The sequence below is a fragment of the Rhipicephalus microplus genome, chromosome 3, assembly GCF_043290135.1.
Source record: "Rhipicephalus microplus isolate Deutch F79 chromosome 3, USDA_Rmic, whole genome shotgun sequence".
Taxonomy (NCBI): domain Eukaryota; kingdom Metazoa; phylum Arthropoda; class Arachnida; order Ixodida; family Ixodidae; genus Rhipicephalus; species Rhipicephalus microplus.
This window is the reverse complement of record NC_134702.1, coordinates 273,422,579-273,494,667: the sequence shown is the minus strand read 5'-3', so window position 1 is coordinate 273,494,667 and position 72,089 is coordinate 273,422,579. Positions and strand designations below refer to the sequence as shown.

The window sequence follows — 72,089 nt, the reverse complement described above, 5'->3', positions numbered from 1 at the left end:
TGGTGCACCGACATAACAGCAGCGAAGAGGACGTTGTCGCTGTGGCTAGCAGTACGTACATTGCCGCCATGTCTATGGTATAGCATGGACCATGTACCGGAGGCCCTAATGAGCTCCTATTGAAGCATGAGTTCACCATGCCTTAATTCAAGGCAGCGCTACAGAAGGTAAACACAAAATCAGCACCTGTACCGGACGGGATCACCAGCAGAACACTATGAAACCTTAACGACCCAGCAATAAATAACATCACGCAATATATAAACGATGGCTGCACCGAGGGCACTATTTCACAACAGTAGAAATAAGCTAAAGTAATCCTCTTAGAGGATAGGCTCTAGAAAGCCGTCACCGCTATCGAGGAGTTTTTCGACGGTACTGACCTCGACTGCTTGCCAGATAAATCCGAACTCCTCCTCTATCGCCCCACGCTCAAAGGCAGAACACCCAAGATACAGCTCGGACCGTTCTTACGAAGAGATCAAAAATCAACCCAAAAATGGCGGAAAATTTCTACTGTGCAAGAAATATCGAGTCTAAGGGTAAACGGCGAAGCCATCAAGAGCCTAGTAACGAAAGCCACTACCGCAATACGGCAAATCAAGATGGTAACAAACAAACACCAGGGTAAAAAATAGTGTAATTCCATCAGATTTATTGATTCGCCATAAGTCATAATATATATGTAGTGGTGTATCTAAAGTGTTACGCTGTTGAAAACACCAAGATCAACATAATTATATGAAGGGCGTACATGTAAGCTTTAGGACTGCCAGATATCACCAGCACCGAAAAGCTACTTCAACTAGGTTTACACAACACTTTAGAGGAGTTGATAATAGCTCAATAGATTGCCGAAATGGAGAGACTAAAGCCAGCACGCGCACAGAATGGATTATTCTCGACAAGTTAGGCATAAATTACCATAGTCAACAAGGATCTAAAGAGTGCGTCCCAATGATGATCAAGATAAATATCCAGGTCCCCGATCCACCCAGGAGGAACCAACTTTATTGAGAGAGAAGGCACGATCTTAAGGTGGCTTCACACGGGCAGCGAAACTTTCGGCCCAGGCAGCAATGGAGAGCAGCTTCTCTATAGTTCCAGTGGGCTCCTCCCACGCAGACCTTGAGTGAGCTGGCAGGAGAATTTTAGGGGGAGGAAAGCCATCACAGCCCACAATACGCGATTTCATGCGGCGAATTATCGCGCGCTAAAGTTTCGGCAGATGAGATTCACCGAACCACATGTAATAAGCGCCAGCCGGTGCGGACAAAGAGAAAAGTGAGATTAGATTCAGTGGAGTATTGGCGATGGGAAAACTCACCGATCACTTTGTAAAAGTTTGTGAGGTCATCTGGTCAAAAACATGCACACTAGACTTAATAAAGGAATAGGAGAAAGCAGGGCTGTAACTCCACTCCAGGCCTACGGCAGAGACAAGAATATATTGTTTATTGACGCAACAGAGTACTGAAATCACCAACTACGTTGCGGTAGTAATTAACACCGACCACAAATACGTAGGCGTGTGTTCAATGCGCTCTAAGGACTCAGAAATTGCGGCAAAAGAAGTGTCTAAAGCACAGGCCATAGTTTTTACAAAATGCAGATATTTTATCAGCGACTCGCAGTCGGCCATCAAAAACTACGCGCAAGGAAGAATGTCTCCCGAGGCAGCTAACATACTCCTCAGGAAGGCTAAGCACATGCGATCACAGGAATTCGAAGAAAGGTATATTGGATGGTTCCCACCCCACAGCCCATGTAAATCTCCTGTCCACACCTCAACAAGGAGGATCACCGCGTTGCGCAAGGTCTCACTTACCGCGCTCGTGATAAAGCTTTCCACGAGGTAGCGAGAAGAAAGGAATGGCGGGAGAGGAACTGAATGTTTAGGTTCTGTGACATTATGCAATTCTACCCAAATCAAGGCACAGATTTCCACGATATAGCTTAAATTAGACAGATCTCAGGAGGTTGACTAGATGTAACTTCAAACCAGAACATTTCCTAACCATGTGCACCTGGATTGCATCTGGCCCGACCTATACCAACATAACTCATGTATGTTATGTAGCATGAGACACGCTACCCTTGAGCATAGTTTATGGGAATGCGCACAGATACAGGATACACATGCAGTCTCATGAGAACAGCTTTGGGCGCTGTGGAGAGCCGTGCTGATCAGCTCAGACTGGGAAGATCAAATGTGGGCCATCCAGCGAGCACAGGACGCGGCTGAGAGACGGGGTCTTTCCACTACCCGTGGCGCGACTTAGGCCCTCGTCTCATACTGCTGGTTTGGTTAAAGTTGATCAACACCGCCATAGCCTCGTTCGCACTTTAAGTGCCGTGGTCGTTGTTCTGAAAATACTCAATTTGAAAAAGAGGAATCGCTTTTTAATCAGAAAGTATAAAAATTGTTTTGGCTGTTTTTATCCCTCGCTAGTGTGGTCAAGCTATCATCATATAAATTGACACTACTTTCGCATGAAGCCAATCAACCGCGAACGGTCTTGACGTCACGTCATGTGACATGACGTCACATTAAATAACATAACTAGCCAACGTGTGTCACCGTAGTTTTAAATCAAGCAAGATTTTTTCGGTAAGTAAATTTATAACAGCGTAGATTTTGACGCTGCCACTTACGCAACAATATCTCCGCATTCCGCAGATCCGGAAGAACCAATGAAAAATACATGCTCAAATTTCGGTGCAGGGCCACTTTAGCAGTTCTTTCAAGTACACCCCCCCCCCCCCCCCGTGTGCCAGCTTGATAGGTTCACATACTGCGTGTGCAGGTAAATATCCGTGCCTTCTTTCTTTTCCGCCATTGTGCGCACCTTCAGATTTTAGTAGGCTTTGTTGGTGTTGTGATTGCCTTCCATGTTCACACGCTCTATCTTTTAGGAAAACTGATCTGTCGTCAATACTCAATGTTTCAGAGGTTTCCCGCAGTTCTTCCACCTTGCCAAGACAAAGTGATTCGCTGTCTTTTCATCAGACCCATGGTAACCTGAGATAACAAACGGCTCGATGTCGCTAGCTACTGAAAACGTACAAAAAAATTGGGTGCGAGACCCGAATTATAATTCCACAAACTCACAGTTTCCCTATTCATCAAACTTCTACTTTTGCGAAAACCTTTCAGCGATTCTGAATAACACACTGACGCTCTCTCTAGCAACAGCAGAAACGGAAATAGGTTCGGCGCATGCCAAAACAGGCATTTCATATGCCCGTAACCAAAACGCTTTATTTTCAGCACTGCTATAACCTTCCTACGAAGTGGCGTCAGAAAACTGTGGAGGGGTGACGCGTGCAGTCCACTTTTCGTTAAAAGAACTCTCAATTCAAATATTAAGTCGATGTCTATTGCTAAAATTGTGCTCCAGAAACTTTGTTTTACTGCTTTAGTGCAAAGGAAGTGCGTATTTTGAAATAAAATCACGTTTTAGTGGTCTGCATTACGTTACCATATTTCAAATTACCCGCCTCAAAATGAAAAGTTTCACGTCACTGTTGCCGTACCCAACGATACCCGGCTTTACTGCCTGGTCGCCGAAACTAGTAGCAGCAAAGTAGCGGGAGCTACAGCAGGAACAACAGCTGTTGAATGATTTCCTGCCAATCCCTCGGAGATGGCAGACGCTCTTGGTTCAACTGGGTCCCGTGATATGGCATTACCTGTCTAGTTTAACCTAAGGTCCCTAGATGAAACTAGGTAGCGTCACTCATTGTTCTCGAGCCGTCCTCCTCACTCTCTCGATTACACCTCTTTTTCTCTGCCATCCGCGCCTGTAAATGGTGCATTACTTGCACGTGATCTTGCAAATGGCTGGTGGTGTTATTTATTATTATGCAAAAGGTTCAAAACGAGTACGCATGCGCATATGGCTCCAGCCGGATTCTCGCCGAGACCAAAGACAAAATCGTAGCCAGAACATAAACTGAAGAGGAGGAGCGTTTCGGTGTGCGCTAAGTCGACCAAGATTGTTTCGCCATGCTCGTTCAATGCAACATCTGCGTTTTTCAGCAATGCTGCGTTGCCGTAAACAACAGAAAATGGTTTCACTCTCTTCAACTTACCTCGTGCTTTCCGAGATGAAGTGCACCGTGAGGTATAGCTACGAAACATTCCACGCGAATGCTTTCGTGCAACTCCGTCAACGTACGTCGGAGCGGATCTGCGAAGCGAGTTTACTTGTCGATTTTTATTGAAACGCCAGGCGTGCGTCCTATGCGCGTCTAGTGCACGCCAGTTGGTACAAATACTTGTGCGTATGCACGTATACAGAGCAGCTGGAGGGTGTAATCAACGCACCTTCAGAAACATTTCACTCTTCACCAGTTCCCGCTTGAGCCGAAACATGCTGCTTCGAGACACCTCACCAGTAGAACTCTCACTTTTCAGAAAGTTCGCAGCACCGCATCAGAATCACTTCGCATCACGATTGTCCAAATGGGCACATTTAAAAAAAAACGTCATCGCAGTGCTGCTGGACGAGTGTTTGTACCAGTCTGGTCGTAGTTTTTTTTCTTGCGTGTGCACAAGCCGGTTGTACTCAATCGTCACAACGTCACGCCCTGTAGCCACTTACAGGATCCAGGAAGAAGCACGTTCACTGTGTCACAGCGCGAACAAAACACAATCGGATGAGTGGACTAGTTAGAACTGGACGAAATACCGCGGGCGTGGAACTAAAATGTACTACGCGAGACGCCATGGCTAGTGGTGTGAAGTACAGAACTGCACAACGTTGCCGGTTGAGTAACGCACATCCCGCTTGCTCTTGTGTTGCGCCGTTTATGTTCATAAAGGTAACTGTTTATTCTACGTCTTATTTCGTTCCATTTTGTTTCATTTACATCTATTCACCGTAGCAACAGAACCCAAACATTCGCTTTTGGATGAAAGTTTTAAACCTTCTAGGGGGCGCTTCAGGCAAATAAGCGAGGAGGAAAAGGGAGGGTGTCGCTACCTTGGAAACTTGTTTCATCTAGGGGGCTTAGTTTAACCAAGTGAAAATTGAACTTTTGGAGTACTCGCGCCGTTCTCCCTAGTAAGGTCCAACGGTTTTTTTTTTTCACTAATCAAACATAAGCGAAGAAAAAACATTTTATTACGTCGCTTGACACACGGGAACTTCTTTAGTTGGTGAAGCTAGTTACATTATTAGTGAATAATTGTAGGTGGTAACTCTGACGACATTGGGATAATTTTGCGAATGTCTTACTCGTGGCTTATGTGTTGTCCTGCATTTACCTCAATTTCTCAATAAGTAGGGCACTGCTGTTGATGATGCTGTCGTTCTAGACGTTGTCATACACGGAGCTTTCAATTCGACATAAATTTTATGTGACTCTAGTGTCCCTTTAACGCGCACGCTGCGAGTCTCCATTGCTCAACTACGCCAGGGAGCAACCTCCCACCGGTGCTGCATTGCAGGTGACGATCCAGTGACTTTGCCCCGCCGCGCTGGTCTAGCGGCTAAGGTACTCGGCTGCTGACCTGCAGGTCGCCGGATTTAATCCCGGCAGCGGCGGCTGCATTTTCTATGGAGGCGAAAATGCTGTAGGCCCGTGTGCTCAGATTTGAGTTCACGTTAAAGAACCCGAGGTAGTCCAAACTTCCGGAGCCCTCCACTACGACGTCTCTCATAATCATATGGTTGTTTTGGGACGTTAAACCTCACAAATTAATCAATCAATCGATCCAGTGCCTTTGTATGCGGGGTGGCCGGTGAATGGTTATGCGGCGCCAGAAGCTGCTTTTAGGAGCTTCTTCACCAAGCTTTTTATGTTCGGGGCATGTCTCTTGGCATGTATTCTACAGGCGCAACTGCGCAACGTACCCACTACAGGTCAACCTTAACTTTCATGAAGTAGGAAAGCACCCACTATGCCGCAATGCTGATAACCGAGGTGCCCACTACGTATCTGTATGGTATCCTGTGCACTTTGTTCTTCGAAAAAGGCTCGTCGACAAGCGGACTCCGAAGTGAGAGCCCGCAAGATGGCATGCAAGCCGTGGCAAGAGAACCTTCACTTGGAACTTGCATCGACATTGCCTTCTCCAACTTTAAACTGCAACCTCTATAACTCAAGATCCCCTCGCCACATACTTCAACGACCACAAAATCTTAATCTTCAAAAAACACGTGCCACAGCTTTGCATTAGGTAATGTAATCCGTGTATATATTTGCATCAATATCTAAATGTAATTAAATTTGATGTATATACAAGTGTATATACGTAAATATTAAAACATTGTAACATTGTACAACATACGTAAATAATAGAACATTGTGTATATAAGTGTACACACAATAACATCTATAACAATGTGTCACACCTTTTTATGAAGGCTGATGATTTGTGTGGAGCATTCATGGGTCCTCCTGATCAGCTCCAAGCAAATTGCCACATCATCGATCACTTTATGGTGTCGGTGGGACTTTTTCCAATAAAAATTATCTTATGAAACACGGCCTGCTCTGGCATTGTTTCTCGATTGCAGTGAGGGTGCGTTCTCGTTCGCGAGTTGGTGGCTCAGCGCAACGCTACTCGAAATAGCGTTTCCAAAGTCGACGCGAACCATTTGCTCGCCCTCACCGCACGGCGAAAGATATTGTGATGGCGCCCTCCCTTTCCATTCCAGCAAAGGGACCGTCGCAACGGCAGACGACAATGCATGCCGCGACAGCAGACGTCAACGCACGCCTTAAAAGCGGAGGATGATGGACGCCGTAACGCCGAGACCTTGAAGTGCTTCGCCCGTAAAATGGAGCATAACGTCGACGGCTCAACGAACGCCCATTGCACACAGAGGAAAGGAATTGTATGCGCTGTGAAATTTTTCCAAGTAATTCGGTAGCAGAGATTTTCACGCCAACATAAGATGTTCAGACGACACCGAACCAATACGAACATATTTAGTTACCACAAAAGGAAAAATTTGGCGGATCCCCCATACCTGGAAAATCAATGTCCTGCGAAGCCTACAGAGGGAGGGTGACTGTGTTCTATTTTTCATTGAGCGATACGCTACTAAACTACGCTAAATGTATGTACAAATGTTCTACGCACAGACATATGACAAAAAGTGGAATGTTTACTGATGCCAACATGCACCTCAACAAAGGCAGAACTGGTAAGCTGATACGCAGTGTTTGTGACAGCAATGTTGGCGGCCCACGACACTGCTAGATAAATGAGCTTCAGTGGATGGATAAGAAGGGACTGGGCGAGTTGGTGCACTTCCATTTGAAATGAATATTAGCGTGACGAAAATAGGGACGGGAAAGAAAAGACAAACTACGGCGCTGACTCGCAACGAAAGTTTATTCCTAAAAGAAGCGGAATATATAACATCAAAAAAAGCAAAGCAAAGACAAGAAAAGAACCATCGCCCAAGCTCAAAGTGACAAAGCTCTATAAATGGCTATGTCGCTAGTGAAACGTGGAAGGTATCTGAGAGATAAGAAACTAGGTGTAATCTTTCTTTTGATAAGACTGAAATTTTGTGTTGCCACAGAGACCAACAGTCCCGAGAAATCATGGAAGGGTTTTATATGTCACTGGAAGGTGATAATTGCATCAGCCAGCCTTCCATAACACTATCATGTGCAGAAGTTTCATATCTCAGATAGCTTACACGTTTCAATAGCCACGAAGTGATTTATAGAGTCTTGCCACTTTTAGCGTGCGTGATGGTTCTTTTCTTGTCTTTGCTTTATTCAGATGTCAATACTCCGCTTCTTTTAGGAATAAACTTTAGTTGCGAGTCAGTGCTGTAGTTTGTTTTTTTCTTTGCAGTCCCTGTTTTCGTCACGCTAATATTATTTTAAGATGATTTAGTGGATAGCGCTTCACTACAACTTTACCCGACGTGCTGGATAGCCAGCACTGCGACCACCTTTGAAGTTCCATTAACATTAAGGTCTACTTGAAAAGACTGGGTATGGCTTTGTGGTAGAACACTAGGTTATCACGCAGAATGCTCGGGTTCGATTGCTGCAGAGACCATGATAACTATTCCATGTGTTCTTTGGGTCAACGTCATAAATGCCAGCTTTTAAGGGCGAACCTCTTTAGGGCCGCCATAGTTAGCGTCCTTACGCCCCAGAAAACCCAAATCGAAACTGACCACTTGCGCAACAAAAAAACAAACGATATGTGTAAAAAACTGGTTATGTGTAATGTTCTATGCGACAGGACAACACATATGATCAACTGCACCATCCGTCGATGCATCTTTTGGTCCTTCCGTCTGTTCGCGCATTCAATAATCTGTCTGTCCGTCCTCCCATCTGCCCCTCCGTGGTTCTCATCGTTCGTCCATCGGTGTATACGTGCGCCTATTCTTCTGTGCGTGCTTTGGATGCTTTACATTTTTTAAGGTTAGAAACTATATTTGCGAACACATGCTACGTACTTTGTAATTTAACGTTTCGCATTCTCACATAACTTATTGCCTCGCATCATGGAGCTAGACAAATGCCTTATATTGCTCCGTCGTCACCACTTTACAAAAAAGAGCTGTCCGAAATATTGCTTCAGCACTCAAGAATGCACAATCAGCTCAACTTTCTAGATATCTGAAAAAAATGCCTTAAAAAATTTGCAGATTCCGCGTACAGTGGGAATGATGATATGTGAAGCACGAATGAGAAAGGTTCATATGTTCTTTTAAAATGAGCACAACGTTACGAGGTAGAGGTAAATGATGCCACGATTGACTTACCTTTTATGATTATCATTTTTGGGTGTGTCGTTTACCTTCGTCATCTATTCACATCCCGTGATATTAAATTTAGTATATGTGGAGCTAGCGAAACGATGATGAGCACGCTATGGGTTTGGTGTGTTGTCATGTTCTTACATGACACGTCTGTCAAGATTCTCATGTTTGCACCAGTCATACTTTCGTCATCCATCGACGTCACTTAACGCCAAGTTTGGTATATGTGGAGCTAGCAAAACGGCCGCCAGTGCATCACGAAGAGCCTATTATACTCCAATTTAGCGCTGACGCACGCGCATGCACGATGAGCACAGTGACGCTACGTTAGCAAAATGCGAGCACTCTACAGTCTGACGCCAAGCATGACCTGTGTGACCAGGGTCCGTTAGCGTGGCCCGGCGGCAACCGGTGAGAAATCCGACATTCTGCAACTTACGCCGAAGCGCTAGTTAGACAACACTGCGTCTCCCTCCTTTCGTGACCGAGGGACGCCAGACGTGCTGAAACGCGCATGCGTCAAAGCGACGCAGAGTGGTGCGCGCCTGCGAGTATATGACATTAAAGATTTTTAGCAGAGCGGGCCAGCGGCCAGCGAACCGGAGCGGACGAGCGCAGCGCCAGCGGAACGACGCGCGAAAAAAAGAGTTTTAGCTGAGCGATCGGCTGCTGCCCCCAGCGAAGCGTTGTACTGCGCCATCTGTACATTCAAATTTGAACTACCCTGATAGGAAAAAAAAGTAAAGGTTTATTTTTAGATGCTAAAACCACCATACAAACACGAACTTTATGTTTCAGTACATATTATTTTACTTTAACGGTGATTTGTATCTTTTAGTGAAGTCGTTAAACTGAGGAAAGTACGTCACCAAGCCAACTGAAGTCGAAGCTCCAAGCCAGCTGTTTGTTGCCGCGCTTTTTAACAGACAGTGTGTGGCTGGCCGCTGCAAATTGCCGCTGATAACTGCTTTGAACAATGCCCCAGAGCATACTGCAGGACCCCCTGCTCCTGACTCGGTTGAAATGGTCCGAAATAGTCGACGTCTTGTGCTTAGAAGTTCTGGGCGAGACACGGCGGGACCCACTCTCCATGCGAGGTCTTTTGGACATTGATGCGATCGACAGTGGCGTGTTCAGAACGTACTTTCGGTTGGAAAAGGACGATGTACCCAGGCTACAGAGAGCCTTGTGCATACCTGACAAGGTAACAACTCCGCAGAGGGTGTCAGTTCCCGGCGACGAGGCCCTTTGCATCACGCTAAGAAGACTAGCCTACCCAAACCGGCTGCGCGATCTGGAACACCTTTTCGCCCGACACAGCTCGACCATATCGTCATTGACGAACGAAGTGCTCAGGCACATTGAGGACAACTTCTTCCACCTTTTGGACGACGTTAATAACCACACGTGGCTGAACCTGGACACCCTGGAAGAGTTCTCAAAGGCAAGCGAGAATAATTAGAGTTGTACATTCGCAATTACAACTTTCTGACATATTCGTTCGGTATTTTTTCAGGCCGTTCACGCGAAAGGTGCCCCGCTGACAAATTGCTGGGCCTTCATCGATGGCACGGCGCAGCCAATATGCCGACCAACAAGGAACCAGAAAGTGTACTTCAGCGGCCACAAGAGAGTCCACGCCCTGAAGTACCAAGCTATAATGTGCCCAAATGGCATAATCTGCCAGTTGGACAGATCATACCCCGGCAGCAAACACGATTCAGGCGAGTAAATGACAAGCACAGCTGGTGGATCAAACCGCTGCTGAACGTCACTCGCCTCCTCCTTCCCTGCTAGGAACGGGCGCAGCTCCAGCTAATCGTAATTTATTCTTTCAGGTAACTTTGGAAACAGCGCCGCGTATACGAAGCTACAAAACCTCGTTCAAGGTCACGACTGCTGCATCTACGGGGACCCTGCCTACCCGTTGCGGCCCCTTCTGCTCAAGCCCTATGGCGGAGCTCTCCTGACTCCTGAACAATTAGCTTTCAACAAAGCCATCAGTAGTGTGAGGCAGGCTGTGGAGTGGGGTTTCGGAAAAATTGTCGGACTGTTTGCCTTCGTGGACTTCAAAAAAAAAAAAACCAGAAACTCTACCTTCAGAACCTTCCACGCATATACAAAGCAAGCGCACTTCTCGCAAACTGTCACACTTGCTTGTATGGTGCCCAGGTATCGCAGTACTTCGGCCTTGAACCACCACAGCTTGAAGTTTACCTTGCCCACAAATAGTGTTGTACAACCAACCACAGTTATCGAAACAAAGTTCGTTGGCGAGCCATGCTTTAAAATGATCTTGTGGCTGTCGTTTGCTGTACTAAACGTACGCTACTTGTTATGACACTCTAGTGAATGAAATCTGCTGAGCGAAAAGTGCAAAAAACTGACATTCCTGTGTTTCTTCGTATGGAGAAATTGATTTCGTATTGTTACAAGCGTTTCCGCTATACTGTGTTAAATGCCACAACATTACTGGCAGTGTCATGTAATTTCCCATGCATGTAAGTCCCCTCTGTACAGTGCGAAATGTGTGTACAGTGTCGACGTATCCCTACACTTGGGCCTTGAACCACCAGTTCTCGAGGTTCGCTTTGCCCCACGGTAATGTTCCATGACAAGCAGCTTCGAAAACAAAAACTTTATTGAAGAATTGCATACCGTATGGTGTTGTCAGGTTTACACTTGACGCTGGATCCTTTCACACTTAAAAAAAAACATGACAGATGCAATGAAGCCGACAATTTATCAAAGATTTAAGATTCTATAACCTGAGGACTTCTAGGTACAACACGACAGTATCTCATTTTCAATGAAATTACCCGTATTGTTCCGGCAAGACATACACTTACATTTGAAAAGCAGTTTTCAAAATTGTTAACCAGCCGAACGTGTTTTCGCTGGAACTACCCGTTTTAGACCCCTCGTCGCAGGAAAAATGCTGGTGCGCAGTGATGTCTTGCCGTTACCTCCTAATAAATAAATAATCTACAACCTTAGGCGTCCTCGAGTCTGAACCATTGTATTTTAAATAAAGTTGTATTTGAGTTTACGTGTAGGAAATGTGATCCCACTGGAGATGTTTCTCTACTTACGTGTTGTGGTGGTGTTGTCTTATGTGTTGTGGTGCCGCGCCAATTTGGTGGTTTGGAGTTCTGCAGCTTCCAGTATCCCAGCAAAATGTCTACACGATCTTTTATACCTCTTAGGGTGAGCTCCCGGCCCACCACCCGATTCACCGCAGCGAGAACATGCACCCACTTGATGTCATCGCCAAACGGCTTCGCCGCGGCCACCTCCCGAAGAAGACAGAGGTCCTCGTGAGCACTGAAGCACCTCCGGGGCTTTTTAGCTGGTTGCTTTTTTTTTTCAGAAGCATTCGACGCGACCACGGCCGGCGACGCGACACCGCGACCGTTGTAGGCAGCCATTTTGAATAACTACGCTCGCTCGCCCGGCCGCCGCTGCGCGCTGCGCTGGGATGACGAAACGAGCGGGCGAGCGCGCAGCGCCGTAAAGCCGCTCGCCGCCTCAGCGTACTGGCGCATGCGCAGTGGCGTTTCCGCTGGTCCGCTCCGTTCCGCTGGCCGCTGGCCCGCTCTGCTAAAACTCTCTATTACCGGCGCCTGGCATCGCAACGCTGGCGTGATGCGTCGAAATGTACGCCGGCAAGCACGTGCACCACGTCACGTCGAAATGTATTGGCGCCTTGACTGTGGCATGTAAACATGTTCTCACATGACACACATCTCGTTATGATCATGTTCGCACCAGTCACATACTTTAATATTCATTGACGTCACGTAATACCACATTCGGCATGTGTGAAGCTACGAGACCGCCGCGAGCGCATCATGAGTGTGGCATGTCGTCATGTTGTTACGTGACACGCATGTCGCAAATATTATGTTTGTATGTGTCACTTAAGTCGTCTGTTCGCGTCGCGTAATACCGAGTTTCGTACATTTGAAGCTAGCGAAACGGCCGCGAGCGCATCATAAGTGTACTATGTGGTCATGTTGTTTTAGGACACGCATATCATGATTATCATGCTTGCACCAGTCAGATACCTTCGTCATCCATTCAAGTACCGTAATACCAAATTTGGCATATGTGGCGCTAGTGATACAGGCGCGAGCGCATCATGAGTTTGGAATGTAGTCATGTTGTGACATAACACGCATGTCCGTCCTCCCATTGTTAGGGTCTGTTTCTTGTGTTTGCCATGCAATCATGTCATACCGTACCAGTTTTGCAACATGCACTGTGAACGAAACCACCGCAAGAGCTGCACGATCATGAAAGGTAAATCATGACATTCATGACATCCATATCATGATTTTCATGTTATGACTAGTCAATTTCGTTCTTCATACATTCATTTTATGCCATGCCAAGTTTAGTATCGATACGAATACGAAAATGGCCAGGAGAGCTAAAAGTCGTAGACGGCTAAGACTCGTAGTCGGAGAGCTAAAAGTCGAAGGCGGAAAATGGCCAGGGAGCTAAAAGATAGATAGATAGATAGATAGATAGATAGATAGATAGATAGATAGATAGATAGATAGATAGATAGATAGATAGATAGATAGATACGCTCAAAGTCGCCGAAGTTCACTAAGAAATGCTTCGCATAAAAAAAATAGCTGGGCAATTCAAATGCGTAATATTAGTACACAAAATAATGAACAATGACGCACCTTTTCTCGCATCAATTTTATTATAACCCAGGGTTTATACTTCACATGCAGAACAATAAAATCTTAATCTGCCAATAGTACGCTATGTTTACGGCCTTCGAACAATATCCTGCATTGCTTGTAGAAATCGGCATGGTATTTTTACCCAAATAATATCTGCCAAATATAGTGGAGCCGCTCAGTAAACTCTTTCTATCGGGGAGTCACCAATTACCATTTTATGTCATTGAAATGTATTTACATCGCACAATGTTTCTGTTCTTTTCCTACATGGGCGTATTTGATTGTGTGATTCGTGATATAATTAATTATCTGTGTAAAGACTGTACTTTTTATTTATATTACAATATGTTTTGTCTGTAACGGATTCATCAGTAGCAACATGAGCTATGGAACCGGGTGTTTCCGCAGAAATACATTGTAAATATTTTTACTGGGAAAAAAGCATTCTCTTTTTGTTTCTTCACATGTCCCCTTGTCCGTACATTCATCCGCCCGTCCTTTATACTAGTCGGTAACCTTAACGTAGACTTTATGAACCTTAGGACCTTTATGTTGAACCACTCGCCGTCACTGACTTTGTGGATATGCGCCGATATCTTTCTTATCACTCTGAAAAACCGTGTCTCCCGATAACCACAAAATCACCAGTGTCCGCTCGCACCGTTACTTAGTTGATATAAACTCTCTGTCACCTTTAGTGCATTATGCTCTTCGACCCAACGTGACAGCTGCATCATAAGAGTACATCTGTAATTTTTATGAAATATGATAGCCATCACTGTACTCTTGATTCACGTTTCATAGACATTAGGGTCCATTTGAAAAGCAGTTGTGAGACCTGGCATAGTTCTGCGGTACAATACTTGGTTGCCACGTGGAATGCTGGGGACATTTATTGCTAGGGCACAGACACTTTTTCTGTGCATGCGTCGGGCTAAACAGCGGCACGGCCAGTGGAGTATCATGAAAATCATGCACGGTCTGTCATGCATGGCACGATTTGCATGCCACGGTCATTCTGCTCGCTTAGAAGCTGGTTAAGCCTTTTCTTAAGGCTCACGCGTTCAGGTTACCATTGTGTGTCCTCGCCTTTCGTGGGTAGCTCTGAAGTGTCCATTACCTATGGCACATACCCGCATGCCAGCGGCACATATCAGCTCGCAGGTATGTGCCAGAAAGTGTTTGATGACGTACGTGACGGGATCGTTACAAAATTCATGTCATGACCAGCGAGTCATATTTGCCAAACCAACGGACCTTCCCTTACTAATTTTCGTTTATCCTAAATTAAGAAGGTGGTGACGAGAGCATTCAGACGTAGGCGTCTAGATAGATGAATAGATACGTAGATAAAGTTGCGAAGACTTAAAAGTGCTTGCAGTATGCAAAAAATTGCTTCGCATTTATTATTGCAGGGTGCCACGTTTAAAACTTTGACTGGATGCATTAGTAACATGGCTGCTTTGATTAGTGTGGTATGACAGTACTCCAAGATGCTCCCGGCGACGTGAATATTCGTAAATATTTGTTTGTCCCTTTTATTCTGGTGCAACTCACCATGGGGGATCAGCCATAAAACGAACGGTGTCTCGTTATTTAAAATGAAATGTCAATAATTTCTAAATGTTAAGTTTTAATGAACATGCTTGATTTTGATAATTTCTTAACGACGAACTTAGCACTCCTTTCTTCTCGCCTCCCGAAGGAAATCGCAGACGGCTTCGCCAACGCTCCTGTTGCATGGTAGGCCAGCACGGTAGCCAAAAAGGAAAGAAGAACCGGAAGGGATAAATTTAATCTCAAACTTCAGAGCGGTTTGTCTAGAAATCTTTTCCTCTGATTGGTGAATAATCTGCACGTTAGAAAGAAGTGATCAAGAGATTCACACTCATTGCAATGAAGGCATAAACGTGACTGTACCAGGCAAGACCTCTGTGGGTAAAAAAATAGGGGGGGGGGGGAGAACTCGGCATCGTATTTTGGTTACTGCGGTCTGGCTCCTTCTGGAGGAACACCATCCATTCTTCCAACGATAATGAAGGTGAGGGAATTAAGAAACTGACAACGCAGTCTTTGCGAAGTTGTACGATACGGCAAATTCTTCAAAACGCGCGGTAGTTACAAACGCCAACGTCGGCAAAATAGACATTATCGGACCAATACATGATAAAAGGCGAGTGCATCCGCCCTTTCATTTAGAGGTACACCTTTGTGCCCTGGTACCCATACCAAGCGAATAATACGTATGTGTCTTGAAATGAGGGAATGAACTATTTCTAAAGAAGTTGAAAAATTTATTGCAATTAAAGAGGAACACACGGATAGGCTGTCTGTCAGAATGACGGCTTCTGATAATGATAGGGGTAATTTCCGCAGATCTATTATAATGGCAATTCCACATGATAAATAGGAGTAAAATCAGGTAAGCGAATTGAAAAAGACCAATCTAAATATAATGATGCCATTCCCACCCCTGCCTTTTCTTCACAAACTGAAGCGTCAGTTGCTATTATTGCAGCATATATAGTCAAAGTTAATGCATATATTAAAGAAAGTGAACAGAAATGAATCAGTACTTCAAAACACAAAGATTTATTGTTTGAAACCATCTAATAATATCTTCAGCTCATTACAGCCTGGAGAAACAGATAATAGCCATCACTGTACCTGTTCACTGTACATGCACTGTTCTGAACAGTCTCATAGGTCACATGAGCCACTTTTTTGCATTTCTTCTAAACAAACTGCAGTACAGTACTAGTGCACCTTCATTCATTCTGTGCACACATGTGGTGACCTTCTCTTCTTACTATCGTGTCATCGTGCAGCGAATTTCAAGTGAGGTGCTTCTCACAAGGTTTCTGTCCGGCTGTAAACAAAACGTGTGGTATAGTAAAGTGTAAAACGAAGGAAAAGTGCCATTGTATGCCTATAGCTATGAGTATCAGAATTAACAATAAATTATGAATGTGCGTGTTAGATGTACTACTGAGCGTGGCAGAGATGCAGAACAAGCGAGAAGTGAAATAGCAGCTGTCAATACCAGCAGCACTTAATCATGCTACTTTTTTTTAGATCACCACAGCAATGCACGCTCGAGTTTACCTTGTACGTAAATAGAAGTGAGACCGCTGACAGCTGAATGTGTCAGCGTCGGTGGTACCCGACACGAAGTGACACCACATGGCTACCAACCAGCGCACGCTTGTTATTGGCTTGGCAACACATGAAAACGCTTAACACCGAAGCCAACAAATAGTGACGTGGTGTACGCGTGGCCCAGCCTGATCCCTCGCGCCTCCTTGCGTATGCCCCTCCGACGGCGAGAGGCGCATTTGACGCGTAGACGCGAGCGTACACGTGCCAGTGCTTGGCACTTAACTCCGAGGCGCCACGAACCACCGTACCGCCAGAGAGGCAGCAAGTTCTAAGCGAGCACCGGCGTTCAGCTCGAGCAAGCGAGCGCGACACCAAACACGGCGTCTCACGCGGAGCGTCTGCCGCCAGTGAAGCTGGAAGAGGAGAGCGACCGTACGCTGGGCCGCCACGAACAGCGCTCAGTTGGTTTGAAGCGAGTGCCTAAAAGAACCGACGGTAAACCTGCCTTTTTACACAAACTCGAGCGAGGGCAGCCCGCAAACGCGAGTCTGCCGCCGAGCTGCTGGCGACTGATTTACGGGGAAGCCAACTGTAATGGCGACCAATTTTCACAGACGCAGTTCCGACGCTCGCGAAAGCCCCGCCAGCCCGTGCCGGTGCACATACAGAGCACGACATACTACAACCAAGCTCATCACGAGCAACTGCAACGTGTTTTGGACGACTTGAAGAACAGCGACGAGGTGTCCGTCCAAATGTTGTCAGCCCGGAGTTCATCACGGCGGCGAATATTGGTGAGCACTCGATGAGCGAGCATCCGGGTGGCCGAGGGCAATGGCGGCCATTTCCCGAGCGGTCAAAAAGCACAGGCAGACTACTGACGCCGAAGCCGACATTCGCTGTGCATTTCGTGCACGTGATATACAAAATGACCAAGCCCGTTGCCGCAAGCGTGATACGTATCGCACACCCGACAAGTACGGCAAAATAGAGAATGATCACTAACTTGTGAAAAAATTCAGCGCTGATTTCTGCCCTAAGTCAGACTGAAATAGTGTATCTGACAGACCTGCTGTCTTCTCGGCCGCCATGTTAGCCTTGATTCGCAACCGGCGTTGTTGTGAGTTAGTTGTCACTGCCTTGACTAAGCCAGGAATATAAAGCGCGGCGTGGTGACTTGTCGAAACCGGCTCCAGATTTCATGGTAGCGGTGAAACGTAGAAGCAGCAGTGCACGCTCATTCAAGCGTACACACAAAAACCGCCTCGTAAATCCTAGATCGTCGAGCTCTCCGAGTGCGACGCAAAGCGTACCCTCACCAGCGAAATCAGGGGGAAGACTGAGCTAGGAGAGAGGGGGACGGCTAATTTCCTCGACAGCGGTTTGCGCACGGCCCGCATCTCCCGCGCAGTTCATCCCTTTGCATGGAAGAGGGAGACTAAGTGGTTCGCACGCGGCATGCATCCCTCTGTGGTCACTCCTCAACGGTCTAACGGTCTATCCGTTCATCGCACGCTCCTGTTGGGCTCCGTTACACCTTTTTCAGGTAATTTTGCCTTATAGTGTGGGGTGGCAGCCATAAGTGTTTTTTCAAAACTGTCGGGCGTTAGCTTGCAATAGCTTCGGTATATCTGTACTATAACAAGAGTTCTTCGCTTGACACAGGGCTATGAGATATAAGTGGTCAGCCTCACAACACCAGTCCCATGCATCTGATTGTCTTTTACGCGTGCCAGATTGAAGCAGGCGTTTCTTTTTATTTTCAAGGCGTTTTAAATTTTTCGTAAACCATTGTTTATGGCAAGTGGTTGTGAAGCTTACCTGCAGTGTAAATTTATCGGTTAGCTTTGTCAGCTTACCGCTAAAGCGTATTCATTTACTATCCAGTGAATGTTGAGGCAACGTCTTCTGAAAAGTGGAGAAGAATTCCCGGAGAATTTCGTTGAATGCCTCATAATCACCTCTGTCATAAAAATAAATAGTTTTCTTGTAGTTTCTCGTTTAAGTGCGTGAAAAGAAATTCGCCCGAATCTACAAGGTACACTGTAAATTTCGTCGAAAAACGACAGTCTTGCGTCTGGAGAGAGTGAACAAAACGTTTATTTGATGTTTTGCGCAAGAAAATTGGTGAATAGTATGCTGCAGGCGCTGCTTAGAGTGCCTCGAGTGTGTGGCGGAGGCAAACGAGCGCATCTAGGCACGTTCGACACAAGTGCCATCTGGCAGTTATCTTCGAAAACGAACGTGTGCAGCCCGCGAAGAAATATGCGCGCCAGTCTAGGAGGTGATAAGGTGTAGAACGCAAAGCGACAGACAGGTGCCACCCCCGTGACTTCATAGCAAAGCATTGGAAACAACTTTTTGAGCATTGCGTTGCACTGTCAGCGCAGCGCGATTAAACGCTACATTCCTTAGAGTTACTTGTGTGTGCCTCTTCCAGTATAAAGGCAGACATAGAAAACATCGAAGCATAGTTGTGGCGCCTCAGATATGCGCAATAACTTGTTTTTAATTGACAATCGCACCACTATGAACGCTAAACATTGAGCAATATTGGTGGGCGCTGCGGATGGGGTTGACCATTTGGTGCCGTTTGAGGTATCGTTAGGGCAGACAAACAGACAAATGTACAGACAGACAGACCAAAATTTTTTCGTTCAAGGTCCCCAAGAAAGACTATCATCTTTAAAAAAACAGCATGAACTGTCTTATGGTCAGTGACTTCATGTAAGTAGTGAATGTGTGATAGGCTTTCGGGATTCTTGGTTAGTATCAGGTCCAGGACATTGGCTGTATGTTGCCAAACACGTGTTGGTTCCGTGACAAATTGGGTCATGTTAAAATTTAGGCACATATCAAGGACAGTATTAGCTTCACCTAACCCTGCCGATGAATGCAATTTGTTAGTACGCCAGTCTGTTTGTGGAAAATTGAATTCGCCGATTAAAATGATGTGCACGTTTGGATGGGCAGACGTGAGCTGGCACATGACCTGATTAAGTTGGTTGCAAAACTCGGAAGTAGCGCAGGGTGGTCGGTAACAAACGCCTAGTAATATCGACTGAGGACTTCCCTGAATAAGTACCATTGCATTTCTAGTTGAGTCTTAGTCTTTATCACTGAGCGAGATAATTGCTTGTGAATAGAAATCAGTATACCACCACCGTGAGTGGATACGTGGTCATTTCGGTACAAGCGGAAGTGTGGTAATTCTGACAGAACTTCATCATCACTGATGTAATCAGTCAGCCATGTCTCGGTTACTATCGGTATACGTTACTTTCAGATGACAATACAGTACTTGATAAAGGTTCACGCTTGGGAAGAAAACTACGAATATTAGTGTAAACAGTAGAAAGTAAAAGATTGTTACTAGGATTACCAAAAGGTGTCGCAATTTTCCGCCGTCGCCTCGAATGCTACGATAGCTATTTGATAGTGTTTGATTCATTATCGAAGAAGTAGCGTTTTAAAGTGGACAGAAAATGGCTTGTGTCTTACTTCTCGCAAGCGCAATTACTAGTTTTCTAGCACTTTGGACTAAGTGTTAGAAGTCTTTATCTATGCCGTGACCTTTCCCCTTGAGCTTGCGACCATTTGATAGTATTGCAGTTTTTGTTTTATGCAGAGCAATCTTCGTGATTATAGGCCGGCAGCGGCGAACTAACTGCCAGCCGAGACAATGTGCGCGTTCAATATCTCTTGGTTGCAGGTGCACCTGTATGTTATCGCGGCAACAATTTATTACGAGGTGCTCCGACTAGGTGAATGTTTCAGATGCGAAAGGGTCTGGGATGCCAAAGAAAGTTATTTCGCCTCGGAGTGATTTTCTGTATCATCAATATGACCTTCTAACGCAGCGATTCTGCAAGCCGTCTGCTCCGTGCTTGTGCGCATGATGTCCACTTTCTTTTGATGTGGTACCAGAGATTGATATTGAGTTTCGATATCTGTTAGTTTTTGATGAGCTCGCTAATTGTTTTATAAGTGTTACCAAGCTGGGCCTTCAGGCTCTGGATATCTGCAATTAGTTGTGCTTCACAGCTGACAGTTTGCGTAACTCAGTGAGAAAATTCTAAGAAATATTTGAAGGATCATGCAGTGTTAGTTTCAATATCTCCAGCCATAATCAGTAATGCACGGATTACAGGGACACACTCTGCAGTATAAACTATACACCACTGGGGGCTTGGCAGCTGTACCAGAATGTAATCACCAGATCTTTTCGAAAACATAACGTAGGGCTCCCTAAGCTAAATAGCGAGAGCAAACTGAGTGTGATCCGTGCAGTGGCACAGTCACCAAACCCACAGCGCTGCGCTGCCGGTGCTTGTTTTTTCATAAATGACGGGCTTGTTGCTGTCGACGAAGGTGCGACCGTCCAGGCTTGGTTGAGCTCAGCTGTCTTGGGTCCCTTTTCTGGTTGATTCAGGCGCTTGTCAAATGACAGGAGCTGAGCGCTGCCTTCATTCCCTCCGGGTTAGCTGAAGACGCATTCCGTTGATGTTACCGATTCCAGCCATGCAAGAGCAGGTAGCGGCAGCAGAACAATGACGTAGCGGATCATCTGCATAACACAGAGAATTTACTTCTTCATTAGTAATTTTTCGGATTTTCATTGCAGAATCGGTCCTTGAAAATACAATAGATTCTTCTTCACCATCTTCGTGTGCTTATCAAGCAGCTGCATTGGCAATTTCGTTGCCCAAAGTGCCACAGTGACTTGGAAGCCACTGAAACGTGATTTCATTTTCTTCGTCGAAGAGGTGGTGAAGCCGCTCTTTAATTTCCATTAGTACGTAGGACATGTTTCATTCTTCCTTTGCAAACCAGTGCAATCTGCGCATCGTTAAACCTTCTGAATATGCGCGTACCTCATCAAAGCTGCGGCCAGGTTCTGAATAACCGCCGTATGAAAAGCAAAACTGATCCCGTCAGGACCTGATGACTAGCCCCTGCTAAGGTCTTCTATATTCCTCTCAACTGCTCATATTAACGCAAGAGCGTTAGACAGCTTGTGTCGCCGAAATGCCACCGTTGGCGTCGGCCCCGTCAATTGTGAGCAAAAAATCGCCCGTGAGTGAAAAAGCTAGTTACATATATCGCCACGGGAGGCCGCGAGTTGACCACGCGTGCGGGCGCGATGCACAGAAAAAACCGCGCAATAGAAGAAAAAAAAAGTGTTCAAGGTCACGAGGCAAGATTTACGTCGTTTCTTTGCCCCTGCCACCTCTCCCTGCTTAGCTTCCAGCGCTTCCGTTGGGACGAAAGAAGAGAGAATGCTATTTCAGCATGCGATGAACCTTTGTAACTCCACTCGCACTCTACGGTTTTTTAAAACTTTTGCAGCGTTGAATTCGTGAGGCCATAAGATCTTTTAAAAGATTCATTCCTTCGTTACATAAAAAAGTGTTTGAGGGTCACTTTAACGCGTTTCGTCTGACAGGTGTCACGATGAAAACGAGCCCATTCCGCGATTTTTAGGCGCATTTGGGAGGCCCCAGACAACGTCGAAAAAGGCCGGGATAGTGTAGCCATCACCGTTAAAAACTCACAAAAATTTTCTAACTGCTCTAAACAGAGACCACTACGTCCATCTAGTGGAAAACATATCATGCCATTCCAGAGTCGGTGATCAAGTAAGCAGCGAACGCTAGATATTGTGCTGCCATCTGTGAAGCATTGTGACACTCTTTAGAGCCTCCGAGATGGCGAGCGCGCGGCGTGTATCTCGAAGGCCACGCGACTCTTGCTTTGGATGAAAAACCTGCATTTACCATTCGGCGCACGCTGGTACAATCTACTGCGTGAGTGTGTGTGTGAGTATGTAACAAAACATAATAATAAGTGTGCATTTGGCGATTGAAGAGCGCACTAAGGGCCAGATTTCACTATTGCTGTCAACGCTTAAAGGCGAAGCCTTAGGGTCCACCAATTTTCGTATATATATTTTATTTATAGATATTAAGAAAGAACATTGTGAAAATCGGCTTGCTTTAATAACTAAGTTATTTGCATTAAGCTATCTAAGGCAAAAACTAAAGAAAACAGCTAATATAGGGAGTTTAGAGACAATAAATTGCTGATCAAAGATAAAAGCAAGATAACCAGGCTATGAACATTGCCCTGAAAATTTTGATAGAGTGCAACTAAACAGAGTCGAAAGTTCAGCTTTATGCGGACGCCTTGCATCAACATTCATACCTAACGGGCATTTTTATAAAAGCTGTGGTTGAGGGTCTTAGTATAGTAATATTTTCGAGAGAAAAATATAAAAATGGAGCTATGAGACAGCTCTGCAACACCCACTATCAAAAACTAGCCCTCCATCCGACTCAAGAATATAGTAACAACAGTACCGAGTACAGTAAGGTAGTTGCAACCTAATAAGTTTGAATGTACACATGCAAAATGCATGCTTGTATTGCCAGTATTCATACAATTCGTTTCTGTTCATTTCCTTTAAATCTACCCTTTACAGCCTTTTGTGTACAGTGTATTAGACTGGTCACTGGCTCGTTAGGGTATCGGTATAAATGTTATTTGTATTTTTATTCTTTTCACCAAAATAAAGTTTTCTCTCTCTCCTAAAAGGTCACTCACCAAGTTTGCCTATTTCGAGCTGACAAGCGCCAGGCGTAGACGAAGCGTTCATGAGCACGTCTGCCAAAACTTGCTACGCTAGGCGCCGTGGAATTGGGTCAAATTTCAAGATGAACGCTGCTCCCCCTTCCTTCTGCCGGCGCACGCCTAGAGAAGGAAGGCATGACGTGGGCGTATGAATGGTCCTACGTGCTCGGCAATGCAATGACGTTGGTCCTCTACGTAGACGACTCTGCTCTGACGTTGTAAACAGTATACCACGTGACATAGCACAAATTATTTACCACAACATGCGTAGTTTATGTATTTGTTGCTTTAAGAGAATAATAAAACTTGAAATAAATAATGAGATACAATAAAACTTTGTGCGCATTTTTTTCATTTTTTTCCGTGAAATGCTACGAAATGCGGGGCTAGTGTGCCAGCGTTTCGCATGCGTTCATGTCCCCGTGGTCAGAGCATTGAGCAGACGACCACCTTGAAACGCTCCTACGCGTTCGCGCACTCATTGTGCTCATCTGCTCCACCGCGTCGAAGCCAGCGTTTCCAAACCATCCCACAGAAAGAGGCAGAAGACCACTAAATAGTTGAAAACTCTGTCATTAGAAGGGAAACGGGTGATTATTTTAGGAGATATGAATATCAATCTTCTTGATGACACCAACGCAAATGTTTCTCAATACATTTCCTGCTTCAGTGGGTATGGTTACGAGTGCCTCATAACTGCACCTACTCGTGTTCCACTTCATGGCAATGGCACTATAATAGATCACATTTTGTCTAACCTCATTAGTCCTCCTGAAGCAGCTGTCATCGAGGTGCCTGTCACAGATAATTATCCTATTTATGCAACCATAGACATCTCAAATAATAATAAAATAAGTCGATGCTTCAAGAATATTTTAAATACTGCATCATTCATTAACATCGTCGAGCAGTGTGATTGGTCGGCAGTTAAGAAATGCAATAATGCTGAAATAGCCTACCAACAATTTTCCTCTATTATTTCAAATGCAGTCACGGCCGCTTCAACATTAGTAGTAAGCAGAAAAAAGTACCTTGTCCCAATTAATCCGTGGTTGACACCTAACCTGTTAAAATGTCTGCGGAAAAAGGATAACTTATAGAAAAAGACGAAAAAGTGCCCTTTCAATGTTCACCTTCTAAAGCGCTATAAAGAATATTCAAATACATTAGGAAAGTTACTTAAAGCCGCTAAATTAAGGTATTTCGAAGATAAAATAAAGCGAGCCGGAAATGACGTTAAGCAGCAGTGGAAAACTGTAAACAATTTTCTTGGCAGGACTACGGCACATTCAGATATAACCTTGATTCACTCAGAAAAACGTGTGATCGATAACCCATCTGATATCGCGAACTCTTTCAATGACTCATTCGGCATTGATATTCCTCAGTCGACAGCATCCCTCGAACACACTTGTTCACGATTACCACATTCATTCTTCTTTTATCCGACGTCACCCGAGGAAGTGTTCACCGTTATCAATAGTATAAGGAATACAAGCGCTGGTCTCGATAAGTTCTTTGCTGCTGACATGAAACTGATAGCTCATTTAATCTGTGATGCATTATGTCATATTATAAATCTTGTATTTGGAACTGGGTTCTTCCCTACATCTCTGAAAAAAGCAAAAATTATTCCTGTTTTTAAAAAAGGCGACAAGCGTTTAATCTCCAATTACCGGCCTATTGCAATTATTTCATTCTTCAGTAAGGTCATAGAAAAGCTTTTTGCGGGACGTTTACGGTGTTATCTAGACAAGTTTCACATTCTTTCTAACAAACAGTTCGGTTTCAGGCCCGGTTACTCAACTGAACTCGCCATGATATCGCTAACAGAGGAAATTAAAAATGCTATTGACTGCGGTAGTGTTGTTGGAGGCGTTTTTCTTGACCTTTCAAAAGCATTTGATTCTATTTCGCACGACATTTTATTTCAGAAACTACAATCAATTGGTGTATCTGGCGTTCCACTAGAACTAATTCGTAACTATTTGCGTGATCGAGAACAGGTGGTATATGTGTCCGGTACCTTTTCCAACCCTAAAACCATAAACATCGGTGTTCCACAGGGTTCAATTTTGGGCCCCCTTTTATTTTTAATTTATATAAACGATCTTCCTCAATGTCTAGCACATTCGTCCTGTATACTCTATGCGGATGATACCACTATATTAACTACGGATAAAGACGTTGACTCGATGTTGTTTAAACTAAATACCGACCTGATAAATATCGTTAAATGGTTCAATAAGAATAAATTAAGCATAAATGCTAAAAAGTCAAACTTCGTTGTATTTTCGTCACCTAATCGAATTATACCTAGGAACCCCTCTGTCTTCGTAAGCGATACTCAAATTCATTCTACCTCTAGTACAATGTTTCTCGGGGTCAAATTAGATGCACATTTAAAGTTCAATTCACATGTTTTAGAGCTTACGCGGAAAGCCGCATATGCCATTAGAATATTTCTAAAAGTTCGCCCGTTCTTTCGTTTTGAAATATTGTTGTCACTTTACTATGCTTTCTTTCACAGCAACATAATCTATTGCATTTCATCATGGGGAAATACGTATGCCACTCATTTATCAACCATCCAACATCTTCAAAACCAAGCATTGAGAATAATAACGTTCAGTGGCTTCATGTCCGATGCATCAGCCTTACTCTGTTCGCATGGAATTTTATCAGTTCAGAAGCTGACTAAATATTTTCTCGGCATTCTTATTTACAAATATGTGAATGGAAAACTTCCGATTCCTTTGCTACACTCAAGTCAGTTTCCTCAGTCGTCATCGACTCGTTTTGCAAAGGCTAATAACTTCCTTTTACCCAAATCTAGAACTAATTATGGCAAGTTTACTACAAAATTTTCTTCTATTTCCCTTTGGAATTCTTTACCTTTGGAGATCAAAAATAGATCCCTCGAAATGTTTAAAAAAGGCTTGCGTTTGCACCTATTAAATTCTTAATGCATGATACTATATGAACTGAATGTTATTGCATTTTTCTGTTAGTTTTGTGCTCATCGGTACACCTTGTATAACTTATGTTCGCTATTTCGTGTTTATCTGTACAATTTTTATATCTTAAATTTTCTATCCTTACCGTAATAATGCTTGATATTATACAGAGTGAATGTTACTGCATTTTCGTGTTAGTTTTTGCATGCTTAGCTGTACATTTTTTATAACTTACGTTCGCTATTTTGTGCTTATGTGTACATTTTGTATACCTTCAGATTTCTTTCCTTACCACTCTTTACTATTACGTTGTATCGCTCATGTATGATTTTATAGGAGGTCTCACTCACAGTCTCACGACTTTGAGACCTCCTTCTGTATTTGTACATAACACATGCACTTGTATCACTTGTATTTCGATTCTGAATAAATTCTGAAATTCTGAAATTCTGAAATAACCCTGGTCAACAAAGCAACGCTGCTGCGTGCTCGGGGGTTGGACTTGTTTGGGCACGTCATGCGCAAGTCCCTTCACGCTCGGATGCTGGAGAGGGTAGGGAAGAAATTTGGAATGCAAAAGCTAAGCGGAGGAGCAATAAAGGTTTTGAGCTCTCCTCCTCTCATCCTCGTTTCGCACCGCTTCGAAAAACCTGTTTCCTGCACTCGTGATGAACCTATTCGAAAAATGTTTGTGGCAAAATGTTCCTTACCGGACACCCAACAACTTCCGCTGTCTAACTAAAATTCGGATCGGGCCTGGTCAGTGACCCTTTATTATATGTTGAAACGGACACGGGGTCTTCTTTCGCTAGGACGTGATTCCCATTTGAGACAGTTTGAGTACTTGGTTTGTCCGAGCAGGCATTAAAAAAGTCACAGCTTTGCCACAAAGGCGAAGCAATGAACCCGATAGCAACAAAATGGAAGGTTACGCGCGGAATCGCGAGCAGATCGAAACGTGTTTCGCGTTTCTCACGCACAAATGACGCACGAAATGTACTGACAGGTACAGATGAACGCGACTAAGCATCTCGGTTGTTTCTTTGCTTTGTCTGAAAAGCGCACCCTTTTCGCAAACAGAGAGTGTTCAGCAATTGCAGTGATCTTTTTGTGCCCAGTAACTACAAGAGCATCATCCATTTGAAAGCCCAAGGCCAGCCAAGGCGTCCCCATCGCGAGATAAGCAAGCGCATGGCTGAGCGTCGACCCTTCCACCTGTCCGCGAAGCAAACTACGCGTCGGAGACGAGAGCATGCGCCGCCACGTCGTACACAATGTGGCAACGCGCGTTCATTGCGCCATATCGCTGGTAATGCTGAATACACGATATCTCTCCCCAAGATGCCCACCACCAGCGGTAAATAGTAGATATAATTTTCTTGCCGTTCAAACTTGAAGGAGATGCTCTTTCTTGACTCAGTTGCTAACGCCTCGCCATCACAATTCAGAGGTATGAAAATCAATTCTGTGCACTGGAGACATTTTCTGAACTATTTTTGTTTCTTGACTCAGTGGCTAACGCTTCGCACTCGCCAATCAGATGTCTAACGTGTGATTGCGCGTGCTGGAGACGTTTTCAGGACTATTTTTTTTTCTTGCGTTTTCACATTTATAGATAGGTATACATATACAGTGAGTGACATCGAGGTGAGCGGCTAAATTGAGCCGAGAGTGTCCATATAACTGCTATCACAATAATTAAAGAGCCAGCGGGGGTCGTTTTTTACTACAGTTATGTTATAGTGGGCTCAATGGAATACGGGGATTAAAATGATCATGTGCAGTGCGCTAAAGAACCCCTAACATCTATCGCATACGCGGTATTTTCACGTCGAGCTCTACCGTGTTTGCATGGTCTACGTATTGTACGTAAAACTTGGCCGTGGTTTCGCGTGCCCGCCTTGAACTGAATTTAGCGCTGGGGAGGACGGATCAAATGTTTTCCAGCTAACGCCTCTGCAAAATGGCTTCTCTTGCCCCTAGGTAACTTCCACGACAGAGTATTACTGACAGCTTAGCCTGGCTTTCAAGATAATTATTCTCATTTCAGACAAATAGCCAAAAAAGTGGCATACAAATCATGTGGCTGTGTGGACACTAAGGAACTCATTTTTGCCACTGCCCATCTTATACTCAACGACGCGTTCTCGGAGCCAAACTCGATCGTGTTAATGCAAACCCGGTGCCCGAAAAGAAGATCGCAGGACCTTGGCCGAACCTTTCGCACATGCACAAGGCCACGAAAGCCCTACTGAGCTACCTGATGGTGACCTCACTTCACGAATGTCATGAACTACCAGCGCAAGTTTATGTTGTGTGTTCTGTGTAGCCATTCATTGCCTTTTCTTCCTTCGAAGCGAAGCTCCTTTAAGGCGTGGGCTGAACATCCCGTCGTAATCGTATGTAGCCACCTCTCGTTAGTTCTTCAACCGACCGTAGAGGGCGGTACTTGTACATATAACAAAATGCATATACGCTCAAATATACAAATGGCACAATACTAGAGGACGTTACTTGTATGATAAATAATCAAAGTCACATCATATCCAAGGAGTGGGGTGAAGCATCCGTCAGTGCGTCCTTTCTTCTGGCTGTCCGTTCGTGCTTGCTTCCGTCCATCTGTGCGTCCTTCTGTATGTTCGTCTGTGCGCCCATCTGTGCATCCGTGCATCCGTCCATACGTGCATCCGTTCATGCGTCGATCTGTCCTCTCGTGCGTCCTACCCTGCGTTCACCCATGCGTCCGTCCATCTGTGCGTTCATCTGTTCATCCGTGCGTCCATCCATGCTTCCGTCCGCGCGTTCGTCCACGCGTTGGTCCATCCATGCGTCCATCTGTTCATTCATGCGTCCATCCGTCTGTCCTCTCGTGTATCAATCCGTACGTCCATGCGTCCGTCCCTGCGTTCGTTCATCTGTCCATCCGTCCGTCCAACCTCTCGTGTGTCTATCTGTGCGTCTGTCTGTGCGTCCGTTCGTCCGTGTGTCCATCTGTTCATCCGCGCGTCCATCCGAGCGTCCGTCCTCTCGTGCGTCTGTCAGTCCGTGCATCCGTCCCTGCGTTCTCGCATGGGTCAACCAGACAGACAGACAGATGACGGACGGACGTGGCCAGCGGATGATTCAGAGTTCGCTGATAAAAAGCATGATACGCGCAAAGTGGCGGTGGCTCGTGCTCGAAGACGGAACCCCGATGTGCAAGCACGTGAGAAAATAGCAATGACGTCACACCAAGACGCCAATGATCACGTGTTCGTCGGTGGTGCCATACGCTAGGGGGTGCGGTGTAGTTAAATAAAGGCCGTTATAACGCGCACGTGCAGTCAGAAGGTCGGCGGATGGACAAAACAACAGAGCAGCGTGCGTGAAAGGCGGCGGTGGCTCGCGCTCGAAGACGGAACCACGATATGTGAGCGCGCGAGAGAGAAGCGTGCCGATAAGCTACGCAGCGACACCGACAAGGTCCTGCTGTATACAAGAACGGAAGGCCGAAGAGGCACGGTAGCGGACTGCGGACCCAGCTTGGCTTCACTCTCCTTCCCTCACCCCGTGAATATGCTGTCATTTTTTATTTAGTTTCTTTTTCTGTTATTCCAAATACTACCGCTACCCCCCGTGCAGGGTAGCCAACCAAGCCTAGCTTCGTTACCTTTCTTCATCGTTTTCTCCTGTCTCAGAGCAAACAAATCCGCAACATGAAATTTGTGCTTGTCGTGCATGGTTCATAGTTACTTATACTTTTAATATCGCTAAAACGTTACAGTATTCCTCCGCGCATAGATACTGGTGAGAATAGCCGCTTTCATTTTCTTTTCATTCTTTTTTATGCATTCACCCTTCGCGTGATGATACCACTATCTCAGGTTATGTACATAATCGCTACCACGCTAAACTATAACGCACTGTCGCAACGGACGTTTGTGGCACGAAAACGTGAATTCCTTAGATCTCCTATCACACTAAAACTAAACTATCTTTTGAACTAGCTCATAAACAGGTGACCTTTTTCGCATGATAGAACAGACTATGTATCTGCAGCTCTCGTACTCACAGGAATGCATCGCACACGTGCTCATAGAAGTCCTCACAGGGGAGGACACTGCTGTAACCGAAGCGGAACAAGTAGTCGCGGTTCCACAGGCACACTTGTGACTCACACTCGTCCGACGGGGCAGGCACCACCGTGACGAAGGAATTTGAACTGTTATCAGGCCGCACTCTTGCCTGCAGGCATACATCAGGTACGTACATAAAAAAACAGCTGTAGTTGAGGCATTGCAACAGCCCTGGCTGACATAAGGACACTATGTTTTGCAATAAGGTTTCCCTGACTATAAAAAGAATGCCATTTCGGGCTTCTTTAACACCAGCGTCGCAAGGCCGCTGAAGTGTCATGAAAATCATTACATGCCGGTCATGCATGGCAGGATTTGCATACTACGCTCATCCTGCTCGCATGGCCACTTTTTTTTTACAATACGTGTATCGAAAGTGCGCTCATACGACATGCGTGTATGCGGAACATGAATGGCCAGTAGTAACACAACAACCATGGCGTGAATGTTCTGCTTTGCGTGACCTTAACGCCACGCTTATGGTGTTCTCATGGCTGGTTCGCTAAAAGAACGTGTATCGAGGTTGGTAGGAGGTGTACTAAACTAATACATGCATGCCTTGCATAGCATGATTCACCAGTCATGCTCATTGTGTCTTGTGGCTACTCATTAATATGACATCTAATAAATTTGGTGTGGTGCGACACGAGAATATGCTAAACATACATGGAATGTAATAACATTAATATCATGCCACGTTCACTGTGCTTTCGCGTTTGTTTTGTTGACATGACATGTTTAAATAAAAAAACGGCGCAAATTTATTGACAAAGGCGGAAGAAGAAATGATGAGGCACTTAACTCGCAAAGAAAGTTTATTTTAAGCAAAAAAACACAAATATTAGGCAAAAGACCTAATCACACGGCACACCATGGCGTCGGCGTAGCAGAGCAAACAGGGTACGAAAAGGATCTTATCAAAGTGAAAAGCGCCCTATGTTACACACATGTTACATTGTATAATTGTATATTGTGACAAGAGCGCTTGCTGATCACAAATGGCAGGCGTTAACATTGAAATCGAGGCAAGCATGGCATATACGGCATGATTTATTTAACGCAGTCGTGTTGTACTTGCAGTCATTTTATTAACTTGATATGTGTGATAATTGTTACGGCATGTCATCGTATGAAGAACATACATGACGAGGCATGCATGTATATACAAGCGTATACATTTCATGAGCCCAGTATACTGAACATGCATGCAAACATGACAAGTACATGATAGAGAGCAATGCAGCATGACAGTTTTCTATTGATTTGACAAAAAAACAAACAAGTATGTAGCACCTTTTTATTACATTGATCCTCGTAGTACACAGCATGTACCAGATTTTCGTCTCACCGACCACGCCTCCGGCACTTTTTTTTTCTGTGACACGGACTCTTGAACACTATAACGAGTTGAGAATACTCACTTGTGCACCCTTCGCCATAGAATCTATCCCCGCGTCCACGCTGAAGCGAAGGTGAGCGCACATCACGATGAGTACGATGAGCAGGATTAGAGCGAGGGATCCCACGACAGGCAGCGATAAGAGGTCGCCCATGGAGAAACGCCGCATAGACAGCGTGTGTCGCTGAAGTCCAGCTAAAGGTGGTGGCTGGTCACCTCTCATGGCGTCGGCACGATGACCACTTGCTGGTGCTCCCCGATGACTGGGCTACTCGTGCTACTGCTACTGATGATGGTGGTGATGGGCATTATGAACACGATTGCGCTCACCCACAAAAGGGCCTGGGCCAAGAATAGGACGTCAAAATGTATATTGTAAGAGCGTAATAAGCAAATGAGAGCTGTATATTTAGAGAAAGAAATAAAACACATAGTAAGAAAGAATTTATTCAGCAAGCCATGAGATTACCTGGGTTTCCTCCCACAAACAAGGATAATTTTCAATCCAAGAGTACAATTAGAATATGAATAGAGTCAGCCTAAAGTGAAGCTTTTTTTCTGATATCGCTGACGCTATTGTTGCCGTGGGTGAAGAGGAAAAGTAATGGCTGAGTGATAACCCGGAATGAATTATTAGCCCTGATACACCGTGAATGACCTTTAGAGAAATGTTTCTTGCAAATTTAATTACGCATAAGAAGTCGATGTTCAGACAATGCAAATATGAGAAAATACAAAAGGATGCTTCAGCATTGAAAATAGAGCACGGAAGCGTTATCAGGCCCCGTGCGCGTTGTGCGCTCAAGTTCTGGCCTAGTTTCTGAAATCTGCAACAAGGCATTCCGTGCTGAGATATGCGAAGAGATTTCACCATGGTTTGGAGGTATAGCCCCTGCGATTTCATCTGGAGCGTGAGGCGGGTGAGGAGGACATGCTCAAACAGTTTGCCCAGGCTTGAGGCGAGGCAGATGGTACAGAGGTTGTGGACAATAATGGGCTTCGTGGTGTTAGGATTGAAGTTGTCGTTGAGCATTTCCATTCTGCAACCACCTGCCCATTCTTTCAGAACTGCCTGAAGTAATCGGTGAGAACATAAATTCAATGGTCATCTATATTCTTGAGCATGGCATTGGTTATTCGGGCCTCACAAAGAGTAGAGCTCTTGAGGGTGGCTCTGACGTCAGCTTGCAGAATCGGGAATTCGAGGGAAGGTTTATGGGGACCACGATAGTCGGAATATGATGTCGCCTGATGCGCAGTGGTATAAGTTGGTTTGGTTTAGTGTAACCGTGTATGCTGATTAGGCTGATTTTGACAGGGAAGGCCTTTTAAGTGATGACCGCGTTTCATTTCTAGGTAAGCTAGGGTCTATCATATGTCGAAGAAGATGGCAGGGCCTAGATGAGGAGAGATTACCTTGCAGCCAGTCACATATTTCGCGCCAACCAGATATACGGAGATTGGCGCTGTGCTCGTCTATTCAGTCTTGAAGGTACGCTGGTTTGAACTCCACCCTTTTACAAAGTTTTACGGTATTGCAGCACGTGAGTATACAAGTTTGTACTTGGAGTAAGTGCGCTAACCTGCTGTCTATTTCGGGAGTCCAGAAGGGCGGCGTGGGAGGGGGGGTTGTCGAAAGTTTGCGCAGTACCCTGCACGAGAGCCGGTCCCCATGTCGAACATCGCGCTGCTCATACCTCATTATGCAAAACCTACACTCTTAAAGCTTCACTCTACAAAGCTTGCACATCCCGTTTGAACTCTGTCATACTTATGACAGAGCTCAGAGAATGATGAGTCCCCATACTGTGAAACTGATGAATACCATGGTTTAGCGAGGAGAAACAGCAGAAGTGGTGGTGTAGCAGTTTATTTTAAACAATGCCTTGCACAAGAGGTTGTTCAAGAAGCTATTGTTGGGCCACAATGCATTTACCTCCTGTTTTCTTTCTGTCGTGAACATAAAAAATAAAGTCAAGTCAAATTCTTTTCAGTTATTCGTAGATTAAAAAGTGAACTTGAGTGCTGAGGATGCTCTGTACTTAAGACATTAACCCAGCTAGTCTGCCGGACACGATCCTGTTTCCTTTTGATGTGATTGTGCTTCTGTCTTCAAGCTCTACAGTTATGCTTGCCCAGGGTTTCATTTGAGTTGTCGCAACAATGTGGTCATTGCGACCAGCGTCGCAACAATGTGGTCAAAATAAATGTCTGAGCTTGTTTCAGCGCTGATACTGTTACCGATTTGAGGTTTACTGAAATGAAGGTGAATGAATAGACCCTGAATAGGACAGGTGCAGTGTCATTACCACTTTGTCTTGTTGATACGTATATACCCGAGTCAATATATGGGCAATAAAAGATTTTTAAGATAATTACGTCAGCGTTTTTCAGCAGTAGAGGCGGCTTTACTGAGAGTGATTAGTTCCGAAACGGATTGCTCTGAAACAAGGTAACACTTGAACATAAAGATGCCACCCAATTTATAGGAATAATTCGGGAATGTGGGAGAAACCTGATAGTTTATTAAAAGACAATTGTGCGGTACAGAATTATGAACATAAGCACTTAGTAATCCTGGGTTGCTTAGTGGAGTCAGAGGGCACCAAAGCGTATCCTGGCAGCAATATGTTTGTACGAGACTCTTGAGAAGCTCTTATAACAGGGGGTGTGAAGGAAACAGAGAGCAGCTGCTAACTCGCACTCGGTGAAACCGCATGCAGTTTCAATGCATCATGCGCAGTTGAAGACGGCCGGCCTTAAGTAGCGTCGTTTTGCAGACCTAGAGGACGAGCGATGGGAGCTGATGTGGTAGAGCCTTCTTCGCCGCGGGAAGAGACTTCAGCTGAGGAACTTGTATGAATAGGGTCATGATTACTCGTATGCCCTCTGTGACAATACCTATAACGGTTTGAATATATCTTTGAGTCTGAGCTTTAATGCTGCCGTTTGGCAAATGCTTCAAATTTGGAGCCTGTGTGTATATAAGGAGCGTCATCTCACCAGAATTCCTTTCGGAGAGGGGCGACTGAAAGACGGATAATGCGTGCCCAGTGTTGAGATATCGCGATGGTATCGGTAGCCGAGAGCGGAGAGCAACTGAACAGACGTTGCTGGAGCCTTCGCCCAGAGACGGATTAGGGAGGCCATCATTTCGAAAACAGCAACGTTTAAGGCAGCAGTTTGTACAAAGGCGGCCAGCACAACGAAGTGCTCAATCGTGGGGCGAGCACGGCCTTAAAGGGCCCGTAAGCCACCCAGAGGTGAGTCCCTATACTGTTGTTGTAGGGAAATTGTGCACGAGTGTACGATTAACACCGAGCCGTGAGACTTTTGCGAAACAGTGTAGTATAAGTGGAGTTAGACGTGTTTGATTATGGAAACCATGACCACCATAGTTTTTGCTCTCTCCTCCACTGGGATCCTCTCCCACGCCGCTTTGGCCTATCTCCGAGCGCCGCTCCTAATCTCGTGTGGCATACGCCATAGGTGACGTGCTGCTTGAAGCACCGTCGTTGCCGGAACTGTGAGTCAATGCTGTTTTTGTGGAAAGTGGCACTGCGAGGGGAGAATTCGCCAGAACGGTGTGTGGCTCTCTGCCGTCTAGGTGGAAAAAAGGGCTAGCAAACGAAGGCAATGCCTCTGGCACAACATAGTCAGGCATGTCTTATTATATTTTGGTATCGAGGCAACGAAAGCACCCTGAGAGAGCAGGCATCTTCGGTTAAACGAGCGCACCTTTCAACGTTGTCACTCGAGCGAAGCAGGTAAGCATGTAAATTAGGATGCGCAAGCTCCTAAGCACACCACGTCTGAGCCCACAACTTACTCAAGATGTCACCTCGCAGAGCAAGGCAGGTTGTTCGCACGCTTTATGCAGGCTTGGGCGTGGCTGTGATTGCATTTGCGTATGTGAACTCCGTCAGGGTGTCAAAAACTTTATTAAAGACCCTGAGGTGTTAAAGCCACCAGGGTGTCCGCTAGGGACATCCTAGCAGCCGTTAGTGTAGGCGGTGCTCAAGGCGGGGCGAGATCGTGTTGGCATTCCGCCAGCGCTTAGACCCTCTGGACTGCCTTTTGTTAGTTTCGGAGATTGGGGCTCCTGAGTGCCTCCTCCCTGTCGTACTCAATGAGAGGAGGTCCACGAGGTAACGTAGGACGTTGCCAGAGTTTGTGTTCGAGGGAACAGTACACTTCTGAGCAGTATGGGCATTGTGAGTACGATCTCGTTTGTAGCATGCGAAAGGCTACCTCTTGCACGCGTTCGAGATTTGCATGTGGTAAAGGGTATTGGATTCTGTTGTTTCGGTAGTATATTCGTGCAAAGAGAGTAAAGGGTCATTAAACTGTACGTCTGGGCCCAGCTCTTAGGTGGCTGATTGATCATCGCGGCGGGTTCGTTCTCGCACTCAATCATAAGTTGAGGTTGGGTTGCTGTGGGTGGACGTCTTTTCTCATGTGGCCAGGAAACCAAGAGCTAGTGCAAGCTCATGCACTTGCGTGTTTTTAGAATTTGGGCTGCTTCTGGAGCGATGTTACTGCTGAAAAAGGGTTTATTGGCGACTGTTGCGACGGTGCTTCTACAATGAAACACGATCGGGCAAGAGCAACGGTCAAGCAGATGCCAGCGATGATCAGCACGAGCCGAACGAGAGAAGCCCAGCACCCAGTACCCAAGCGGTGGCGATGTTGCTTACCAACTTTGATGCAATGGCTGGTGCGAACCGGTGTCTTTGACGCAATGGCTGGTGCGAACCGGTGTCAATGTAGTGGTGCACTGCGGAAGTCCGACCCAATTGCGGCTGAGAAACGTCGAATAAGTTCGCAAAATGCTGGCGGAGATTAAGAAGCTCGGCGCATTGATGGGCACTTAAGGTGTCGGCAATGGAACTCGAGAAGGTGTCACTCGATGAGCATTCCAGTGGGGAAAGGGCATGAAGTTCGGTCGAGGCGCTACTGCACAATTCGTCTGGCATGTTAAGGAATAAAGAGGAATCGAGGTACTCCACTCGACCGAGACATTCGCCGGCAAGTAGCGTAAGCGGTGCAGAAAGGGGGTTGTGGACGAAAATATTGCTTCCGCCCACAGTGACGTCGAGTGTAGCGAAAGGCAAGGAAACGGCTCTCCGGCTCATGAAAATGTCGCAAGGTGTAAACATTACTGTAGCGTCGTTATGGTCGTCGCAGCAAACAGGGACAGCGGCAAGAGAAGCTGGCGGAATTTCAGTGTCTTCACGTACGACGAGTTTTGCGGACCGCTCAAGAGTTTCGTGCGAAGGTTCGTCAGACAGGTGCGAAAATTGAACTTCAGCGCGTGCGCAGTCCATGACGGCATGATGATGTGACAGGAAGTCCCACCCGAGGATAACGTCATGTGAGCACACCAAAAGGACGATGAACTCGACAACGTACATAGAGCCTGGATGAAAATGCGGGCTGTACAGGTGTCGAGAGGTCGAAATGGTTGTGCGCTAGCCGTACGAAGCGATAGTCAAGAAATCGGCGTGGTCAATTTGCGTAGGGAGCAGCAGAGCTGGGCGGCTATAACAGAAACGGCAGCACCTGTGTCGATGAGGGCAAAGGTAGAAACACCATCGACAGATATGGCGACGACGTTAGCAGGTAAAGTGCGAGGACTTGGGCATTTCGATGATGGCGCAGTTCTTGCCTCTGGAACTGCGGCGTTCAGTTTTCCCGGTTGGAGGAAGCGAGTCCGGGACGCATTGTGGACAGTGATCGCCTGCGAGAAGATGAGGAGTGGGGATAGTGAGTCTGAGATGGGGGCTGGGGTGACTGAGACTCGGGAAGGTTAGTGTATCCATACTGTGGTGAGGGATAGGGAGCAGGTTGGTGCATGGGCTGCGAGTCATACGTTAACGGCCGAGTAGCGTCGTGGAGTGGTTAGAAACGACGGCGACAATATCGTGCCACTTGTCCTGGAGTACCGCAGGCGTAGCAGATCGGTCGATTGTCAACAGTGCGCCAGGAATCGCTGACTCGCGGTGCGGCTCAAGGTGTCGAAAAAGGGGTAGAGGGGGGAGCAACTGCAGGCATGGGTGGCAAAAGCTGCTGGCGGGGTCTGCTGCGTACCACCTGGGCATAAGTAAGAGGCGCGGCCACGGGCTGCATAGCTGGCGCATGGGGAACAGGCATGGCCAGAGGCTGCTGGTGGGCAGCGACGGGAAAAGCCTGAGCTACCTCTTCGGCAATAACGTCACGGAGTGGTGAGGGCAGACGAGAGGACGGCGGCTGCTGCGTGAAGGGAATCAACGACAGCTGCCGAGCTACTTCTTCACGCACAAAGTCTTTGATCTCTTGCAGGGTTGTTGAGTAATCAGTAACGGAAGTAAGACTAGATAGTGAGTCAGCGTGGGAGGAAAATGGCCGAGTCAGGGCGCGCTGCTTCCTCAACTCGTCGAAACTTTGACATAAAGTCACAAGTTTCGCAACAGTGGCAGGATTGTGCGCCAGGAGCATCTGAAATGCGCCGTCATTTATCCCTTTGAGGATGTGTCGAATCTTCTCAGACTTGGGCATGGCGTTGTTCACACGGTTGCAAAGACCCATAATGTCTTCGATGTAACTGGTGAACGATTCAGAAGGCTTCTGTGCGCGAGTCCGCAAGCGTTGTTCGGCTCTAGACTTGCGGACAGCGGGTCGGCCGAAAACGTCAGCAAACGACGTTTTGAAGATGGACCACGTCGTAATGTCGTTTTTGTGGTTGTTATACCACATTTCGGCCACGTCAGTGAGGTAAAAGATGGCGTTAGTCAGTTTGTCCGCGTCATAACACTTGTTTGCGCTCACCAGTTCGTAGTTAGCGAACCAGTCTTCCACGTTGGTCTCATCAGCTCCGCTAAAGACTTTGGGCTCTCGCAAACGAAGAACGCCGGGGTTACTGGGGAATGGAGTGGAAGAGCCAGGTTGCGCGTTGTTGGTAGCCATGCTGGGAGGTAGCGTTCAGTTGCCCAGCTCCATGTTTAGGCGACGGCGAATGGCAGCACCCAGGTTCAGGCGATGGGGAATGTCCGCACCCTCCACCAATTGAAAAAGGGTTTATTGGCGACTGTTGCGATGGTGGTCCTACGATGAAAGACGATCGGGCAAGAGCAACGGTCAAGCAGAAGCCGGCGATGATCAGCACGAGCCGAGCGAGAGAAGCCCAGCACCCAGTACCCAAGCGGTGGCGATGTTGCTTGCCAACGATGCGTTTTCTTCTTCACACTGCCTTCATAAGCCTGAATGGCGGTGCGAGAGTCTGTATAGACATTGGTATGGGAGGAGTCGATCATCGCAAAAGCTGTAGCACTCATGCTCGGCTATGGCGCTCGTTGATAGCATAACCGAGGTGGCGGGGCGTAGGGCTTCGTCGCCATCTAAACCCGTGAGTGCGAAGGTGGAGGGGTTTGCGCCGCATCAACAAAGGCGGTAGAGTTGTGATTGCAGCGTTACGGTCAAGGACTGCGCGAGCGCGGGCCAGGCGTTGTGTTGTGTTTGTTGTATTTCGGGTGAACATTTTGCGGAAATGGGGTTACCATGTACGTAGCGCAGGCAGATCCAGGGAGGGTGGCTGCACGGTAAAGGTAGGGATGTGGGGAAATCCCAGTCTCACTTAGAAGTCAGCGGCCTGCCTTGGAGAAGGAGAGGCGGATCACTTGGACCATGGACTGGACCTCGATTACTTCATCGATGTTGTTGTGCATTCCTAGTTGGCCGAGACGAGAATTACTCGTGTTTTGAGGTAAACGAAGGACTTGTTTAATGCTTTTGCGCATGAGTGTGTTTAGTTTCACCTTTTCCAACTTTGTCCAGTTGGAGGCAGAAGCGACGAAATTGATATGGCTCATCAAGAATGCTTGGTATATGCGCAAAAGGTTGGCCTCTCAAAGGCCTCGTCTGTGACCCGAGACTCGCTGAATGAGTCGGAGCATGTTTTACAGTTTAGCTGCGATGTGTGTTATTGTTCGTGCATGGCAGCCAGTGGCCTCAGCTAGGAGGCCGACAATGTGTACGGAGTCCAGGCCGGGTATTCGCTGCCCATTTTTGGCGTGTAGCGCTATCGGTAGCTCATTATGGTGTTAAGTTACGAACGCCTTGATGAGATGGCTGGTAGATTAGCCACTCTGATTTCGTGGGTGACAGTAGGCTTCGGTGGTATCGAGAGCGGTTTTAAGGGCCTGCTCTAACTCTGCCAAGGAGCCTTCCGGAAACCAGATGGTGATGCCATCTGAATATATAGCATGTTTATGTTGGGGATGTCGCGGAGTTCGTCAGACAGTCCCTTCATTATTATGCTAAAAAGGAGTGGAAGAAATACTGTTTCTTGTGGTGTTGGAACGTAATGTGTAAGTGTCGGATGTAAGTTGCGACATTGGAAGCTGGGCTTTTGGGTCTTCTAGGAAAGAGCGAACGTATGCCTGGAATATTTTTTCGAAAGCGAGGTGGGCAATGGATTCCAGTATAAAGTGGTGGCAGACGCTGTCGAATGCTTCAGTGAAATCTAGGGCGAGGATGCCACGGACATGTCTCGTTGAGTCGAAGATCTGTTTCCTTAGTATTAGCATGACGTCTTGTGTTGATAAGCGCGGACGGAACCCGACAGTATTGAAAGGAAAAAGTTCGTAATCTCCTACGTAACGCAATACATGATTTAGGAGGGCATGTTCAGCTGCTTATCTTATACATGAGGTTAGGGAGATAGTGCGTAGATTGTCGAATTTTAGAGGTTTACCTGGCTTTCGGAGAAAGATTGCCGTAGTCGTGCCCCAATGTTTAGGTACCTGGCCAGTTTCCCCTATGTCGATGATGTCTTTTGTGAGTGGTATGATGGCTTGGCAGTCTAAATTTCGCAACAGGTGGTTGGTTACCTTGTCTGGACCCAGGACCGATTGACTGTTGAGGTTGCGCATTGCTTCCTGAATTTCAGACTCAGTGAAGGGGTTGTCGAGTTCGGGTACTGTTTTGCATTCTATTTGTGGGTAGTCGGTTCGTTGTGCCGTCTTTAGGGGGAAGTGTCGTTTAGCGATTTCTTCAAAAAAGGATGATTCCGTTTCTCCCATCTTTTTGTGCGAGTGTAGAAGATGGTCTATATGGCATAGCTCTAGTTGTACATTGTTTGGTGGTCATCGAGCATGTCTTTTATGAGGTTTCATTTACCCTAATTCACATGCGGCCATCAACCACCAAGAGAGTTCATGCTAATGGAGTCATGTGAGCTCCGTGCAGTATTTGGCGATGTCTTGGTTTAATATTGATACGTGTTTTCGTAAGCGTCGGTTAAGTAGTTGTGTTTTCCAGCGCACGAATATTGACGCTTTGGCCTCAAGCAAATGTGCGACGTGTGCGTCCATTCTCGCGACCCCTAGTTCTGTTTGTATCATTTTCGTTGTTGTGGCTATGTCTTTCTGAAGTGAGGTGACTAGTTATGTGAAGGTGTATTTTTTGTGTTGTTTTTGCGCATGGTGCGGAAGGCATCTCAGTCCGTTAGCGTGAATGTACGGTGTGAGACTGATGTGTTGAGTAGTTTGGTACTGTTTCGAAGCACACCGCCGACGTGGTTACGAAGGGTGCCACGAACCTCGCCGCGGCCAAGGACACCAGCCCCACTGACAGCGAAAGGGGTTCGAAGCAACGAGAGGCTTCTCTGACGCGTAGGTCAACTGCTGGTGGCGCACCGCAGGGCTTTTTTATAAGCACCGGGTAGATCTTATTTGTCACCAACGTTCAACCAGAAGCGCCGCTCGACGTCATGTCAGAATCCTCAAATGGGGCCCGCCGCTGGGCCGCGTCATGTTCATCAACTCCGGAGCCGCTACTCGTGCTTGCACCCAAGGTCGAGTGACGTTGCCACGCATTGCGTAAGACACGCCAGACTAGAAGACGCCGACTGCTTCAACGGGCCCGTGGGCTGAGGGAGCTCACTGTGCGTTGCGTGACAGACCAGCGCTGACGCTTAATGACGTAGTTGAGTTGATTGCGTCAGGCGGGTTTGATCGCTGGCCTTGACACAGATTGCGTTTGCAGAGGCATTGACGTTCGGTGTGGACTCCAATTCGTAACAGCACCGCCACCGCCAGTCAATGCGCCGGAAAGACGAGCTGCTACCACGAGGCTCGGATGTCGGGCGCGCTCATTCCGCCAGGTCCATCCAGGTTTGCCTCCAGGGCCATGGGAAGAATGTCGCTTTAGGCTCAGTTGCATGAACACATTCATTCCTTGAGGACGGATTCTAGCTCTACTGGCTTGTCGCCGCTACTTGTCGGCCAGCTTCACTCGTACCTTCTGACGATTTTTGGCTTCAGCACTTGTCAATGCTTCTGCATCTTGTCGAGAACGGTTCAACAACAGACAACACACGACACAAGCAAGTGCCCTCGGTCACCCGACAGAACACCAGACAAAGTATAGTACAACATATACCTAGCTACGTGTCTATCGGAATTTTGTTCCCTCTACACCAAAAGGCACATGTGGGACACAAGACTCTTAAAATGAGAACTCAAATATTTACACGTACAACAACGTAATGAAGTAGAATGCAACACAATTTTGCCCCCTTGAGATTATTTTGGATGAGGGTGCTCAGCTAAGGCCAAAATGGGGACGAAATTTTGCCCCGAATCGCAAGTGAGAAATCGAAAGAAGGAGAAGGCACTAACGAAAACGCATGGCTCATTGCGTCTGCATTAGCGTTTAGCTTTCCTTTTTTGTAGCGAATGTCGAAGTTGTGCTGTTGGAGTATCATGTTCAACCTCAGTAACTGGCCACTTTTAGGCGTCATGTTATTTACCATGGTTAGAGGACAGTGGTCCGTTTCGACCACAAACCTCGAACCGGAGACATAACAGGCTAGCATTTGAACGGCCCACACGAGGCAAGCCCATTCCTTTTGAGAGGTACTGTATGCCTCTTCCCTGCCGCTGAGTTTTCGGCTGAAATGCAAAACTCGCCTTTCGTTACCAGCAGTCTCTTCCTGGCACAATATAGCTCCCAAGCCGAGATCCCTCGCGTCGCATTCAATCACAAATTTTTTAGAGAAATCCAGTGCCATGAGAACGGGCATTTTGCTTAGGGCCTGTTTCAGCTGCGAAAACGCGTTTTCCTTTTCTGTATGTCATACTATTTTACCCGCTCGGACTTTCGAAGTGCGTCAGTTAGAGGGCTGACAATGCTAGAGTAGTTTTGCACGTAATGCTAAAAGCATCCAGCTAGGCCCAACAATGCCCTTATCTCAGATTTTGTGGTTGGTCGTGGATAGTTCACGATGGCGGCTACCTTAACCTTCGAAGGTCTACACTGGCCACGCCCCACAACGTGCCCCAGGTGAGACACCTCGCCGCACCCTAAGTGATATTTAGTAGGTTTCACAGTTAGACCAGCCTTTTCAACCTGTTCAGCACGACTAGTAAATGCTCGACATGTTCTTCCCAGTACTCCGAGAATATGGCCACATCGTCCAGATACAGCAGAGAGAACTCAGAGAGGCCTTTAAGAACGTGATTCATTAAGCCTGAAAAACAAAAGGGCAAATTTTTCAATCCAACGCTGAGCTTAAGTGAACGATACATTCTAAATGGAAAAACGAATGTGGCATAGAGGCTAGTGCACTCCGTAAGGGGGACTTGCCAATACTCTCGCACCAGGTCGAACGTGGAAGTATAGCTAGACTGTGACACAGTTTCTACCCTCCACTCTTGGTTTGGTATCGGGTAAGTTTGGTCTCGAGTTATGTCGGTAAAACGCCGATAATCATTGCATGGCCTATAATCTTTTCCCGGCACTTGAACCAATAATACAGGAGATGTAGTCACTCTCGCCCAGTACTATGACTCCCAACTACAGCATTTTATCGATCCTTCTTTCATAATCTGCTTTGCACAGGGGAACATCGATACAACTTGCTACAGAGTGGCTCTTCACAAGTTAGCTCGATATCGTGTTCAATCACCGTCGTGCTTACGGGACGATACGAAAACACGTCTTTAAACTCGGAAACAATCCTTCTCAGGTCCTCCTTCTTGACTTCACATGGAACCTAGGCTCTAGGTTCAACTGCTCCAAGATTACCTCCGATCCCCTTTCGATTACATTACTAGAGGTCAACATTTCTGCTCCCTCTTCCTCTGGAGCATTCAAAAGGAAATTTACGACCGCTTGACGTTGAATGTATGATTTTATCAAGTTACTGTGACAAATTTTGTTCTGCCACCTTCCTAATTTCACTTCATTGCATGTATCATAAAGCTTCAATGTTACATTGGCGGGCCCTTCCCAATGAACCTCAAGCTTGTTCTATTTGTATGGCCGCAGCATCCTTACCTGACTACCTACTTCAAATGGGCGCTTCTTCGCAGATTTGTCGTAGTACTCCTTTGACAACACTTGTGCAGCCTTCTTGTGGCTTTCCACAACATCGTTCGTTTTTCCAAACATATGAAGGAGGTCTAGAACATACGCAACTACGTTAGGGTCCTCGTCGAATCCCTCCCAGGACTCACGTAGCATTCGCAATGGTGTTCTCAAAGTCCTGCCATACACAAGCTTGGCAGGGCTACAACCAGTGCTTTCATGAGGAGCTGATCTCAAAGCAAACATAGCGGGAGGAATACACGCTTCCCAGTCGCAATTGTGCTCGTAGCAAAGAGCTCTGAGTATCCGTTTGAGAACGGAATGCATAAAATCTACCGGATTACATTGCGGGTGATGGATCGAGCTTTGGCTTTTATTCCACATTTATCCAAAAAGGTAGAAGTAAGGTAGCTGTTGAAGACACTACCACTGTCGCATTGGGTTTCAGAAGAAATCGAACGCGTGCAAATAAGATAGCAGTGCCTCCACGACATGAGGGGAATAAAGCTCCTTAAGTGGTATCGCTTCCGCAAATTTTGTCGCTACACAGAGGGCCGTCAGACTGTACCAACAACCTTGCCTTGACTCTGACAATGGCCCGACGATATCAACTACTAGGTGTCGAAAAGGTTCGGTGATAATTGGCACAAGCTTCAAAGGTGCCTTTTACTTGTCCGTGGATTTCCCTACTTTCTGACAAATGTCGCATGAGCGTACAAAGTATTTGATATGCGTCCAGCATTTCGGCCAATAAAATTCAAAGGAAACTCTAGCCTTGGTCTTTTTTATGCCGAGATGCCCTGCCCACGCGTATTCTTGTGCCAGTTCCAATAGCTGGCGACGATACTTTTGTGGCACCAATAGCTGCTCATACTTGCGACCCTGCGCATTTGTGTAGCTCCGATACTGGAGCCCTCCTTTCTCAAAAAAGGAAACATTCTTTTTTTCTTTTTTCCGAAGTTTACGCTTTTCTTTCCACTTTAACCGAGAGGTCCTCCCGCTGCTCTCGAATGAGCGTTTCTCGATCAACGCTTGACAGCTCACTACAACGTTCCGATACAGGCGAGAGTGTTGTACCCCTCTCGCTCTGACTTATTGGCACCTTGTCGTCTCTTCCGCAGACAGAGACCGCACCAGTTGCATCGGCGACGGGCCACTCGGGTGACTTCTCAAAAGACTCGCACGGATAATTTCCTGTCAGAGGTTCCGTCGACTCGTAGCCAAGTTAACGCAGATCAGCAGTCCTTGCAGGTTGTGTTGCACAACACCGAACTAGATCAAGTTCCTGTGTAAGCTTCGCGCTTGCGATCGCGTGAGGGCCATGTACGCTAAGTTGGAGAAGAACGATTAACCCTGCTTTTTGAGAAGCTGCTCTGAGCTATTAGAGAAAAGATAAAGAAAACGATCGGGAAGCAGGACAGACACAGCCGCTTTGGTACGAAGCTTACTGAATGGGCCTTCAATGATTACCGTAGTGATTGGTAAGCAAGCACTCTGCTTCTTGGCGACTTGTCTGATCTACGCACATTCTCCTGTGAAGTCATACGGAGACACAAACGAAGGATAAACAACTTCCATGGTTGCCACTGAGTCTCGAAGTGCTCGACCTCTTTTCCCATTCACAATAATTTCTTGGAGATATGGCTCTAACAACCGCATGTTCCTTTCCGATTCTCGAATTGTTGCGAAAGCAAACATTTGCTTACAGTTTATCGCTATGTTCCCTTCCTTTTTGGAGTTGTAGTAGATTAGCGACTTTCATGATTAAAACGCCCGTGTGGTATCAGTGCATTGTTTAGGAACCTCACTCAATTTCTCCGCTTCCGTTAGCCCTTCCCCAACAGTGTCCTTAGTAAGAGACGGGTCCTTCCTGAAATTACGGTGCGGAGCGGGTTTCCGTTGATCAGGTTTCTTTGAGAAGCCCACTTTCCCTTCATTCTTTTGAACGCGCAGTGCCCTGCTATGCAACTTTTTGTGAGTATAACACTCCTCAGCCAACTCTGCCACCTCCCTTACAGAAATGCCATACATGGCCCTTATATAGGTTATATGTGGCTACATATAAGCATAAGTGTCAGAATATGTAACCACATATAAACATATATGTCAGCATATGTGGCTTCCATTTACGTTATATGGATGTATATCTGGTGGAGTCGGTTCATGTATGGGGTTATATACAGCCATATATGACGCGGTTGGCCCATATAAGTAATCAAATCCGGACTTAATAAGGCATGGCCACACCATATATAACATATCAAGTGGATCCTTATATGTGGAAGTGCTCCCTTATATGGGATGAACCACGTATATATTTAGCACCATGATCACACTTTTATGCGGATTGTAATATATAACAATTTCTACAAAAAGCTGACCTGCTTATGTTCTACAACAATAAGAGTATTAATATATATGTTGTTTCTGCCATGCAAAAAAAAACAATCTTTCAGGTCAGCTTTGTGCACGTGATAGTTGCGAATATGCATGCATTCGTGTAATTTAACATATATATTTTTCATGGCATTTAGGTTTGAAACAATAAGTGGCGATTAATACGACGTAAATAATCTATACGAGAGCAGACATGTTTTACGAGGACGGAATCGTGACAGGTCACAACATGTATTTTTTTATTATTATTATTTATTTATACTGCCAACCCTCACTTGAGGGTCATTACAGAGAGGGAAGCATAGGATATGGAAAGTAAATACAGACATTGATATTTTCAGCAACTTTGAACAATAACACAATAGCATATTCATTGCTCGGCAAAGTAAACTTCAAGAGCACATTCAAACTTTTTAGCGTCAAAATTTTCAACAATATGTCGCGGCAATTTGTTCCACGCTTCTATGACATCAGAGAAAAAAGATTTGCGAAAGACGTCCGTGCGAGCACCGAAGGGGCGAACCGCCACGTCATGATTGATCCGGCTGCTGAGTTTATGCGGGGGGGTTGTACGTAAATTGTTCTATCTATTTTTATTTGACCACGCAATACCTGAAAAAATACTTTTAGGTGCTGCGTTTGTCGTCTAATTTCTAGAGATTCCAAACCACTTAATTTTAACATCTCGGTAACCGAATCAGACCTTTTATACTTCGAACATATAAATCGCGCGGAAAGTCTCTGAATTCGTTCCAGTTTATTTATTAAATCCTTTTGGCCCGTGTGCTCAGATTTGGGCGCACATTAAAGAACCCCAGGTGGTCGAAATTTCCGGAGCCCTCCACTACGGCGTCTCTCATAATCATATGGTGGTTTTGGGACGTTAAACCCCACAAATCAATCAATCAATTATTAAATCCTTTTGGTGGGGGCTCCTTGCAGCACAAGCATATTCTAAAACAGGGCGCACAAATGTTTTATATGCAAGCAGCTTGACGTCTTTCGTAGCATTCGGTAATTTAGCACGCAAGAAACGCAGTTTTCTGTAAAAGGCACAGCATACATTCTCGACATGTGCGCGCCATTTCAAATGATTCGTAATATGCACTCCCAAATATTTAAATGCACACACCTGCGGTAAATAATAAGGTCCAATGCTGTACGTAAATGGTAAAACGTGTTTCTTGGTAGTTATATGCGTATATGTTGTCTTAGAATAACTTATTTTCATCTCCCATTTATCGCACTATGTTTGAAAATCATCAAGACAATCATTAATTACAATTTGGTCATTCGCACACGTCACTGGGGCATAGATTAAACAATCATCAGCAAACATTTTAATTTTTACAGGAGGGTTAACAATGTCAACAACATCATTTATATACACAAAGAACAGCAATGGGCCCAATACGGAGCCTTGGGGCACACCGGAATAAACATCAAGTGATTCAGACTCAAACCCATCAATTCGTACCAACTGCTTGCGGTTCGTTAAGTATGCCTCAATCCACTTCAAGATATTTTCGTTTACGCCTGTTCGTTTTAGCTTGAAGAGCAATTTATGGTGGGAGACCTTATCGAAGGCTTTTGCAAAGTCTATGCATATCACGTCGACTTGTTCTCTGTTATCTACGGCAGCGGCAAAATTGTGGAGAGTTTCAACCAGTTGGGATAACGTGGAAAGCCCTTGCCTAAACCCGTGCTGTTGCCTACATATCAGCCCATTTGTCTCCAAGAAAATAGCCATCTGTTTGGCAATGACGTGTTCAAAAACCTTACAGCAAACACACGTCAGAGACACTGGCCTGTAGTTGGTAAAAAGCATCCTGTCGCCACTTTTAAATACCGGTTTCACAATGGCGCTCAGCCAGTCTTTTGGAAGCGAATGTGTCAAGAGTGATTTTTCGAAGATAATTACTAAGTAAAACGACATCCACTCCGCATACCGCCTCAAAAACACAGTTGGTATTCCATCCGGTCCATTAGCCTTCTTTTCGTTCAAATTAAGTAGCTGCTGAAACACGCCCGCTTGATCAAATGAAACTGGATCCATGGCGCATGTGCAAGTATCGGCCATTTCCTTATCTTCATCCGTGAATGCCATCTTTGTAAATACAGATTGGAAAAAGTGATTGAATCCATTAGCTATATCTTGTTTCTGGGTTACAACATCAGAGCCAACCGCGATATGTTCAATCGCTTCTTTCCGATCGCTCATGTATAGCCAAAATTTTCTAGGCGAAGTGCGCAAGAACCCAGAAAGCGTTTCATTGAAGAACCTTTTTTTGGACTTGGAGATTTGGATTTTCAACGCTGCTCGTAGTTGGGAAATCTGCTCAGAGTGGCCTTGTCTTTTGCGTAATCTCTTTATTTTGCGTTTAGTGTGGATAACATCTCTAGTGATCCAGGGGTTAGTCTTCCTTGTTTTTTTCAAGCGAATGGGAACAAACCTTTCTATAAAGCTGTTAATTATTGATTTTAATTTCTGCCACAAACAATCAACTGGCTCGCTATCAGAGGCTTGCTTGAAATCATCGAAAGCAGTTTCCAAAAAGTCTAATATTGACGTGTCATCTGCCCGGCCGTAGTCACTAACAGGCACCCGAACGAAGGGACGTTTTCCAGGTTTTGTACCACATAGAATCTCAACCGAAATCAGTTTGTGGTCAGATATGCCGTCTTCTACCGTAAAACTGAAGTCCTCCATAGTGCCCGAAAGGAATACCAGGTCCAGCAGTGACTGAGAACCCGATGTTACTCTAGTGTCCTGTTGAACAATTTGGGTTAGGTTATGGCTGATCATTATTTCAATAACTTTTCGCTCCTAGTAGCATCCTTATTACCGGTCGATAAAGAAGTCCAGTCTATATTTGGTAGATTAAAGTCTCCGGCCAGGACTAATTTTGTTGTCTTGTTTAGGTTTGAGTTCAAAAAACATCTGAAGGTCTTCCAGGAACTCAGGCAAAGTGGCAGGTGGTCTGTATACGGCTCCGATAAGGTAATTGGTGTTCGCGTACGTAAATTTACACCATACAGATTCCGATAAATTGCAATTAATTGAAACTGCTGAGATACATTTTTTATGACAATTGCAACGCCCCAACCACGGGAATTTCTGTCCCAGCGAAACACTCTGTTCTCAGGAGGAACAACCACATCATTCGGAATATCGTTGTTTATCCAAGTCTCTGTTACGATCACCACAGGCGGAGATCTCGACAGCAATAAATGTTCGAGTTCAGTTACCTTATTAACAAGACTACGAGCATTGAACAGGGAAAGCGCTAGCTACGCATGTGACGGTGCAGCCTCTTCCCCTCCCACCGGGGTGCCGCCAACGCTGTCAGAGTTGCGCGTTGCTGCTGGCGATCCTTTAGCATACCGCTCCTTACGACATGGTTGGCGTTCATCTCGGTTGTAGTACCAAGTAAATAAGCTTTCGCCTACCTTCAATTTGTCATAAACTAGCGATACCTTCTCTCCGCTGCCCCTGTCCTACAACTTTTTCAGCACCGCGACCGTCTCCTTCGAATAATCATTGCTCACGCTAATAGAAGTTCTCTTTAGTTTGCTGCAGTTTCGGAGTATAGTATCTTTTTCTTTGAAATCGTAGAACCTCATTATGACTTGTCTAATATGCCCCGGCCGTTGCTTGCCCAATCTATGAATTCTTTCTATTGTTTTAACATGGAGGTTCAGTTCTTTGCCAAATATATTGTCGACTACAGAAACTTTCAGGTCTGACTCCGATTCCGGGCTGCCTTCCTTTACGCCAAAAACCAAGAGGTTATTGCGTCTACTTCTGTTTTCAAGTTCACTTAGCCTTTCTGCCTGTGTTTTTACAGTATGTTCCAGAATTTCAATTTTTGCGTTCAGTTCTTGGACTGAAGCAACTAAGGCAGCCAATCCATCGGTATTTGTCTGTATCTGGGCTAATTGATCATGAATGCCAGTCAACCGACGGTCAAATGCTGCCTGATTTTCCAAAATAGTCTGTAGCTGCTGGGCCGCAGTAGGGCCGGGGTTTTCTTCGACATCTCCCGCCATCAACAACCGCAGCAACACAGACCAGCAATCAACAAGAATCAAAGAACATCTATGAGGGCACGGCAGGACAATCAAAAATCTATCATCACTACGGTAAGTGACAACAGTGGTTTGAAAACCAACCTGGAAGACAAACGGCGGCAGTTTAGACATGTCGTTCGCATGGACGTTGCCGTGCCCTCTGAGGAGTTGCCTGATGTGCTGCTCTTTAAGTAGCTGCGCTGCCGGTGACGTCACTGAGGCCGATGCTCCATTGATCCACGGCGCATCTTCCAAAACCAGGTTGAGATGAGGAAGCAGGAAAGGCGTCCCATCAGATCCGCTTGTCGCGATCGCTGTCAAAATCCACGGCACAACCTGGAAGACGAACGGCGGCAGTTTAGGCATTTCGTTCGCATGGACGTTGCCGTACCATCTCGAACCTCGCTATTCAAGCTCCCGAAACCTCGCTATTGTTATTGAGCAATCCTATATAGTATTTTGTAAAAACAAAAAGCACGCAGCTCATATTGTTCACATAAATGCATTGTTTGAAGTGGCAGCAAGAAATAGTAATTTCAATGCAGTTTTAGCTTCCACATCGTTTAGGTTTTTCCACATCGGTGGACAAAATTGCTGATTATTTGAAGGTTTAAAAGGCTATATGCTTCCTTCATATAACACGATCTAAATTTTTCCTGTTGACCTCTCATCTGCGATTGCTTTCACCGGACATTTAACATAATTGCATGCGCAGTGCAGTGTTTAAAGAAGTATTTTCAAAAACAAAAAAAGAACTTACGTGATTGTAACTTGCAGGCACTATTATGATCACACTCAAGATGGAAGGTATACTAATTTATTGCAAAAATACATCTTGCGTTTCCTTTGGCTACGTATATTGTTCTTGGCTGTGCACATAGTAAATTTATCGAAAATTTTATGATTGCACTAGTAAACAATTAATTTGGTGTAATGTTTGCAAGCGTCAAATATATCTCACGTCATACACATGTACGTTAAAAAAGGTGCAACTGACTCACACGTGATACACATTTAATTTACCAAGTATTGAAATGCTGAAGCTTTATAGCAACATTTAACGTAGGCTGCCGAATTCACGAAACGCCTATTTTGTGTGGGTGTGTCATTACTTGGTCGAGGTCACTTATGCGCACATGCCATCATCAGGATTAGATTAAACATTGCCTTGCGAGTACAATTAATATGACACATTTTGGGGGGCTGGCGTGATGTCTAAGCCAAACTCTACATTTTGTAAACAGCCCTTTGCTGTGCAAACACGTAATGATTGAAACTGCTTGCGAACCTATCCTTTCAACACCAACACCGTGGTACATTTATCTATAAGATATGTATGCCTGTACATACCCACCAAACTGCGCAATTACACACTCACGTAAACAGATTCATGGGCACCAGGACACTAGCATTTCTTTCAATGTGGCCAAATATTTTCAGCCATGTCAGAATGTTATGAGTGTATTATTATTATTAATATTATTATTATTATAATAATTATTATTATTATTATTATTGCTGTTATTGTTGTTGATGTATCTCGCAAAACGTCCAACGTTTCAATTCCATATGCTGTCAATACTGTGTCGCTATGTAAGTTTTATGAGATCAGTGATCTTCATGTTCTTTTTGATTGCATGCTGAATTTTTTCTACTTGCGATAGATGTGCTGCCATGCGATGCTTTCGTTCTCTCCCTGTTGTCTCAACATCTCTCCAGAGTCCAATTCTCCTACATCTTTCTAAAATTGTACACCGCGATATATCGGGCTGAACTTGAGTACATATGCATATCTGATTTGGAAGGGCCTTGCTAAATCCAGCAGTAGCGCCACTGAGTCCAGAAAAATTTCATAAGCATTTACTCCCATCGTTTCACTAGAATCCTTTCAACACTGCTAGAATATTATATTTGCCATCACTAAACGGCCGACAAAATCGCGCTGAGTTGTTAATTATTTACAAGCTAGTTCAGGGTAAGATATTCTGCCCTTCTCAGTTGTAATAACTTTCAAGTTCTGTGTAAGTTATCCAGAGAGAATCGACTGTTGCATGTACCTGCCAGCTTCTTTCAACACTCTATTCTTTACAGAATACCGAGTCTCTCTAACGTCAACTTTCTTGATTCGTTATGTTTTTCATAGTCTACATTCTTTTTTTTTTTCGTCAGTGAGGGCTGTTCGTCCTAACGCAGATTCGCATATGCACAGATTCTTCCCTTTTCCGTGTTTAAGGAAGCTTTCCGCGCAAGTGTGTATAACCCACATTATTTTTCAGTCCCATTCAATGAATATCTACTCTTTTATGAGTTGTTCACAATGTGCGTCGATTTCTTTTCGACTGCTCGTTCTTGCTCTTTTTATTGATTTGCTTTTCTGCGGACAGTCTCTAATATAATGTTTATTTTTGTTTAATTTTGCGCTTGCCAGCACGATAGACCCTATGGTTGTTCGTGGATACGTTAAAAATGATTGATTATTGGTTGATTAAATATTATTATTATCATTATAAATTCTTGAGAAATAAGATAAAAATCTGGCTGAAACGCGTCTTAGTAGCCACGTACACGAAGCAGTGATTTCAGCTCCATGGAATGCCTGTCTAAAAAGTCCTGCACGTGCAGCTTTCTGGGCCCGCGGGAGGAAGTTGAAGTCTATTGTCCGAAAAAACTCGCCTGACTGTACTGCAACCGCACTTGATGGGCCAGTTTTGTCCATACTGCCAGATGTTGGATATATCACGGCAATCAGATATCGAAAATCAGCAATCTCTACTGATACTGATACGATAGAAAAAGTAACTACATGGACAGAATATAACCGCCTCATGTTTCCTTTACAACCCCACTGGAGCCAGTCCAGAAAACTCGAAGTCTTAATTACTAAATTTCAATGTCATGTCCCCCCCCCCCCTAAACCTGTATCTACACAGAGCTGGTCAGACAACATCACCCCTCTGCGCTTTCTTCGGAGAAATGGAATCACTAGATCATTATTTTTTGTATTGTCGCCGCTACGCTATACTTCGAAAAAGGTTACTAGTTATGCCATTTCTGAAAATAGGCGTTAGATTGACGGTGGAAACGGCGCTAAGCTTTGGTGCCTTAGTTTTGGGACATTGCCACAGGAATGCTTTCAATGCCGTTTCTGATTATATTCCGGCAACCAAGCGTTTACCTTTGTGATCTTCAATCAAAAAATTATTATTTATTACTCCCCAGGGCATAATGGTGTAAACGCAGCTGAGTGGTAATCATAACACCTAAATCTCAAAATGGCTCAACTTGACTTTTTTTTCGTTTCTCTTTTTATGTTGTTTTTTATTAGTCTTACTATAATATGAATTTATTACACATAGTTAAAATGATCACAGAAAAACTGCACTACACTATCTTGGCCAATCCCTCTGAGTGGGTATGAGCCATCATCCTAGGGAAACAAACAAACAAACAAACAAACAAATGCACTGCAACTGTTATCAAGGTTGCAAGGGGTGCGCACAGTAAAAAATACAAAAAAGGGTTGTAAAATTCGGATAACGTTGTTCGAAGAAGCGCGCGTAGGCGCCGTGCAGCCCTGCCGTGGCCTACACTAGTCTGTCGACACAGCAGAAAAGAGAGTGCCGCGGCCCGTTTCAAGTAAGGACGAAGAAAATAGTTTGCGCAAACATTCAGTCGTACAGTCGTATGGTAATGATATTGCGCCAATAATTGTTTAAAAATTGGAACGACGTTTGCCAATAAACTCAGAAAAATTTAATTCTAGTGAAAAGTGCGTAAATCATTGATCTCAAGGAGTAATGTAATGTTCATTGTAATTTTCATTGTCAAGCCTGCATGCACTGTATCCATCCGCGGCATTGTTGCTTTTTTGCTCGCCGGAGTCTTGGGTGCAGTACTGATCGAGTTTGTCAATTTTCATTCCTCTTGCTCTTATTTTGTGTTAAACTACTGCTCCAATTTACACAAGATAACCACGCTGCTCTCGGGAATCTACTTCGCTGCACGTGGCAAAATTGTGGATGGACGTGGAAGTGTTTTTGTGTGCGTGTGCGTGTGTACGCCACTGAATTGGCGATCGTCAACTTTTCGCGCAAAAAAAAAAAGGACACCCATGCTTGCGGGCAAACGTTCTTTCAAAACTGCTTCCTAAAGTAGTACGAATGGACGTGGTGGCTCTAAGGTGTGAATAGGTTATCAGGATTAACAGGCTCCTTCAAAGACAAGTCTCGCTTAAATGTTAAGGTAAGTTCATAGTTTTCATTACCTTCGCACGTTGTTCAAAAATATTATGCTAACTCAGAAAACAAGACCAATTGCATGCTTGCTGAGTAAATAACATCATGCTAATCGTGGTTACGTCAATAGGCTGTTTTGTTTAAGCGATACAACACTTTCTTTTTTTTACTTGATCCAGACAGTGCTTCATTCAATCGAAAGCTCTACGCCAGGAAAATATGGGTTTCGTGCTATTGTACTTTTCATAAATATATTGATGTAATTATACTTGTGTTGTATTTTTCTCATTTAACGCTTGAGGAATTACCAAGGATAAATTACTACTTGCGCAATTACAAATAAAGGACAGTTGCATATCTCCAACTCCAAGGGTGTCATGAGATTCATGAGTCCGCGTTTGAATTTGTCTTCCGTTTGAAGTTGTCTTTCTTCGTCTACGTTCCCCTTGTTTTTATATTTACGTGTGTTTTGATTCTGTCTTCCGTTTGAAGTTGTCTTTCTTCGTCTACGTTCACCTTGTTTTTATATTTACGTGTGTTTTGATAAGGACACGCAGTAAAAATTTTGTTGCTGGTTTGATTCTTCAAAGTAGCATGCATTGTCACGGATCCAAACGGAAAACTTAAAAATAGCCCATTATTTTGTTTCCACCATCTACAATCCGGGTAGTATAAGTGTATATTTGAGTGGAATGCGTACATCACAGGCAACAATATCGTTACTGATGTCGCAACATCGCATGGTTATCGTGAGGAACTGCGCATACCCGCATACATAGTTACACAAAATAATTTGATGTCACGTTTTAATTAGTGAGCACTGTAGATAGTTTTGCGCAAGCCGACAAATAAACTGGTCTGATGCTTCAGGGCTTGCTACTGTGTGAAAAGACTGGGGGACCATTAGGCTCCTTTTTTCAGAGTTTAACGCAATAGCAATGTCGATCCTGCTTCAAGTGCGTAATTCAATCACTCAGTGTGTACTTTTTATTGCATGATGCTACTTGAACAATTTTAATTGTGGAGTAGTACTATGTGATCGAGAATGTTGAAAGTGTCTGAATGAAGGTTTTTCACATGGCTGCATTTTGTGTAAAAAAGGGGTAGCATAGTTTAAAGAACGAGAAATAATATGTAATTACTGAGTTGTGCAAACAAATTGAAATACTGAAGGAAGACAACTAGACACAGCGTACACTGACAACTGAAACTTTGTTGGAGAAAATAGACATATATATGGGGTTACGAGAACACGTGCGCTGAAAGAAAATGATTAGATGAACAGACAGATTGTGTTAATGATGCACTTCTAGAAAAGCTACCTCAGTAGAAAGCGACATAAGTGAGAGTTACGTGACAAATGAATCACCAGCTTTGTTTATGAAATACGCCTTTTCGATTTCCCGCACTACCGTGTCACTGAATCTAGCTTTAACTACCGTATCATCAAACAAGGGCGCGCAGCCGCACATCTATACATTGTGATGATTGGTTAGATTTTGGTTGTCCCTTTAGAGAAGCTTTGTGATCTACAAATATAATATATAGTCCTAAATAATACTTCCCACACGACAGTTCAGTGCCGTACACCACACGATGTCCACACGGCGAAAGAAAATGATTAGATGTCTGCTCATCTAATTTTTTCTTCTCTCGTGTTCTTGTAACTGCAAACATGTTTGTTTTCTGCAATAAAGTTTCAGTGTGTCCAGGTGTCTTTTTTTGCACTTCAAATTTGTTCTCGCAGCTAAATTAAGATGAATAACCAACTCGCCCAGCAGACCGTGCTTTTCAATATTATGTGTGTAAAATGTTTTAGAACTTTATGCATCCACTACGCAGTCGTGAGGGAATACGCGCAGTAATGTGTGTGCCTTTTGTAATGGTTGGCTGTCTTTAGACCGCGAAGTCACGATGGTAATAACGTGTTGTGATGCCCGATGACAATTCACGCTTGTATCATGCAATATTGCTGCGATAATAAACGTTGTGCTGTGAAACCTGTATACAGGATGCGTGTGTTTCTTAAGCATGACAGTTATTTTTCTTGCATTTGAACCAGAGGAAGTTATTCATGCTTTATTTCCAAGCAGATGCATAGCTGTGTGGTCGAGCACTTGCTTGCCATGCAAATGGCCTGCATGATTTCGATCTTCACTCAAACCCGAAAATTTATATTTGTTTTATTTGCATTCTTTCAATTTTCGATCTTGTACAAGATGATTTTTCAGTGAGAACCACCGATGCCTACGGCGGAATTTCTGCGGAACAAGCTCTTTATCACTGTTATGTTAATGGTGCATTATTTGCAGAACTGAAAGTGGATTACGTTTACAGAAGACATTTTTAGTGTCCCATTGGCAAGAAATATCTCTAAAAGCCTCCGTTCCCACGCGCACAGAGACCTATAGACACCAGTTCTAGCAGTCGTGCTAAAGGCTGTTAGTCACAATACTTGTACATTACAAGCTTGCATACCAATCACATTTGACTGAACTTTTTAAAAAATGATTAACAACTCATTTAGGTTATTCAATGCACACGCAGTTCATACGGTCAACAGCTAGTCAATATTTTGTTTTGACTCACTATCGACGCTCCATTGAAACGCCAGAAATGCTTTAAATAAACACTCTGTCAAAAATATCTTTACGAAACTCAAATTGGGTTCTTTTATTCCTTATATAATTGTCAAGTCGGAATAAATAAAGCGGAATATTTACTTGCACCGCACCATGTCTCAGACCATGTTTACCACAGGTTCAAGATAAGAAAAATTGCATGGAAGACTGACGTATTTCAAAATGCTTTTTTACCGAGAAAATTACAGGATGAAACCAACTGCCTTCTAGCATTGCCTCTACGATCTCAAGTATTTGTTTTATTTCATGTTGGAATTAGTGTGTTGCATTTTTGGGGTGTGTTACATTTTTTATTTAAATATGTATTTGTCTTGGAGACTGTGATTGAGGTGATTTTAGTTATTTGTCTGGCTGACTATGTAGTTTTTGTATTCTACTTTTCTTAAACACTCCCCACTGTAATACCACTTGGTGCTGTAGGTAATTAAATAAACAGATAAATAAAAAGTTTCAATAAGTAAGCAATAACTTGAGCACAAAGAATGTATCTCTACAGGGAAGGCAGACTAACAGTGACATGTGCCCACCAAAAACTTTAAATATGATGCCAAGTTACATTTTTAGCAATTTGTTATTGAGAATAACTCGAGATATAATGAGGATAACTTAATTGAACAATAATGTTCAGACGGTATGAACTGCCTTTGTTTTGGAGACCATGGTGACTGCATGCAGACCTTTCAACAAACAAGTATATTTCTAGCTGAAGAATGAATTGAGCAGCTATATTGCCTGCGACACAAGCTGAATTAATATAGAAGAATATCTGAATAGCTATATATAAAGTCATCTATATAAGGCCATATATGAAAGCATCTAAATGAGACCTTATATGAATGCTTTTATATTCATATACAGATGATGTCCATATATGGCCATATACATTAACACCCATATATGGGTATATAATGCCCCTATATGGCTATATCAGGAATTGGGCATATCAGGTTATATAAAGTCCTTATATGGGGATTCCAGATAAAGCCAATATGTCCAATTCCTTATGTAACCATATATGGGGATTTTTATATAAGTCGATATATAGTATTTTTGTAAAGGCTTGTTTAGCTGTACTTCACCAAGTTTGTCCTGCAGCCAAACCTTGACATCCTCCTCGATGCAGTGGCAGAATGGCTCCAATGCAATACATTCTACCACTTTTTCGCGATCGTCATAAACACGTTCGCCATTGAGCCATTCAATTAAATTTGCTTTAAGACGAAACGCGAAGTCAAGGTGTGACTCATTCCCCTTTTTAGCATACCGAAACTTTGGCCTGAGATCCTCGGGTGTCTGCTTATAACATCTCACGAGCACTTCCTTAACCTCGTCATAGCTCTCAAGCGCTTCCCTCGACAAGCACGTTATCACGTCGTAAATTTCGCCGGAAAGAAGAGCTAACAGGTTATACACCCAAAGAGACCGCTCTAAAGCACTTCCCTCATAGGCGTGTTCAAAATTGACGAGATACTTCGCCATGTCCTCGCCTATTACGAACGGTGGCAGTTGGTTCCGAATTCCATAACCGCTGACCGGAACTGTCGCAGAAACTACGCAAGGCGCCTGCGAATACTGCAGGATTGCCAATTCTATTTGTTTGAATTCGAGGCGCTCCTGTCTCTCGGCTTCCTCACCCTCGTGACATTCTTGCCTTTCAGCCTTCTCGCGGCGTCCTTTGATATCCACCCAGGCCTCATCGACTTCCTCAGCCAAGACTACTTTATCCTTCAAGATCTCAAGGATCACTTGCTTTCGTTTCGCATGGCCCGAAGTAATGCTAAGTTCTTCACAAATTTTGATGAGTTCTTTCAATTAAGGTTCTCCATCGTTCACACTAGCCTCTTGCTGTTTTCCCGTGTTATAAATTTGCTTGCCGTACCCAATATAAGTTTACCAGCAAGATACGCAAGCAATTTTTAACAATGCCGTGTTTACACCCGCCGCAATAACATTGGTTTTAAAGCACTTCGTCTTGGCTTGAAACGATCAAAGCTCACTCTAATGATTCACACCGCTCTTCTATAAACTACTATAACGTGTGCTAGAGTAGTGTGGTGAACTGAGGAGAAAACATCAGGCACTCACCGCAACAATTTCGCTGACAGTGGCCGATCGCACAGCTGCTAACCACTGTTACGAAGGCACCGCGGACGCGGTTACGAAGGCACTGCCGACGAGGTTGCGAAGGGCACCACGAAACTCGCCGCTGCCAAAGACACTAGCCCCGCCGACAGCAAAAGGGGCTCGAACCAACGAGAGGCTTCTCTGACGCATATCAACTGTTGGCGACGCGCCGCAGGGCTTTTTTATGGGCACCGGGTAGATCTTTTGAATCACCAGCGTCCAACGAGAAGCGCTGCTTCCGTTATGTCAGAATCCTCCAATGCGGCTCGCCGCTGGGCCGCGTCATGAATCCAGAGCCGCTGCGGGTTGTTGCACCCAAGGACGAGTGATGTTGCCACGCATTGTGTAAGACTCGCCAGACTAGAAGACGCCGAACGCTTCAACGGGCTCGTGGGCTGAGAGAGCTCGCTGTGTGTTGCGTGACAGACCAGCGCCGCCGCTTGATGACGTTGTTGAGTTGATCACGTCAGGCGGGTTCGAACGCTGGCCTTGACATAGATTGCCTTTGCAGAGACTTTGACGTTCGATGTGGACTCCAAGGCATAACAGTACGTAAGATGAAGTGATTCCTTTCCAGGTTCTCTTGCGTATGGGTCCAGGTGTGGCCTGTGCTGTTGCCGATAAATACCGATTCTGGAGTAGTGTCATTTGGTACCAATGTGCCAAGTCTCGTACACTATCAGTCAGTTTCAGGATAATGAGCGGCATATAGGTGGTGCGCTCCTACGTACTGTCTATTATCACGGCTGTGGATAGCCCGGCGAAGAAAAATATACGTGACTCTCTTTAGGTGGCCCCGAACTCGAGAAATGCCACCTAGAGAAATTTCTGATAAGCGGCCGAAGAGCGTATGTGGCCCCGCACGCGAATGCGCGTGAAAGAGAAGCGGCGCCGAATCGTCGGCAACGTCGGCAACGACTGCACCATGAACGGTGAAGGGGGAGGGTGGTTGGGGGGGAGGAAAATTGAGGCGTGCGCCCGCTCAAACTCTCCGGCGCGTGGGCTTGAAGGAGAGGAAAAAAAAGAAAGACAAAAAAAGAGGCGAGAACCGCGAAAGCTGAGAAGTTACCTGTTAGCGGTGCGGCCGAGCTTTAGTGCATGCGCGAGAGCTCACTGAAGCACTGGCCTATATATGATGACGCTCGTGTTCTACAAAACAAGCTGCACTGATCCTTTTAGGAAAATATAGCAAAAAAGAAACAAACGGAAGGCAGGGAGACAGAGGAAGATCAACATTGAAAATTGGTTGGTGTATGTTTGATGAATGGTTGCGTAATTTGATGAACTCGAACACCAAATACAGAAGTCAGAAGTCATGTGCAGAAGTCAGCAGGAGATCGTATGCCACCGACATTTGCTCTCTTTTAAATATTAAGTACACTTTTCTCATTTCAGCATGGATTTGTAACAGTGAACAACGACCAAGCCAAGCAGTGTACTGCTTTGGAGATAATGTGCCGGCTATTAAAATCCCCATCTTCTAATCAGCAACTGCATGCATTATCAATTAAAACTTTCCCGTATGTTCTGCACCATTTCTTCACCCCAACTTCTCGCGGAAGTTCACGAAAGAGATGTGCAGAAGCATTATTTATTTGGAGGGAGACCTACATGTCCGGCGCTAATTTGTGTACGTCATACTTGACCTTAGCGTGCGTTTCGGTATTCACTTGAACAGCGGTGTGATGTCGAATAAATGTATAAGTAGCCACTCCCTATAAGTAGGATCAGTTGAAGACTTAAAATAAGTAAAAACCACTCTATATCGCAAAATAATGCGGGAAAATTCTTATTGCAGAAATAAGATATCGTCTAAATGCTAAAGAGGCGCAGCTACCCCAGCGTACAGCTCGCGGCATGTAGTTGGTACGTATACGAAACGCCAATGTTAGAGTATGCACGCTAAAATACCCATACAACGTTACGTACGAAAGCACATTGTCTTGAAACAGCTTAGAATAGGCTGCTGTAGTTAACACGCGCGTACCTCGCGAAGCAAATAAGCGATATTGCTCGCAGCACACACACGTCCGAGAAACATACGTAGGTTTTGACGGCCGAACACAGTCTAGTAGCGCTGGTATCCATGAAGTTCGGTGAGCGGAACACCCGCGGTTCACGGGGAAGCACTAAAACGACGCACGAACACACGTTAATCGTTCTTGCAGAACGGCGCACGACAAACCAAAGTCGGAGCCGAAAGCGCTCACCATGGTTGTCTCAAATTTATGAAGCCCTACAAACTATTCACTGACGAAATGCTTGCGCAAAAATTGCATATGGCAGAAAAAAGTTCAAGGTTCCTCCAAAGGTTTTCAAAAAGTCGCTTGGTAGATTATATATATATATAATATATATATATTGTTATAAAAAAATCCCGCCTTCATGCGGTGGTGCTGTAGTGCAAAGGGTGAGACATTCGCTCCACGGGCATGCGGTATCGAGTTTGACTCCAGTGCTGAGTGTGGTTTGCATGTTAATCTCGCAATTGTAGATGATTGCGATACTCATGATTTTCTAATTACATATAGTTTGGTTTGGTTTGGTTTGGTTTGCTTTATTCAAGGCAAGATTGCCTTGGGGGACACGAATAAAGGCTAAGTAAATGCCTAACTTGGTCGTGCCACCCTGGCAGCAAAGCAGAAACATACCACAAGTAGAGTACGCAGAAAATTACATCACGTGTTATCTTACACGCGTACCATAGTCGAACAGGAACTGCCAGAAGTGTGAATAAAAGAATAGAAATGTAAACAGTTTTTATTCGAGTGGTGGCAAATACAAACAAATGCATGTTTTCTATCAAATAAATTAACAAAAGACATCCTGACTTGAAAATCAAGTTGCTCCACAAGACAAATCAAAGTATAATAAAACACAAGCAAAGGGAATATAATAAACAAAGTGCAACGAATACAAAAACATCAATAACTACATATTTCTAAAATCAAGAAAAGCATCGCTTTCATCCACTAGAAACTCTTTCGTTTTTTTTTTTAAATGATCTAGCTGAAATTCCGTCTTCCAGTAAATGTAATATAGTTGGGTGTTTGCTTAGAATGTTTGGAATTTGTGACGTTAATTGTTGGTCACCGTAGTTCGTGCGTGATATATATTTGTATATTAGACTCTTTTTCAGCTCGTATGGTGTTCGTTTCACATAATATGTGTCCAAGAATAGTGATGTATTTAGTTTATACTGGTGTAATATCTCTAGACATAGCTCATGTCTGTATAACAGTTTTATAGGCAATACTTTGTACATTTTAAAATATGGTCGAGCACTTTCGTAAAGGGGAGTGTTAGATATAGCACGTATAGCGCGCTTTTGTAATATCAACAGAGAATTAAGGTTTGTGGTGGTAGTTGTTAGCCACACCAAGGAGCAGTATGTTAGTCGTGAATGTTCTAGTGCGTAGTAAATTTGCCGCTTGACATTTGTTGGGACGTATTATCTCAGTCTATTTAAAATGCCGATTCTCCTGGAAAGATCTTTTTTTATCGCGTCAATGTGAAGAGACCAAAAAAGTTGTTCTTGGAATAGAACTCCTAGAAATTTTATTGTTGTTGTGCACTGAATCTCGGCGCTCTGTAAGTGATATGGAGTGCATGGTATATGAGCTACTCCTTTAGGCTTGAAAAACATGTACTTTGTTTTAGCAATATTCAATTGAAATTTATTTGCGTTTAACTATAAATTTAGCTTTTCCATCCAAACGTTAGCTTCTTTGTATAGTTCACATACGTTTGAACCTGCGAAAAATACATTATTGTCAGCAGCGTACAATATTATTTTCTTGTGTCCCTCGATATTTACGATCTCATTATTGAACAGCAGGAATAGGATAGGTCCAAGAATCGATCCCTGGGGGACACCATACTTAATGTGTTCAACTTGAGAGTGTGTATTATTTACAACAGTATATTTTTTTCTAGACGAGAGATAACTTTGTAATAATTGAGCTGTGGTACCCCGAATGCCATAATACGGTAGTTTTCGTAAAAGTAGATCGTGTTGTATACTGTCGAGTGCCTTTCTAAAATCCAGAAATATTCCTAGCGTAAAGATTTTGTTTTCAATGTTGTCTAGAATGTATTCTTTGATGCTGAGTAGAGCCGACTCAGCAGACTTGTTTTTGCAAAATCCATACTGGTTACTGCTATTATATTGTTTGCGTTTACAAAGCCCGTAATCCTCTTATATATAACTAGCTCAGCCATTTTCGCGAACACAGAAAGTACAGATATAGGTCTGTAGTTGTTAAGCTCATCAAATGGCCCACCTTTATGGATGGCAGTTACTTTTGCAAGTTTCATTTGATCGGGAAAACACCTAAAGATAGCATCAAGTTATAAATGTGCGTTAGTGGTGTAGCGATAATGTGACTTATAGCCTCTAAAGACTTTGGCTTAATGTCATCTCGGCCGCAAGCACAGTTATCCTTTAATGACGTGATTAGCTTTACCACTTCTTGTTGATCAGTAGGAAACAGGAATGAACTAGACGTGTAATTTGACGCTATATAGTTCTCGCAACACGTTTCCGTGCTGTCTGTTGTAAGCTTACCAACTGTTAAAAAGTATTTGTTAAAGGTGTCAGTGATTTCTAATTTACTCATGCCCAGTTTTTCAAATTTTATTTGTCCGGATATCTCCTTTTTGTTAATGAGCTGATTTATTGTGTCCCACAGCAGATGCGCGTCTCCTGAATGAGTGGTAAATTTACAAATGTAGTATTCCGTCTTGGCTATCTTCAAATCTTTGTTCAGTGTATTACAAAACGTTTTGAAATTACGTAAATCGGTTTCGCCTCTGGAAGATAGGAAAACTTGAAAAAGGTTGTTTTTGACTTTAATTATGTTTTACAGTTCCACTGCCACCCATGGTTTTCTGCATTTTATGTGTTTTTTGCAGGGCTTAAGAGTGAAGCACACGTCATATAAAGATGTCAAGTGTTTTAAAAATATGTTGTATGATTTATTAGGATCTCTTTCTTCTATAACCGTGCTCCAGTCAATTTCAGAGATACTCAAAAAGTTTAATGTTGAGGCTAGAATAACTCCTAAAGAGCATTTCATCCTTACTTATAATTACACGATTGCCTGGTAGGAAGCAGTATGTTGGAAAATGGTCGCTAATGTCGCTATTAATTGTGCCTGCTTTGACATCAGTAGTATAGAAACTTGTAATACATAGGTCTAACGTTGGTTTCGATGTGGCGGTTATTTTTGTTGGCGTGCTAATTGCATTCTTACAATCATATGCTTCGATTAGTTAATTTAGGCATACGTAGCTGGGGTTATCTAGTGACACATTGATGTTAAAGTCACTTACCAAGACAGTCTGTAAGCGAGAATCTAGAGATCTCTCCAGCCATTTCTCAATGAAATTCAAAAAGCTTTTTGATGAACCAGTAGGAGGGTGATAAATCACAGAAAATAACACATTGGAACATTCTAACAATACACGCTCATAGCTATCAACTATGACCATAAACTCGGCAACAATTCTATATGGGAGGTTTGCACGGACATACACACAGACCCCACCACCACGCTTTCGTAATCGTTATGCAGAAATGCACTCATAACCGTCAATCAAAATACAATCATCATGTGATGACAGCCATGTCTCAGTAAAGCAAATTATATCAAATGGATAATTAGTTTTCGACAACAACATGCTTATCTCATCAAAATTCTTTCTTAAACTTCTGACATTTAAATGAAAACTGAGAGCGCAGAGCCGCTTCTTAAGGTTGGAAGATCGCGTAGGAATTCGGATGGTGAGTACGACATCTTTGGACTGGATCACCCGAGAAGTACACAACTGTTACCACTCTTCATGATAAACTTATCATGTCCTCGCTTCCCCAAATGACCGCTGCTCTTTCGCCATTTGCTCGCCTCGCTAGCACCTTACCGTTGGCATGCCACACGAATGCAGAACCCATTTTCCTAGCCCATTCTTTGGTCATCGTGAGCAGTTCTCGCACCTGTCGAGTCATGTTCTCACAAATGTATGTGTTACTGTTTTTGCTTTTAAGCTGTCGCCGCTTTGAGAGCCAGTTATCATTTGTTTCCTGATTCATGAAGCGCACAAAAATGCCACGAGTCTTGCCTGGCTTAGCGGGTAGCCGATGGATGGTTTCAAGATCACTGCGGGTCAGGGAGGGAAGTGATATTTGTTTCGCAATTTCATTTACTTTTGCCACAAGATCCTCACCCTCAGTTTCCTTAATGCCATGTATTTCTAGGTTCATACGTCGGCTACGATATTCTAGCTTGTCTAAATCTTGTGCCACCAAAGCCACATCTTTACCTACCTTGCATTTCTCCCGCTTATCGACTCTCTTCGACAAGTCTTTCGTAGCTGTTTCTTGGGCGTGCCGTCGTTCGCTGAATTCATCAAACTTGTTCGACAGAAGCTGCACAGCTGTTTAAATTGATTGGATCTTGCTTGGCAGAGCTAGGAGTGCATAAATTTTAAGTTCAAGTGAGTGAAGTTGCTGCTCTATTATGCTATCAGTTGACACCTCTTGCGCATCTGTCCCAAATTTCTGGTCGCCAGTCTTGCACTTATCGCACTTTCACGTCTTTCCCCCGTTTTTTGCATGCTTCTTCCGAAACGCCTGAGCATGCACCAAGGTGGGATGCGAATTTACATTCTGAACAAGCCAGAAGCGGGCGTACGTCTTTTGGTTCAAGACGACATAAACAACAACGTAAATGTGACATGTCACTGCAGTTTCACCCTACAACTACACACGAACGCTTGGCAGCAGCGGCGGAGAGCAGAACAATGGGATAAAAAGATATTCACCAACCTGTAAAATGTGGAGCGAAATCGTAGGCGTGTGCTCGGTAGTCGTGCCGCTGATGCCAAATGATGGTTGACACCCCTCGTAGAAAATTCGTTGGCCGTGTCCGAGTAGCGTCGCTGTAGCAGCCAGTGACGTCAACAGCGCAGCTTTCTTTGTGCCTCTCTTTTCGATGAAAGAATGATGCCAAGACAAGTACCGAAGTATGCCGGCCCGGATCCGTGGTGCTTTCAGTCACAGCGTCTTCTCCTTTTGCGGCTGTAAAATATGAAGTAATAATATCCATTGCATTTTCGGTTAGAAACCATTCTCACATGCACAAAATAATGCTTTGTTACGCAATCACGTCATGGCCAGGCCGCTCACGGGAATGTCACGCGTAACTGCAGGCTACACCTAGCGAGAGAAAATGCGACTTGACATCCCGGCTAATCCTTGTCCCGTCTATTCTGCAGGAAGGTAACTTCATATCAGGCCGGTTACTCTGGGACATGGCTACGGAGCCACTTAACTTACTACAAGCGGGCATAATTTGACTTGATTTCCTGCCGACTGGTGTGTAATCACAAACGCTCCTTGACTCGACCCTTTACCCGAAACGGTCGCCGAGTGGCGTTTTCTCATTCCAAACTACCCTTAACTTGAAACGCCTCTTTCACTTAAGAAAATCTCGAGCGTTTTCTCGACATTGTCAAGGAAGCGATTGAGCTACCTTGAATCATCCCTCGATCACGTCCATGGTGAAGCCCGTCTAGCTTTGACGCTGTTTCTCGATCAATTCGACTGCCACCGCCACGTTTGTTCGACAGTGACAGCACGCGTTTACTACTGGGCTGTCTTTTAACAGTTTGGCAACGACTAGTGTCCTGCCGGGACACGTGGGCGTGGTGTCAAGAGAAGCGGTCACCAGTGCCATGATATGTGGCGTTTCGTGCATGAGCGAATGGATTACCTGCCTTCGGGTGTGCGTATACTCGTTGTACGAGTGCTGCAAGACTTACTACGGACGTCAGTGCTTGCGAGTGTTTTGATGAAGCTCGCATTTTACATCAGTTAGAGCGTGGTGCGAAAGCTCGACAAACTAGCGGGAAGGAAATGTAATTGCAAACTTTCGATGCGCTGCATTCACCGTACTCGTGAGGTGCTTCCTCACCGGTGAATCTTTGCTACTCTAGGCGAAATATACGGCGAAGCATACCTTTGTTAGATGATCATCTGCTTTAATGAGAAGGTATTTTTTCCTGTTTTCTCTTTTTGTTGATTTTACCCTTGCTTAAGTTAGATCGCCATTAGACAATTTAGGAAAAAACAAAACACAATGCAATTAGGCCCAATGAGTGTGCTGTTGTTGCTGCTACGCGTGAAACATAGCTTCGATATACAATGTATATGCAGCTCACAACACCAATGAACAACCACACTCGGCTTCATGGAATCAAACCGAGGTTCTTGCTCCATGAAAGGTGAATGCACGCAAAAATACATGAAGTGTCGTATAAAAACGCAAGCATATGAAATAGAAATACAGCAGATACATTATGAGGTTGTTTTTTATGGGTGAACCCGTCCCCCCATAAGAGATATTGCTGGAACCACCACTGATTCGTGCACTTAGATAATGGAATTACATAACCAGATGCCTGGTCAGCTGCCCAAGTGCCTGAGCCAAACATGTGATAAAATAGTCAAAGCTACATAACTCAACTATGTCTGTTTTTTAGCGCAAGTAATAATTATCCATGTGTGCACCACGAGAAGTAAAGAAAAATGTGGCTTTGTTGTCCTAGCTATTGCGTTTTTGTAATAATATTTCTTCCCTCTTTTGGACAAAGGTCAGGGCGCCGAGAGAAGAACGCGGAGAAAAGATCTCCTAAAACGTGCCGTATTAGCGATGCTTTGCAGAAATTGCACGGCTATATACAAAAGGAAAAAAGCTGAAGTGAATGCGTGCAGCTACACTGCAATAGACACGTTATGGTGTCTACTAACTCGATCTTACTTATGACGACCCACAAGCTCGAACTTTATCTTGAGAGTGTGTCAGCTGCGTAGGCTTGATGGACACTTCGCAGTTGCACTCTTCTGTTTGCCACATTGCTCTTCATCAGCCACATGTAATAAAGGTTCATTTCGCCAGTCGCAAATCCTGGTTTGTTGATTTATTAATACATGATTATCGTCCTGTTTGTCTTTTCAAGATAAAACAAGATGACAAAAACCACTTCTGCAATTCTCAAGCAAAGCAGTTCTACAAAAACCAAACTTGTTTTATATGCAGCACCACGACTCCCCTTTCACGAAACTGAGTTGGCATGATTCCGACGTGTACACATTCTATTGTTGGAACAATAGCGTATAGTTTGTGTTATGTCCGGTGTTGTCGTCGGCCCATAGACGTACGCGTTGGTCGCGGTAGTCCAAAAAAATCACAGCATATCCACGGAGTAAATGATGATGAGTGGGGCGAAGCGTCCACCAGCCCGTCCGTGCGATCATCCGTGCGTCCATCTGTCCATGCGTCCGTCCGTGCGTCCATCCATCCATCCTTCTGTCTGTCTGTTCGTTTGTCCATCCGACCGTACGTCCGCGCGTCTATCCATCCTTCCATCCGTCTGCTAGTCTGTCTGTCCGTCCATCCGTTTGTGCGTCCATATAGTGAACACTCCAAGTACCGCCCTTTCCCATCTCGCATCCCTTGTGGCGTCCCCTGTGCTCACGCGCACACACACACACACACACACACGCACACACACACACACACACGCGCGCGCACACACACACACACGCACGCACACACACACACGCACACACACACACACGCACACACACACACACGCACACACACACACACACACACACGCACACACACACACACACACACACACGCACACACACACGCACACACACACGCACACACACACACACACACACATGCGCGCGCGCATCGAACGAAACAACTCACGCTTCATTCTACAAGGCTTTGCAGACGACGACGTCGCCATCTAGTGAACACTGCAAGAACTAAACTAGAGGTGGCTACACACAGGGGACGGTACCGCCATCTAGTGAACACTGCAAGAACTAAACTAGAGGTGGCTACACACAGGCTACAGGGGACGCACAGCCCATGCCCTAAGGAGCTTCGCCCCTAAAAGCTCTGACAGCCTCGAACGGTTAAAAACAAGTTTATTCCTATTCGGATAGAGGCGGCGGCCGAACTGCCTGGGGAAACGACGGTGGCTCGTTTGCGCCGAGCGGGGGAAGGGAAGAGTCAACTTCTGGAAGCAGTTTCAGCAACCGGCCCTTCGCGGGTTCGGAGGCTCGCTGGTGACACAGGGGTGCTTGGAACACATCTCCTCTCTCCTTAGATATTCGTTTGGAAGCGATATGGGGGCCGCCGTGGGCGCGTGGAGGCTCTGGACGCACTAGGAAAAGAAGCCTTAGCTCGCTGGGTTTCGTTTTCTTGTGTTCAGGGCCGGCGGGCGGCGGCGCCGATTCATCTGGTGCGAGATGCCAGGCTAAGTGGAACGAAGCTTCCGTCGAGGTGGCTGCTTGAATGGGAGGTTCCCTTGGCAAATTACCTGAACGGCGTAGCTGATTAAGGTGGCGGCGTGTGGCCTTTCTACCAATGTCGATGAGCCATGACCGCAAACCTATGCGTTTGAGTGCCGTCGCTTCAACCGAGCCGGGCTTTCTGTGGAACTGGCGGGCGTATATGCGCTGTCCACTTTCAATTCTCCTGCTATGCGGGAACTTTTCTACCTCTGACGGTGCTTTCGCTGAGGGCTCCGGGACAATTGCTGTCAGCTGGGTTCTCATTTCTCGTTCGAACATCAATTTCACTGGCGTTTGATCAGTAGTGCTTTGAACAGTGTTGTGCTGTCTGAAGAGAAAGCGCGTGATGCGGCGTTGCATTCTCCCAGTCTGGTCTTTAGTAAGGGCGCGCTTTAGCTCAGCCACGTAGCGCCCGGCTTGTCCGTTCGTAGCCGGGTGGTAAGGAGCTGATGTAACAGACGAGACGCCGTTGTCGCTGTAAAACTTGAGAATCTCCGTGGACATAAATGGTTGTCCGCGACCACCTTGCCGTTGTCCGAGACCACCTTGCGCGGTAGGCCAAACGTTGCAAACAACGACCGCAGAGTGTCGATAACTGCTGCCGATGTCATTGTAGCCATTTGTTTTACCTCCAGCCACTTGGTGTATGCGTCTACAACCACCAGGAACGAACACCCTTCGATAGGTCTAGCAAAATCAATGTACAGGGTGTGCCAAGGCGTGTCTGGTCTTTCCCATTCAGAAATAGGGGCTCTTGGCGGGCTTCTGTGGTTGCATTGACAAGGCTGGCAATCGTGAACTGTTAATTCTATATCATGGTCAATACCAGGCCACCACATATAACTTCTGGCGCACTTTTTCATAGCAACAATGCCTCGATGACCTGCGTAGACAAGCGACATGGCCTGTTCGCAAAGTGCCGCTGGAATTACAACTCTTGATCCCAAGGTGACGCAACCGCGATGCTCGCTTGCGGTAAGCGTTGAAGTGTTCACCCTTTAGCTTCTGCGCGTTGCCTTCTTGTATAGCTGCGTAGACTTCCTTCAAGACAGTGCACTCCTGCGTTGATGCTGCTACCGTGTCAGCTGTTTGCGGAGGGCTCGGCAGCGCCTCGAACATGAGTATATCACCCGGAAGGGGTGGTTCATCTATTGCGGTGTCTAGCGCAGGCGGCTTAGTGCGTCGGCGTTCTGGTGTTTCTTCCCAGTGCGATGTACGAGTTCGCAATCTTACGCCGACATCTTGATGCACCATCGTGTGATTCGCGGTGACAATATCTGTGGCATTGGCTTCTGGAGACCCATATTACCCAATAAGGGCCGGTGATCTGTTATGAAAGTCACTTTCCTGCCGGTAATGTACTGCCGTAAGTGATCTGCTGCGTAGACGATGGCAAGTCCCTCTTTATCTAGCTGGGAATAACTCCTCTCTGCCTGCGATAGGGTGCGCGAAGCAAAAGCGATCGGGGCTTCCCGTCCCTGGTCGTCTACTTGGGAGAGGACTGCTCCCACTCCGTATGGTGATGCGTCACAGGCTAGTAGTAGGGGTCTCCTTTCGTCGTAGTGTCGCAGAACAGTAGACTTGCGAAGTAGTTGCTTAAGGGCAACAAATGACTCTTGGTGGGGTGGCAACCAAGTCCATGGGACTTCTTTCTGCACGAGCTGATATAGATCGTTGGCCACTGTAGCTCGATGTTCTAAGAACCGGTCATAGAACGTCAATAGCTCCCAAAACGACTGCAGTTCTTGCTTGTTAGTAGGCGCTCGTGCTTCGGTGATAGCACGCACTTTGTCTTCAGTGGGATGGATACCCTGCGCGTCAATTTGATATCCAAGAAACTTCACTTCAGGCACCGCAAAAACATATTTTTCTTTACTGATGCGCAAACTAAGATTTGCTAGTCTTTCCAAAATGAGCTCCAAGCATTCTGTGTGCTCTTCATTGGAGGCGCCACCGACAATAACATCGTCCAAGTAGACGCAAACACCTGGGATCCCGCTAAGTGTAGACTCCATGAATTTCTGGAAATTGCTGGCGCTGCAGATATTCCGAATGGTAGCCTTTTAACTTTGTAAAGACCCTTAATAGTGTTTATCGTGAGCAGTTCAGACGTTGATTCGCTCATCTTCAGCTGCTGGTAGGCTTGTGTCAAGTCCAAGGTGCTGAAGATTTTTCCACCACGAAGCGTGGTAAAAACCTCTTCCGGTGTCGGCAGTGGGTAGGAAGATGCTTTTGTCGCCAGGTTGA

At 45.0% G+C, this 72,089-nt stretch overlaps 1 protein-coding gene across 1 annotated transcript; it reads right to left on the bottom strand.

The window, feature by feature from the left end:
- Positions 1–31,061: 31,061 nt before the first annotated feature.
- On the bottom strand, positions 31,062–50,848 carry LOC142803558 (uncharacterized). Its single transcript, XM_075888682.1, has 2 exons — positions 50,569–50,848; positions 31,062–31,992 (listed from the first exon to the last, which is right to left on the bottom strand). Exons 1-2 carry the CDS (start codon positions 50,830–50,832, stop codon positions 31,870–31,872), a joined length of 387 nt encoding a protein of 128 aa, XP_075744797.1. The 5' UTR covers positions 50,833–50,848; the 3' UTR covers positions 31,062–31,869.
- Between the last annotated feature and the right edge of the window lie 21,241 nt (positions 50,849–72,089).

Coding starts and splice junctions, on each gene's coding strand:
- LOC142803558 (XM_075888682.1), bottom strand. CDS start 50,832: ATGCCTAAACTGCCGCCGTTCGTCTTCCAGGTTGTGCCGTGGATTTTG. Junction 31,993..50,568: donor TGCCGCCGTTTGTCTTCCAG/GTTGGTTTTCAA, acceptor TTCTTGGCCCAG/GCCCTTTTGTGGGTGAGCGC.